General features: G+C 39.2%; 1 long non-coding RNA gene across 1 annotated transcript; it reads right to left on the bottom strand.

Annotated features, from left to right (window-relative positions):
* Positions 1–13,781: 13,781 nt before the first annotated feature.
* Positions 13,782–52,979, bottom strand: LOC127666510 (uncharacterized). Its single transcript, XR_007973672.1, has 3 exons — positions 52,895–52,979; positions 32,240–32,408; positions 13,782–13,869 (listed from the first exon to the last, which is right to left on the bottom strand). It is a non-coding gene; the product is annotated as an uncharacterized LOC127666510 (long non-coding RNA).
* Positions 52,980–72,089: the final 19,110 nt, after the last annotated feature.

Here is a 72,089-nt window from a genome sequence, read left to right as displayed (position 1 = left end):
CCTTCCAAACCCTTGCCTTACATAGCCAAATAGCTGTGCATTTATTAGGCTAAACCCTTTTCTTTATGAAATAAAAGGAAGTAAATGAACATGTTATAAAGTCCCAGGGATGGAGAAGCTAAGAAGCAGAGGGTATGACAATGCAGTAATATACATGAAGCATAGTTCTTTTATAAATGGGGGGATAGCTCTTACAATATATTCTTGGGTAAAAGAAGGGGGAAAACATTCTTCATATGATTAAAAATGTCAAGTACAAGTCAATAAGACAAATCAGCAACCTACAGATTGTGGGGAAAAAGCCTTCACTAACACCACATCCAATAGAGGGCTAATATCCAAAATATATAAAGAATTCAAGAAACTAAGCACTACAAGACCAAACAACCCAATCAAAACAGGACTAAGCAGAGAATTCACAACAGAGGAATCTCCAATGGCTGAAAAGCACCTAAAGAAATGTTTGAAGTCCTAAGTGATCAGAGAAATGCAAATCAAAATGACCCTGAGATTCCACATTACACCAATTACAATGCCTAAGATCAAAACCTCAGGCAGCAGCAAATGCTGGTGAGAATGTGGAGGAAAAGGAACTCTCCTCCATTGCTGATAGGATTGCAAACTGGTACAACCACTCTGGAAATCAATCTGGAGGTTCCTCAGAAAATTGGAAATAGTTCTACCTGGAGACCCAGCAATACCACTCCTGGGAATATACCCAAAAGTTGCTCTACCAGGCCACAGGGACACATGTCCCAGTTTGTTCATAGTGGCCTTATTTGTGACAGCCAAAAGCTGGAAACAACCTAGATAACCCACTACAGAAGAATGGATACAGAAAATGTGGTTCATTTACACAATAGAATACTGCTCAGCTATTAAGAATGAGGACACCCTGAGTTTTGCAGACAAATGGATGGAATTAGAAAATATCATCCTGAGTGAGGTAACTCAGAACCAAAAGGACATGCATGATATGTATTCACTAATAAGTGGATATTAGTCACAAAATATATATATAGAGAATACCCAAGATACAGTCCACAGAACTCAAAAAGGTCAACAAGCTGAAGGACCCAAGTAAGGATTGCCTCAATCCCACTTGGGAGGGAGAAGAAAGCAATCACAAGAGGGGAGGGGAAGGGAGGGACCTGAGAGAGAAAGTGGATTGGGGGTGGAAGAAGGGAACATGATCTGGTATTGGGTGGAGGGAAAGACTGAAGCCCCGAGGGCCAGCAGAAAGAATGGAAAGAGCAACCTCAGGAGGTAGGAGGTGGTACATTCTGACCCTCCAGAATGTACCAGAGAACTTGGAGGTAAGAGACTCTCAGGACTCAAAAGACAGGGACCTTAGATAAATGCCCTACAGTAGGGAGAGGGAACTTGTAGAGCCCACATCCAGCAGAGAGACAGGGCATCAAGTGAGGGATGGGGTTGCCATCCCACAGTCAAAACTCTGAGTCACAATTGTTCCTGTCTGAAAGAACTGCAGGGATGGAAATGGAAAGAAGCTTGAGAAAAAGAAGGTCCAGCAACAGGCCCAAAGTGGGATCCAGCTCAAGGGAGGGCTCCAAGGCCTGACACTATTACTGAGACTATGGAGCGCTCACAGAAAGGGACCTATCATGACTTCCCCCCAAAAGACCCAACATGCATCTCAAAGAGTCCAGATGTAGTCTGCACCCAACCAAAAGACAGAAGCTGCTGACCCCTGTGGTTGAATTAGGCAAAGGCTGGAAGACGCTGAGAAGGAGGGTGACCCTATAGGAGGATCAGCAGTGTCAATTAGCATGGACCCCTGAGATCTCTCAAACACTGGACTACCAACCAGGCAGCATACACCAGTTGATATGAGGGCCCCCCAACACATATACAGCAGAGGAAAGCAGGGTCTGGGTTCAGTCAGAAGAGATGTACCTAACCATCAAGAGACTGAAGGCCTCAAGGAGTTTAGAGATGTGTTGGAGTGGGGTGAGGGGTGGGGACATCCTTGTGGAGACAGGGGGTGGGAAGGAGGTATGGGATGGAGAACAGTCAGAGTGGACAGGAAGGGGAATAAAATCTACAGTGTGAAAAGAAAGATTAAATAAAAATTTAAATATGTCGTGTACAAATAAAAACTAATGATGATTTAAGTAGGTAAGTGCCATGTACTACGGGCAAAAGGGAGGAGAAATATGAAAAGAGGAGAGAAGATGGTCATTGTTCAGCACATTTTCTCTCATGAGATTTTTAATCTAAAAACACGTGAGAAGATGTTTCACTTATGGCTTGGGTCCAGGGGGAAAATTTCTCTTTGCTTTGTTTCTAAGAATGCCTTTTCAGTTGATTACTGACGTATATTTGCAAAATCTTTATAAACTATTCCCAAGTGCATCTAGCATGACTGCAGGGAATGAAGTGCACACACAGGAGTCAGTTCTCTTCCCCCCCCCCCCCCCGTCCTCTCTTCTCTCTCCCCTTTTCCTCCCCTCTCCCCTCTTCCCTCTCCCCTCTCCCCTCTCCTCTCCTTTCCAGACAGGGTTTCTCTGTCTTGGATGTTCTGGAACTCACTCTGTATACTGTATTGGCCTTGAATTCATATAGATGCACCCGCCTCTGCCTCCCAAGTGCTGGAATGAAAGGCATATGTCACCACTGCCTGGTGTATTTCTCTGTGCACACAGTGATCTACTGAAAGCCAAGCTTTAGTACCAGCTAAAAGAGTGCTCAAGTGTGACATGCTTAGGAATGTACATCCTTTAAAACTGCCACTGTATAAATTAAAAATCACAAGATATTAATAAGAAGTAAAAGACCATGTAAATGAGTGTTTATGGGTTAGAAATCTTAACAAAGTAAAAATATATTACAAAATTCCAATGGTAGGCAAAATATTTTATAAATTTAAGGAAATTTTTACCAAGGTCCCAGAAGAATTTTATAGGCATATGCAAACTGACTTAAAAACAAATGGAAGAACTTAATATAATGAACTAAATAGTGGAAATAATTGTAAAAGGATAAAGCTATAAAAATCACACCATCAAATAACATATGATACAATCCTATGATTTATAGAAATTGTAGTACTGGTAGAAGGATTAATACAAAGATCAATGCACAAAACAATGACTTGTCCAGAAATAGATAGATCCAAACAAATAATGAACACTGGATTTCAGCAATATTTTTCAAAACAACTCAAAGATGAGAGATAGTTTAGGTATATTATAGTAATCAATACTACATGTGCAAAAATATTGAAACTAGGCCTAACCCTCTATGTTAAACATAGATTAGCTTCAAATGGACAGAAATGTATTTGCAAAATTTATTATAATCCTTCAGGGTAAAGAGCAGGAAAATGCTCTAAGATATTGTCAAAGAGATCTTAGAAATAACATCGAAAACAGTTTGTGAGAGTGAAAGTTGATAAGTTAGACCTCATAAAATCAAAAATTGTTTTTCTGTGGAAAATAGTATCAAGACAACAAGTACAAGTCAAAGAGCAAAAATCTGCAAACATAAACCTGACAAAGGTCCCTCTGAAAACAACAAATACTGCCTACTCTCCCTTCTATGTAGACTCTAAAGAAGGACTATAGGATAGCAGCTTCAGAAGGTTGGGCTGTGGACAAGACAAGGAAAGGGGAGACATTAGTCAAACGTACAAGGTTTCCTCCACTAGGGAGGGGAGGGGAATTAGTGATCCACTTTGCCCAAATGGCCACAGTAAATAACAATGACTGAAAAGTTAGTGCCTCAAAATTGTGGGGTTCACAGGTTTTCACTATCCTTATACAAGGATAAGTATAGTGGGTGCTAGAATAATTAACATGATTTAATCATCCTACAACATAATATTCCATTGCATCCCATGAATACACTAACAACCACTTGTCAAAGTGCAAATAAATAATTGAAAAGTTGAAATGCTGAGTGGGAAAGTATCACTTGACTGGATCAAAACATCAAAACCCCCAAAAGTTGCCACTACACACTTATCAAAATGTGGTTAAAATAAAAGATCCAATACCAAGTGCTGACAAGGATGTAGGTCAACTGGAAATTTTTGAGATCTTGCTTATGCATATTTAAAAGCTCACTCTGAAAAAAATAGTTAAGTATGTAATCATTACATAACACAAAAATCTCACTTCTGGGTATAGACCTTGGAAAAATAAAAATGGTATTTACACAAATGTTTATATGTGACTGTCAGTAGTATACTTACTTGTAATAGCCACAAATTATTATGTGCAATTTGGGAGCAATCTGAATGTACTCTATAGAACTTTCCTTAATGGAATGCTATCCAGAATTAAAAAGGATGAGCTACCAATACAAAAAACAAAACTGGTGGATTCTAAGCAAATTTTGCTGCCTGTAAGAAACCATTATCAGAGTTATTCATCTTGTTAGGTGCTGTTTCTGTAATATACTCAGAAAGGAGAAATTGTATTAGTGGAGATTAGTGGTTGTGAGTAGCCCCGAATTAAAGGAAATATATTATGTAAAACTGTAATGGGGGGGCCATCAAGGTAGATGATTTAGCAGGAAAAGGGGCTAGATGTCTAGCCTGAGAACTTTTGTGGGATCCTAGGAACCCACATAGTGGAAACAACTCTATAGGTTTCTTCTAACTCACACACATACACATATATATGTATATATGTGTATATATGTGCCCTATCACACATACTATGATGTGATTTGTGCAAGCGCACATACATACACACACACACACACACAAAGCCACATCACTAGCTTGTTTCATTTTTGTGTATGGATTCTTGGATCAGTAGCTATATTATTAAATTATTATCCTGACATTATCAAGAAGACTAGAAAAACAAAAATGAAAACATTTCATGGGCCATTATATTATAGCTCAAAATAAGAATTTGGAGGATTACCATGACTGTAAAATGATGTAAGTTACTAGAAAAAAAAAAAGACAAACTTCCCTCATTCTCTAGTCTTCATACTCTGTGTGAGTGTGTGTGTGTGTGTGTGTGTGTGTGTATGTGTGTGTGTGTGTGTCGCACATGTGTGTAGGGTGCTAGGTAAAGTCTTCATAGTCTGTGTGAGTGTGTGTGTGTGTGTGTGTGTGTGTTTCGCACATGTGTGTAGGGTGATAGGTAATCGGGTCCACTTGATGGGATTTATAACTCACCATGCAAATCTCTTGTTTTCTAGATTAGGTCCATTAAACCGAGAAGACCCTCCAAAAATGTGCACTGTCTTGTGCCATTGGCTGGGGGCCCAGAGCAAATAAAAAGGAGAACGTGAGCTGAGCACCAACCCTTTGCTCCCTGAGTGTGGATGGTATGTGACCAGCATCCTCACACTCCTGTTGCCATAGCATCAATCAGTGATGGACAGTAGCCTTTAACCAGGAGCCAAACAAGCCCTTCCCTCCTTAAGCTGCTTTGTCAGGTATTTCATCAGATCAATGAGGAAAGAACTCACTATAGCACCCCAGCCTGCTTTTCCTGGCTGTTCTGGTGCCTGCATTTCACCTTTACTTGTCTAGCTGACTTTTGGTCCTTATGTCATTTGGGGTTTGTTGTTAGTGTTTTGCTTTGCTTCCTTTGCCCATATTCTTCATTCTACTTTTATGAAAAAAGAGGAAAACAATCACAAGACAAAAGATTTGGGGATTACCATGATTTTAATGCGGCGTAAATCTATCGGAAAATAAAAAAAGACAAACAGGTCACCCACATTGACTTGTGGGAGCCTCCCCATCCCAGATCTCTGGGACTTCCTAGAGAGTCACCCCACCCCTAAGCAGTTGCAGATTTCCATTCATTGTCCTGGTCCTCTGTCCTTCTCTCCTGTCCCTCCCCATACCTGTTCCTGCTCCCCATTCCCCTCCCCCACTTTCTCCCACCTAGTTCCCTCCTTCCCTCTACCTCCTGTGACTATTTTATTATCCTTTCAAAATGAGATTCGCACATCCTTACTTGTGTCTTCTTTCTTGTTTAACTTCTTTGGGTCTCTATCAGGGGTTACCAGGAGGAAGTCAGCATTTGGGATGTATATATATGAATGACAAACAGTTCCTTCACTTCAGGTTTTCTTGACTATTTATATGCACCATATGTAATAGGTAATCTTGTCAAGGTGTCATTTGAGAACAAATTCCAGAAGAATGTCCCAGGTTTAGTACATATGTGGTTCTACTTCTTAGCACTCCCTTGGAAACTGTAAAGAATAAAAATTACAAGTTGATTTTAATCAATTTGGTTTTTTTGTGTTTTATTGTGGACATTTATGAAGGATCTACAGATTTAGATCTAATTAAGTCATTTCTCTCATTGTTTTTATTGCTAAATATATTATATACTAAATTCAGAGTCATGAATCAAAACAATCAGAATATTCATTCAGCTAAAAGTCAGCCTCACTGGAGATAAATAACCTTTTGAAAATGAGAAATGTCCAATAGTGAAAACCCATAAGGAACACACAATGAAGTCGTCATTAATTTGTCAGCCTATAATTGGGAACGTTGTTTAATTAGTTATTTATGGACTGTAAGGAAGGAAAGGCTGCTGGTTATAATCCCAGTCTTCATGTTTCACACTTTGTTTCATTTTTTAAAAGACATTTTTAAAACATCTCCCAGAAGACTTGTACAAGACCAAGCCAGGCACCATCCCCCCACGGAGTGAGAGGAACTAGTGAGCTCTCACCTCTCACTGAGGAGCTATTGACAGTTGAGGGCTTTTGAGGGAGATGACCAGTCAGTGTTCTTTAAGGATCTGGCCCCTGATAGGTCAACCACGCTCTAATGCAGTAATTCTCAACCTACGGGTTGTGACTCTTTGTGGGGATGTCAACCCTTTCACAGGGGATGCCTAAGACCATCTGCATATCAGATATTTACATTTCAATTCACAACAGTAGCAAAATCAGTTATGAAGTAGCAACAAAAGTAGTATCACAACATGAGGAGCTGTACTAAAGGGTCCTTAGCATTAGGAAGGTTGAAAGTCACTGATCTAGTGGATAGACCCACACTCTAGAGTACATGGGTAACACAGAATGAATGGGGGGAGGTTATTTTTTTGAAGGGAAAGGGTTGTAGGTTCTCCTTTAAGATTCATGACTTCACTAGTCCTGAGTGGTGGTGTTCTGTAATGATCTCCATCTGTTGCAAAGAGTGAGTTTCCTAGGTGCAGGAAAAGGAGTACACTGATCTGTGGGTATGTGGGCAAATCTTTAGAGTTCAGTTCCAGCTAGGGAGCTCTGAACACTTATGTGTGAAGGGAACGGTGACTTCAGCAGAGGAGACCTAACCTTCTACCTCCGGGGATAACCAAGAACAACAGGAAGAGATTGCAATGTTTTGGGAGTCTTGGACAATCCTGAACAACACAAAGAGTGACTTTCTCACACCCTGGTGTTGGGCTTTTGTTAACCCCCAAAACCTAAGGCTCAGGAATGATTGCAGAAAAGGGGGGAGGGACAAAGACAGTAAAAGCCAGAAGATCGGGTAGTTTGCTGTGAGACTTGCATCTTAGTAATGTCAGAAGCCACACCCATAGTCTCAAAGTCACAGCAACATGACTGCCAAAGCATGAGCTGAACAAGGACAGGGATAATAGACATACCAAAGTGAATGGGGGATGGTTCACAGGACCTCAACCATAGACCAAGAGCCATAGGCAATTAAGGAACACTGAGAGGGAGAAACAATCTTCCCAGTACCAAATCGCCAGCCCTGAAAACATACATACAAATAACACTATACAGACTAAGCAGAGATATTGGGACACCCTCCCTCTCCTACATCCTTTGCCTCCTCACTTTTGTGAGGTAAGTTTCTCGAACATGTGCTTATGACACAATGCTCTACCTTGACACTGGCCCAAATAATCATGGGCACACATCTCTGAAACCATGATCCAAAAAAGATACTTCATCCTTATAGTATGTTAATTTCCAGTACTCTGTCACAGAGATTCATAGCTGAAACGTAGAACCCACAGAGGGAAGTGTTGACACATCCTCTTCCCCAGGATGAGCAAAGTTTGTTCATAGTCCCTAGGTCCTCTCAGAGATACACTGTATCCACCTGCACCATGGTCCTCTGACTAATTACAGCATTTCTGCTAAAAAGGCATCACTAAATTTAAAATGCTTCAAACCACATGTTTGTGACAGACTAAAACATTCTGGCCCAGAAAATTGTGCTCTCTGTTGGCGTGACATCAGCATTGGCCTTGGCTGTACCCAATTTAGACATCAGAAACTTGTTCCATTTGTGCTCTGCGTTCATCCATTATAGTCATTCAGTTTCCTCACATACTCTCCCAATTATCTACCAATTCAGTCCATTTACTCTGTCGTTGCTACCATAAATACGTCACCTACAGCATTTACCTGCACTTGGGCGGAACTTTCAAGGGCCCCTCACTGGCTTTGTGATTCATTTATTTTCCCTCTTCCTGTTCAATTTTGTACTTACCACTCATTACAAAAATGGATGCTGTGGCAGCAGACAAATGCATTGGCAAGAACCTAACTGCACAATTGGCCATTTAGCCCCGAAAAAAAAATAATGGCTGTAAAATGGATCTGGACCACAGGGCAGAAGCCATACTTTAACTTCACTCAGAAGAGCACCTGCTGCAGAGCTGATGTAATGTCAAATCGTATCATGATGGGATGCCCCAGGTCTGGGCGCCATTTACCATCCTATTATTCTTAATAACAGCCACGCTTTCCAATGGAACAATGTTTCTCCGCCCCAGACCAAAAGGACTCAGAAAAGTGTCCCATCATCCTATTTGAGAGGCCAATAAAGTAATCATTCAATTTTTCTGTGTTGTTGGAACCTTGAGAAATAGTATTAATTACTGTCACCAACCACTGGCCAGCAGTGGAATTAATGTTTTTGAGTTACAACCAGGTACATCTGTCTTGTTTTGTATGAAAATTATCCTACTCTGACATTTGGGAAGAGGAAATGTCTGATTGCTCTAATGTACACATACTTACACGCACTTCTTACACACACACTTAAGCTCACTTCTCTCATATATCTGAGGATGTTCCTAACTTTCTCCTTTTATAGTGACCATTTGGCATAAATCATCTGAAGGCTGACATTTAATCTATTTATCTTTTATGACACCCATAATACCCTGTATTTAAATATATATAATTAATGCTAAGAAAAATATCCCAACACATGGAACAACTCCAGCATTTGCCAAAGTAAACAGGATTATTTTACATTATGAAAAATAATGCATTTGGTCATAATTTAAAACCTGATAAGAGAGCTATCAAATTAACAAAAATTGTATAAAATGGCAAACTCTTGGGAAATGTGACCATTTATTTGGTGGCTTCATATGATCTTCCTTGATGTGGGCAGATGGTAGTCTAATAGATGAATTGATGATTTCTCCACATAGGTTAGACAAGAGGTAAGCCATAACCAGCTGTTGTATTGACAAAACACTCATTAGCCTTCACCTGCTGAGATCACTGAAAACCATATGGAAGCCAGAAATGCTAGTTAAGTACTAGTTTGAATACCTCTCCTAGTTAAGTACTAGTTTGGATGTTTGTTATTCAGAAAATCTAATTTTTATCCAGGGAAGCAATGTGCACAGCTAAAATATTGTATATTCTAGTCTTTCTGTAACTTATAGTCACTAGTAGATGAAAGAGAGAAGAAGTGGATAGGGCTTACGAGGGAGATGATTTCCCCAGGAGGATGGATGTTTCTTTGTGGCCCTGTTTATTGCAACCCACACATAATGCACACCAGCACTCTGAAGTCACCTGAGACCATTTTGAAATGAATGAGAGGGGTCAAAGATGGGCATACAAAAGGAAGAGGTTGTGCCCACAAGAACTATATAGGTACCAAGTTTTCAGTCTTGAGTTTGCCATCTCTAGATATCTCATGAAGAAGAAAAAAGAAAAGCATGGTGTGTGTGTGTGTGTATGTGTGTGCATGTATGGGATGCATGTTTGTGCACGAGTGTGTGTGACACACATGCACATGCATGCTGTTGTGGACACCAGAAGTTGGATCTTAATAATTTGCTGTTTCGGGTAGACTGGCCTCCCAGCAAACCCCTGTTCCTAGTACCCTCTGCGGGGAGGGGGGAGGGGTATGGCATTCCTTCTGGATTATCCCAGGGGAGTGCTGACAATCTGAACCTAGCTCCTTGGTCTTGTACAGCTCAGTACCTGCTAAACTATCTCCTCAGTCCCAGAAAACTGTATCTTTTTCACATCATAGTTATATAAGTTTTCTGTTCAATGAAGTCTGGCAGCACTGACATTGGCTAACCAGTCATCACATGTTAAGTATCACACATGTGGGACTATGATTTACATTCTGTAGCCGAAACTGAAGTCATTGTTGCCCTTGGTCTTAAAAGTTATTTTAAGAAATGAGACTAACAGTGAGCAAACTAAGTATTAGAACTTCTTTTGGAAATACGAATCCACTCAAATAGCTTTCTACAGTTCTGTCGGGCACTGGTTTCCACATGACTTTTTATTATTATTGATAAGATTAAACGGTCTTTGAAAGAGAAACTGCTTAATTTACGATCTTTGTAATCTTATAGTTTAATCACCCCTTCAGCTATGGGGTGATCATACTCAGGTTTTCCTGACATGCTGCTGACCTCTTAGAGGGAGAGGTCACCCTGAGCTTCTGTGTGCTGCCTACCTTCCTCCTAATGAGGTGAATGTTGCAGCCACACCCACCCCATATAGTGGATGCTTCAGCCAATCCACTGGGCTTTTGCAGCCGAGAATCAGAGCCAAGGCTAAGGATCAAGGATCACTCTGACAAGCAAAATACAGCAGCAAAGCCTAAATGAATATTTTCTTCTTAATAATAATTTTGTAATCCATTTTATAGAGGTGTATGGCTTAAATACGATCAGTTTCACTTTAAGAGTACAGTTGAATTTGAGAAACGTGTATGTCTATGGTAACATCAGTCCAAGGGTAATACAAAACACTTCGACCAGCTCACATCAGCCTTCCTCACTACTGACAGTTCCAGTCCTAGGTGATCACTGGTGTGTTTTCTGTTGTTGTTCATCAGCGTTGCTTATTTTGAAAATATCATGTAGGTGGAAGCATAGAGCATTTTGTCCTTCTGATTTGTCTTTTTATCTTTTATCATTATGTTTTTGAGATTCAGGTGGGGACTTGGGTGCATTCAAATTCATTCCTTTTGAACCTAACCTAAATAGCATTTACTATAAATAACTAGGATGATTAAAAAATGAAGGAAGTAACTGCACCACATCTGGAAGAAGTCTAGGAGTAGGATTAGTCCTTTCATTTTAATCCAGCAAAAGTAACGCTCTTGCCCTCTGAAGCGCATTTGTTTTTATTGTTGAGTGGTATCGTGCAAAGGGATCGGACAGAGTATTGATGTCAGCTCTGGCATCATCCTACCCAGAAAGAAGAACCAGATAGTCACCAGCAGATAAACAAACAAAAGTGTGCATATTCAAAAGAATGTTATTCGGGGCCATCAATGGCAAGAGTTTCTACAGTATGTGGCCAAAGAGCTGAAACTTGAGCACATTGCACCAAAACGAGTGAAACTGGTCAGTCATTGGGCAAAACTTGTCAGACTCCATTAATATCTTTAGAGGTCTTTAGAAGAGCCAAAACCGTAGAATCTAAGGGTAAAATAGTGGTTTTCCTAGGTTGAGACAGCAGAAAAGTGAGGGAGTATTAACTCTGTTGGTAAATATTGACTGTCAACTTGAACTAAAAGCCCACATGTCCTAGGCTTTAGCACACCTGTGAGGGATTTACTTGCTAGATTAATTAAAATGGAAATACTACTTCCTAGTAATGGTCCAGATACAAGGAAACCCCGGGGGAAATTCCTCCTGCCTTTTGCCTGCTTGCCTTCCCATCTGCTGATGAGTCCATCTATTCTGGTTTTGCTAGTGCTGTTGGTGTGAATGAGCATGAGATAGGATGCTGTCCTTTGTTGTCATCGGAATCCTGTCTTCCAGTGCGAACTGAAGCCCAGTGGCTCCCCAGGAATCCTCAAGGCCACTGGCACCAGATAGAGACTGTGGAAACACCCAGCCTCAAAATCTGAGCAGCTTTCGGGGTCTCGGCCTTTCTAGTTTAAAGGCAGCCATTGTTGGACTACCCACACTGTGATATGGAAGTCAATCTAATATTAATCTCCACATAATATGCATTCATTCACTCAGTTCTGTTCCTATAGAGAATGCTGACTACTACATCAATGAATGAACAGAATTCCAGTTAAGTGAGATGAATACATTCTAGACACATCCTGTCCAACACTATACTTATTGTTAACAATAATGCATGGCAAATTGAGTTAAACGTTCTTTCAACAAAAAAATTAAGGCATAGTTATTTCATAATTTAATTCTTCCCTCATGGATTGATGATGCACTTACAGTTTTTGACTAGTTTAAATGAAACTGCTGTGAATGTATGTATTTATACGCTATCGAGGGACATATATTTTCTGGAAAATCCACATGTAGTAGTGGAATTCTTTGATTATCTGATAGTTACTTTTTTTCAGAAACTTCCTATTATTTTATAAACTGAGTGTTCTATCTACATCAGAAAAGAATAAGGATTCTTATGGCCCCATATCCTATGAAATGTTTACCTCTGCCCCTGTCATGGAAATGCTGTCTGTGTACTAGTATCTCGGTGTAGCTAAAACCTATATTTTTGTAGTCCCTTACTAATGGTTATTGCTTTTCCATGTCCAGTTGGCTATTTATAAATGTTATTGTGTGAAGAGTGTGTTCAAAATGTTCATTTTGAATTCATCTGCCTCTTTCTTATTAAGCTAAGGGATTTCTCTGTGTTCTAGACGTAAGGCTTCATTCTGAAACAGCGTTTATTCCCCGTCTTCTCAGCTGTGATGATCATTTCTTCGGGGTCCATTATGTTAACTCTATTCTGTACATTTTTAAATACTTTACTTTTTTTTTTCAGCTGCAAACTTTTGCATCTTTTCTATCTTCCACCCTTATATTATCTTTCCCAGTTATACTAAATTATGACACATTTAATAAAGGCTTTGAAACACTCTTTTAACACCTCGGTTGTTCTCATTGTCTCTGTCACTGCTGGGTCTGATTTTCCTGCCCCAGTCTGCTTCTTTAATCTCTAATTGTGGGTTGGTGCTGCTTCCTGGATCCTATGTGTCTGGATCTGAACCTTTAAAGCAGTGTGTGTCAACCTGCAGCCCCTTTCTGTGGGGCTCAAACAATCCTTTCACAGGGATTGCCTTAAACACAGATATTTATATTACGACTCATAAGAGTAGCAAAATAACAGTTATGAAGGAGCAACGAAAATAATTTTATGGTTGGGGTCACCACAACATAAGGAACTGTATTAAAGGGTTGCAGCATTAGAAAGGATGAGAAACCCTGCCTGACAAGGGTGTGGCCTTTGAATTTTTCCATAATTAAACTGAAAGGATGGACTTAATCCTTTTAAACTTGCATCTCAGCTTTCTTTGGAGTCTAATGTTGGGTATTGCTGAAGTTTGACCTTAGGGAGTGTCTGCCGATGTCTCCGTGTGTCCAGTGAGTGTCTCCATCCTGACTGCTTAACATGAAACTGTTTCCTAGCCCCACATGACCCTTGGTAACTGATGTGCTTGCGGATGCCAGGTCTCTCCCTTGTCCAGAAGCATCGCCCTGCTCACCCTGCTGAGGAACTTGGCTAAGCTTTAGCCCCGAACTCAAGGAAGCTTTTTCTTTCCCCCAAGCAACTCACCTTCTTTTAGACCTTGGCCCATGACTGCCTCAGTTTCCACTCTGATGTGCCACTCAGTTCAGACTTTTCTGCTTTGCTTCTGTCTGTCTGGGAGAGGGAGAACACTTTCAGATGGAAAATGGGTCTGCTTAAAGGTTCAACTAGGTTTTCTCCTGTGAGGAGACACCATCCTGCCTCTCATTTATATCTAAAAACAGGTGCTTAGATTTTTCCAGATTTCTACTCATTTATACTGGAAAAGAAAGCCATTTCTAATTAGGACCTCTGTCCTAATGGATATTTTTTCCTGCTTATTACTCTGCCCTGAGGGTTACTGAGAAAAGAACAACTGGATTGTGTGAAGGAAGTGGGTATGGTAAAGAAGAAAATTTGAAGATGACCTGGTGGCCAAGTTTCTGTGAAAGAAAGGATGTTCCATGCACATTTGCTTCTGATAACCCTTAAGAATCAGCCAGGTCAACATGAAAAATACACAAGGCCAAATATGTTCAATTACAAAGATGATGAAGCCAATTATGAGAATAAAATGAAAAAAAAATGAACTGGAAAATTGCCCCAAAAACAAAGATTCTTATTTAGTAAGCCTTTTACATGGATCGTACTGAGAAGGTAAGTATGGAAAGATAGGCTTGGGCAAGAGCTTTCAAGTGAAGAACGCCTTTCAAATATTCCGGCTACCTCCAGTGGGGAAATCACCAAAGCCTGACCCTGACTGTGCTCAAGTACACACAGATTGCCAGGATGCAGAATCCTCATAGTCAACATTGTATGTCTGCTCTGTAGATGTGTGAACATCTGCTAAGGTCCTTTGAAAATCGCAATGCTCTCCACAGTCATTCTGGATATCATTATTAAGCCATGTATTATGGAGTAGACTTCGGGTGAAACTCCTTCCCAAATTTCCAATCGCTTTTTATGAAAACAACTCTGTTATTAAATTAAAACTAAGAAAGTGAATGCCATATGTCTCAAACATAACCTTTGGCCAATTAAACTTGTCTAACCCAGAGGTGACATCCAATGATTCTATTTTATACTTAGATTTTCTATTTTAATAACACACCAACAGGACTGGCAGATGTTGCAATATACAACTAAATATGTTCCAGGCCATAAATCTGCAGAGACAGTCAGGATATCATGAAGAAAATGTGCCTCATTCACTCCAAGGTAATCACAACATCTAAGATTTTTATGACTAATTATAGATGCATACAGATATTTGTGGCCTACCAGGACTGGCATCATGTAGCATAATTCACAAAGACATTAACCTTTTATGTTGTTATATAACTGAGAGAACATTTCAGCATCATGAATAGGTCATATTTCACATACCAGATGGTTATATGACTAGCTTTAAAAAAAATCCTGGTCACAACTGGGCCACAAATTGCATGTACTGACTTGAGAACATGATTTGATACCTCTATAGATTTGAGTCTCTGTTTCTAAATTGTTTTCATTTTGCAAACTAGAAAATAAGTTAGTGGAAAGAAAGAAAATTAGGAGATAGTTCTGGGGAAGCAAATATCCAATGCGTGTTGAAGGGAAAACTCTTTTTCTCCCTAAAAAAGGGATATTTATTACACACAGTAAAACAAACAATTTTCAATATCTCTGATACCTACTTCATGTTTTAGCTTCACGTTTATCAGACATTTTATTTAATCTTCTGACCATTGTACTCAAGTTACAAAGCATTCTGAAGGTACCCATCCCCCTATCTTCTTGTATCCCCTGATGACTCCTCTGAGCCCTCTTTTCTGCCTGACTAGTTCCTACCTAAGTTCATGTCATTTTCCTGTGCAGGCCTTCTGCAGGTAGCCACAGTTATGGCATTCATGATTGCTCTGACTAAGCCATAGGCAGAAGACAACAGGAAAAACAATTTTATAATACAACACGATTGTTGCCACACAAATTTCCTCCAGGGACCCTAGGTTGAAAATCTAATGCTGAAGACAGACGCAAAGGTGGCACTAAAGTCGTCCAACTTCGAAGAAAAACAGGAGCCATCAATCACTTTCACGTCTATCTGGCAAATAAAACTTCTATGGCTTAACAGAAAGCAATAAAATTATGCAAAGAAGCTCTAGGTAGTTGGATAATTGAGTTTAAAATTAAATACCGGGCTTATAAGATCACATCACTGGAAGAAAGTATTTATTACAAACACAAAAGACTAATTTTGCATCTGTCTGTGTGCTTGTGCATGTATGTGTATGTACGTGCGTGCACATACATGTGTGCATATGTGTGGAGGCCAGAAGTTAGACATCAGTATCCTCCTCAGTTGTTCCCACATTATTCTTGGTGGAAAGACCTCTTGCTGAGCGTGGAGCTCCATAGCTAGATTCCTGGTGGGTGGACCCCAGGGATGCTCCTGTTTTGGCCTTCCCAGAACTAGAATTGAATGTATACTTTGTAACCAGTCTTTTCTGTGAGCACTGGGTATTGAACCCATATCTATTTGCTGGCATAACAATCACTTTTACTGACTGGGAAACTTCCCCAGCCCCAAGATTCATTTCACAGAGCAAAAATACTCTTAGAACAATATTCTCATTTTTTTCAATTAACAATTGCTTTCTGTTTTCAAATCCTCATAGTGGCTTAGCCCATTCTTCAAATAAAACCATTACCCTAAAATCTATAAGATACAATTTTTGTTAATTGCATATATAGAGAAAAAGAAAGCATGCTATATAACATTTTTAAAAAGAAATTATTCCTTTTGAGGAATATTACTGTTGTTTTCCTAAACTCCTAGCAATAGTAATATATGACAGGTGCATAATACAGTGTTTGGAGAAATAAATGCTAAGCAATGAAATCTTCCATAAGACATAAAAAAGTAAATGCATTTCAAAAATTTACAAGTCATCCTGGCAAAGCACACAGCTTTCTTTAAAAACAGTTTTCAGGTCTTCCAACCTAGTGTTTGTTCACTAATAATATCAATAATAAAAGTTGGAATAGTAAGACTCATAGTCTAAGGTTCAAATTCAACCTGAGAAGGAATTCTTTAAATGAGGCATCAACTTGTACACTGAGATGGAGGGTTCCCTGGATCTTCTGCATGGCCTATGCATTGTTGTTGGTGTATTCACTCTACATCACCAGGCAGAATCAACATATGACCTCACCTGCTTTTCCCTCTCTAGTCAATCACCGATATGTTCAGTTCCCACTGGTTACCTAATTCTGTCTTCAATCTTCTCGGGTATTCAGATGCTTGTATCTATTTGCTGATAATTTAGTGAGTCAGGAGGACAGGATCTTTAGCATTATACCTAATGGAGTCATCTCAAATACATAATGGAAAGGTTTCTCTGCAAAAGATGCTACCTGATACCAAATGGAGACAGGAATAAATCTCTGAGTTCATTGCTGAATGTGGCTCAGCTTCCATTTGAAGAAAAGCTGAGGCATCTCCCCAGCCCTCAGATGTGAGCACTGCAGCCTTCATTACCAGAAACCTGATGCTTCTCTTTCAATTTCTATCTCCACGGGAGTGAGAGAAAGTCGACAGTAATGAGAGCAATGTAGGCATTATTCACAATAAAGCAAAGAACTGTCCAGCAAGAACTTCGATTTCCTGGGAAACAGTGTAAACACGGTTTGTATTCTGAGGCCTTGTGCTTGTAGTAATCTCTGTCTCTCCAAACCATGTTGCCTGCTCATTCTTCCCACAGACAAGATTTTCAACAGACATTGGACAGAGCTAACCAATCCTTTGCAATATAAACAACATCCCCAGTTAATAAACACTATCTTCTCAGCCAAAGATGATCTTGGAAATAGCTGAGCATACATTTTCTCCTATTAGATGTAGGAAATAGCTTTTCATGTCATAGAACAAAGATGAAAAAAACCTCTGAAAAACTATTTCCTGTATCTAATATATCATATAATATGACATGTATGTGAATAAATATATAACTACAACCTGTAGAGTCCATTTAGCATTATTACATGTGTATTATTTCAGGGCTTATTGCTTGGGTATTGAAAAACCAAATAGAGGTCTCTCCACTTGGGAAAAATAATTCTACCTCTCTCAGCAGTTGCTAAATGTCTGTACAACTTTATCTAGGGGAGGGGATTGTTTTAAATACATTATTCCTTTATTTACTACATTATTCCATAACTCTGTCCTTTGTTGTTAGTATAACCAGGAATAATTGTAAGTCATGATTAAATAACTCCTACAAAAAAGAAATCACAAAATGCTTCAAGACACAACAAAACTAGGCCACTAGGAATGAATAATGCACTTGTAAAGAAGCCCACAATAGACCCAGTAATAATATAACTATATGATATATTTAAAGTATTTTTGTATTTTCTTTGATGTTCGGAAGATCTCTACTAAAAATTAACTTTTAAATAATTCACAATGGCCAGAGAAGCAGGTAGGAAATCTTCAGACCTTCACTTCCTTCTCTCCTCCAAACCAAATCATCCCCCAGTCTCATCTTCAGCTCTGTTGTAGACTGGCTATGGGCTCTCCTCCCTCTCTGTCCCCATTCTCAGGGTACTAAGCAGATCCTGCTTTCCTCCCTCCTGTGGAGCTCTTTAGTGGGCCTGACACACACATGAGAGACAAGAAGAATTAGTTGGATGACCCATGAACAATGAATCCTCTTTTAGAGGTCTCTGAACTGCTTTTAGGGGTTTTGGATGCCCATCTCTTAAATCTCTTGATGACTGCTTTAAGGCTGACATGGTTAGTGAAGGGAGCATCAGTTAGAATACCCACAAGAGGATCCATCAAAGATCCCATGATAAAACCTAGCAGGTTGAAAAGATCCAGAACATAAGTAAGGAGACAATAATTGTACAAGTTTGTGGTGAACATTAAGACACAAAGTTACATGAAATAAATGTTTACATCAAGATTAACATGCGTCAATATCATATAAGGTTAAATATAAGTTAAATGTGATTGTGTGACAGGCTAGACCGTGGAGTTCTGTAGAAGCATAAGGTAACTAATTAGCTGTTTATTTTTGTCAGACTCCTACATAAGGAACAAGCACCTGGAAGATTTGTAAAAGAAGCCAGTGTTGGGCTGTCACATACAAGAGCCTGAGTATATTTACTTTAAATATTATCAATAACAACTATTATTTAATGAAAAGAACAATCCAGAGTATTTCAAACAAAACACAATTTTGTTTGGAAAGATTTGAAAGGGAAGGGAAATTTCAAAAATTGGATCTACTCCATAAATGACCATATCTAGTATTTGAAAACATGACAACACATCTATTTCCCACAAAGAAATGATTTTTTATTTCCATCTTCAAAAATATTCTCCAAATGACCGTGTCTTCCTTGCTTTCTCTGCAATGGGCACTTCTGTAGAACATTCTAGAACAGTGGTTCTCAAACTTCCTAATACTATAGCCCTTAATAGAGTTCCTCATGTTGTGGGAACCTTCAACCAAAAAATTATTTTTGATTCTACTTCAGAACTATAATTTGCTAAAATTATAAGCCATAATGTAAATATTTTTAGAGATAGAGTTTTGCCAAAGGGGTTGCTACCCACAGGTTAAGAATTATGGCTCTAGAATACCCTAAGTTACTATCTGAGTTAGTGACTATCATATCAAAAGTAAATGGCTTACAAAGTTTAAAGTGAACAACCAGAATGGTTTCCTCAAATTAACCCTACTAACAGAAACTTTTGAAAGTCTCTACAACATTTTTGTTCATACAGTCAACCAACAGGTAAAAGATAAAAGCAGTCACTCACGTCAAATGTTAATAAAAAATTTTCATCCAGTGTAAACTGAATTAACAAAAAAGGCTAAAGCCAACTCTTTGCTCCTTCTGCTGACAGGAAAATGACCAGCTTGCCACATACTGATATCAATAAACATATTTCTTAACATCATTCTACAAATTTGTTGTTTAGAGAAGTAATTTGTAAAGCAAGATAATCAAATTAAATGAGCTTTTTAAACAAATTACCTTTGGAATTTCTTTTATTTTTATTTTTATTTTCTATATTCTTTGTTTACATTCCAAATGACGTTCCCTTTCCTGGTTCCCCCTTCCCCCTAAGTCTGATAAGTCCTCTTCCCTCCACTAGTTCCCCAATCACCCCCTCCCACTCCTCTGTCCTGGCAATCCCCTACAATGCTGCATCAAGCCTTTCCAGGACCCAGGCCCTCTCCTTCCTTCTTCTTGGGAATGATTTGATATGTGGATTGTGTTTGGGGTATTCTGAGCTTCTGGGCTAATATCCACTTATCAGTGACTGCATTCCATGTGTGTTTTTTGTGAATGAGTTACCTCACTTAGGATAATATTTTCCAGTTCCAACCATTTGCCTATGAATTTCATGAGTTCATTGTTTTTAATTGCTGAGGAGTATTCCATTGTGTGAATATACCACATTTTCTGTATCCATTCCTCCATTGATGGACATCTGGGTTCTTTCCAGCTTCTGGCTATTATAAATAAGGCTGCTATGAACATAGTGGAGCATGTGTCCTTATTGCATGCTGGGGAATCATCTGGGCATATGCCCAGGAGTGGTATAGCAGGGTCCTCCGGAAGTGTCGTGCCCAGTTTTCTGAGGAACTGCCAGTGTGATTTCCAGAGTGGTTGTACCATCTTGCAATCCCACCAGCTATGGAGCAGTGTTCCTCTTTCTCCACATCCTCACCAACACCTGCTGTCTCCTGAGTTTTTAATTTTAGCCATTCTGACTTGGTGTGAGGTAAAATCTCAGGGTTGTTTTGATTTGCATTTCCCTAATGACTAATGATGTTCAACATTTCTTAAGGTGCTTCTCAGCCATCCAAAGTTCCTCAGGGGAAAATTCTTTGTTTAGCTTTGTACCCCATTTTTAATAGGGTGATTTGGTTTTTTCGGTCTAACTTCTTGAGTTCTTTATATATATTGGATATTAAACCTCTGTTGGATGTAGGGTTGGTGAAGATATTTTCCCAATTTGTTGGTTGCTGTTTTGTCCTTTTGACGGTGTCCTTTGCCTTATAGAAACTTTGTAATTTTGTGAAGTCCCATATGTCAATTCTTGATCTTAAAGCATGTGTTCTGTTCAGGAACTTTCCCCCTGTGTCCATATCCTCAAGGGTCTTCCCCAGTTTCTTTTCTATTAGTTTCAGTGTCTGGTTTTATGTGAAGGTCCTTGATCCACTTGGAGTTGAGCTTAGTACAAGGAGTTAAGAATGTAAAACTTTGCATTCTTCTGCATGCTGACTTCCAATTGAACCAGCACCATTTGTTGAAAGGGCTATCTTTTTTCCACTGGATGTTTTCAGCTCCTTTGTCGAAGATCAAGTGGCCATAGGTGTGTGGGTTCATTTCTGGGTCTTCAGTCCAATTCCATTGATCCGCCTGCCTGTCACTGTACCAATACCATGCAGTTTTCATCACTATTGCTCTGTAGTACTGCTTGAGATCCAGGATACTGATTCCCCCAGAAGTTCTTTTACTGTTGAGAATACTTTTAGCTATCCTGAGGTTTTTGTTGCTCCAGATGAATTTGAGAATTGCTCTTTCTAACTCTATGAAGAACTGAATTGGGTTTGTGATGGGGATTGCGTTGAATCTGTATATTACTTTTGGCAAGATGGCCATTTTAACTATATTAAAAAGGCATGTGTGACTTCTACCAGGGAAGCACATAGGATAACTGTAGATCTTACCTTTCCTTTTCCCCAATCCAATCCCCCATTCTCAAGCGCAGTTCTGCAGCAGACCACCGGCTATGGCCTCACCTCCCCCTCTGCCCCCATCTCCAGTGGATCTTCCCCTCCAACTTCGCTTTCTCTGACTCATTGCTTTACCCAGTCCCCAGCTCTAGCAAGCATTACCTGGGAACCCATAGACCACTCCAATCAGGAATGCAGGCAGTCCAATTATGAATTATTACTTCTCCCTCCTCTCCTTAAATCCAGTCTCCCAGGTTCACCTCCAGTTCTGTAGTAGACTATTGTGGCCTCTTCTCATTCTCTGAAGGGACTCAGCAGATCCTGCTGGAACATCTTGATTTCCTCCCTCCTGTGGACTTGCCCCAAGTCCATCCTCATTCCTAAGTATCAACTCCCAATATCTAGAAATAAATTTTACCCCAAACCTCCAGTGACCACACCTATCAGAATCCCAGAAGAATTCCCTACTGGCAACACCCACCCACCACACTTTCCTAAGAACCAGAGAGGGCAACAGAAACTAAGAAACAAAACAGCCATCCAACAAAGACAACACCAGATATCAGCACTTAGAATTGTAATCTTCCCAAATCCAGAATTTAGACACCAGCTTAAAAATACAATCAACTACATCCAGAACAATATGTCTTCACTAGAGCCCAGCACTGTACAACTGAGAATTGCAACACAGCTGAAGCACAGAACCAAGACTTTAAAATAGCCTTTATGAATATGATAAAGGTCCTTAAAAGGAAATAAATCCTTTAAAGAAATCTAGGAAGACAAGAACAGTGAAAGGAAATGAATAAAACAGTTCAAGACCTGAAAGTAGGAATAGAATCAATCAAGAAAACCCAAACTGAGGGAGATCTAGAAATAAAAGTTTAGGAACTCGAGTGGCAAACTAAGAAGCAATTCTCACCAACAGAAAACAAGAAATGGAAGAGAGAGCTTCAGTCACTCTTCTAAGATAAAATAAATGTGTAACTCTATTAGCTCTGTGTTAAATAAAATGTTATGTCTGAACAAACCCAGGCACAAAGACATCCAGGAAAAAAACACACTAAGAGAAAGGAGATTTCCAACAAAATCAATTTTTTTCTCCAACATAAAGAAAGAAAGAGGTACTTATCAAGGTACAAATGCATCCAGAAAATCAAAAAGATTGGATCAAAAAATAAAGTTCCCTTGTCACATAATAGTCAAAACACTAAACATGCAGAACAAAGAATATAAAAGCTGCAAGGGAAAAACACCAAGCAATATATAAAGGCCAACTTATTAGAATAATGCCTGACTTTTCAATGGAGACTCTAAAAGCTAGAAGGACCTGTATAGATATTCTACAAACTTGAAGAGACCACAGATGCCAGCCCAGACTTTTATACCCTGCAAAACTTTGAAACACAAGAGAAAGAGAAAGACATTTCATGATAAGACTAAATTTAAGATGTATCTATCTCCAAATCCAGTCCTAAGAGAAGGTTCTAGAAGGAAAACCTTTAAACCTATAACAGAAGCAGTTAATCATACTCAAGAAAATACAAGGAATGAATAATATCAAGCCAGCAAATCAAAGGAAGCAGGAGGGCTGGGGTTGGGGCACACAGACACAACAAAGTAACAGGAATCAGCAAAAATGGCTTATCTATAGCTCTTAACATCAATGGTCTCAATTCCTCAATAAAAAGAACCAGACTAACAGAATAGATTCTAGAATAGTATCCTGCTCTTCTTCTGCATCCAAGAAACATGCTTTGCTTCATCTTAGAGATAGTAGGAACTGCTCAAAATGAAGAGATTGGAAAACTAAGATCGGGTCCTATGTGCTATATCTTTTAATCTAGAAAGACCTATTGAGACAGATCAGAGGGGGAAAGCAAGCTTGCTCAGAAACCTCTGCCTTTAAATTTTCTGCCTTTAACTAGAACCATAGTCGTGGTTACAGGAAGTTCTCATAAGGGGAAATCATCAATTTCTTGAAAGCAATCCCAATTTTCGTACACTTTAGCACTTTCTCAGAGATCTCCAGTTCTATGGCATATAAGGGAGATTTTCTGTTATACGAGGTTTGGCCATGAGACCATCTAGAGTATAAGTTCCTTTGCCATATCTTAACCTCCCTTAATCATGTTTACACATTACCTGGCTGTACCAGAGCATGAAATTCCCCTGGTTAATACCATTTAGTTCATAACCTTTATATATCAAACTTTACAAAATATCTTCTCTCTGCCCTACAAGAAATATTCACCACTATAACATCAAGACACTCCCTAATGCTATCAAAGATATACAGTAAGGAATATAGGATATCAGAACATCAATTTTAGCCCTACACACAGGAAGACAGATACTTGGTTTGGTCAGAATCCTTACTCACAGAACCAAACAAAGAAGTGCTTTCTATATTCAGTCCAGCATCTTACCACCCTGTCACAATCCTGTCTCCTTTGCCTGGCAGCAGTATGACTCTGCAATCTGCCCATGTGTCTCTGCTTCTGTGTAAGGGTGGTATTAGTAATTTGAACTACATATTATATTATGAAACATTACCTATGTCGTGAACACTAATTGAAAGATTTATCTTTTTTAATATCAGTTCAAGGTTTTAAAAATTGTTATAATTTTACTTAGAAAAATAACTTGGCATCCCATAAAAAAATAACTTGGCAGTAAAGAAAAGGGTCTGCATTGTGCTCTCCCTTACAGAAGAAGCTAATGGGAGGTGACTGCAAATGGATAGGAGGAAATATTCCTTTGTACTAAGGGAAGAGTTGTACATGCTATTTATATTGATGGTTCTATGCATCTATATATGAGGTCAATTCTCATAGAACTAAGGGTAGAAAAAAAGAATACTCACAAAACCTGGTTAATAGGATTATGCAAACATGGATTTCTGGGTTTGATAATGAATTCTAGTTCCATAAGGTGTCTTGCCATGGATAATGGGGATTAGGTAGCCAGTTAGTTGGAGAATACAGGACCCTTCCCAGCATTATTTTTACAACTTGTGAGTCCATAGCCACTTAAAAATAAACACCTAGTGAAAGTTTTTAGTTCATTTGATAATTTATTTCCCTTGAGATAAGCCAAAGGGAAATGCCTCTGCTGTAACACATTGACTTGTTACAAAAGTATAATCTACTCTCCTTGCTTTGTCTCCTTTCTAAATGTTGACTATACCACACTTACACATGTTTACATTATTAAATATATATATGTGTGTGTGAATATATATATATATACCCATATATTGGAGGTAAAGATTCACATATGATGCTGAATGTGTTTGTTTCATTTTTCTTTCTGAGTTTCGGGTCACCTCACTGAATATTACACTTTCCAATGCTGTTTATTCTCATGATTGCATCTTTATTTAAGGTTGGATGATATTTAATTTTGTATATGCATCACATTTTTATATCCATTCAGATGATGATGGACATTTAAGTTGTTTGCATTTCCTTGCTATCATAACAGATGTCCTATCAACACAGGTGTACAAATATCTCTATGATAGGACCTAAAATTCTCTGGTCACATGTCAAGTAGTGGAATAACTGAGTCATATACTTGTTTCATTTTTAATTTTTAGGAATCTTTATACTGATTTCTGTAATGAATGTATTAATTTGCACCCCCACTAACAGTGAATAAGCTTCCCCAATCCTCTCCAATGCTCATCAGATTTCTTGATAATAGCAATTCTGACTGGGTTGAAATACTTAATTTGATAAAACTCAGTACAGATCACAGTCATCTTCTCTAGTCACTCATCACCCTTTAAAACTGAAGCTAAATGCCACAAAGATAAACACCCACACAGTGAAATTGAAGCAGGTATCTGGGCTGACTTCTAAACAGAAACCCCTTGAACTCTGAAAAGCTGTAATGAGATGTATGGCCCACTCCTGGGCCACTGGGTACCTTACAGTGAGGGTGGTATGGTTTTCCTTTAACTCTTTTCCACATACACTTTCCATTTCTTCTTGACAGGTTCTTCATTCCTTTCCTCCTGTGCTTACTAAGACCCACCAAACTCTTCTTGGAAATTGGTGCATTTCTCCTCCAGAAGTTGGACTTTGGACAGCCTTCATTGCTCACTGTGGCCTGGGTACATTCTCCATGGGTGCTGGAAGAGTTCCCGGAGCCTGCATCTGCCTAACTCACTCTCTTCTGAAATGATTGGACAAAATAGTTGAGTTTTGTATGCCCACTCTCTGTGTGGGCATGTGTCAGGAATCCAGCTTTTGCTCAGCCTGCTGTTAGAAGGAACCATGTGCAAACCCTACATCGATAGCATGGAAGGGTGTTTAGTGGTGGGGATAGGAGCAGACGAGAGATGAAAATGCATGTTAAGAATGACCTGGGAAAGACTGGAGTCCTCAGGCTTAAGGAAGAACTCTTCTCAGCCTCAGTCTATAAAGGGAGGCTATTGCTTGGAAAGCTCAATGATGCAGATGCCCTGTAATTTGAAATACCTAGTAAATTAAACAAATAACCCATCAGATGGAGAAAATTTATTCCTCTGACTATATAGTTCATTTTGTAGTCAACTGAATAGGGTTCTTTTTCATCTATTTTACCATAGAGAACACACACACCAAAAAGTTCAAGGAGGGATGTAACTCTTGTGTTCATAACTATCACATGTGTCAGATTCCTACACTTCTGTGCCTGGCCTTAGTCTCTAGTTTGCTTCCCAGAGTTTCTACTGCTAGAAACTGGAATAGGGATAAATGCTCTGCAGCTCTGGGTCCTTTGTGCACAACCCACACTGGAAATTTTAAAATATATAAAAAGCATACCCCTGCCTCCAGGGGTGCCTTATCAGTTACGGCGGGGGAGAGAATGTTTTCCTATCTTGATCTGCCTTTATGCTGTAAGATTTATTGCCTGTGGGGGCCTCTGGATCACCCCAGTTCATATAAACAGGAAACACACTTCCAAGTAAAGAAGAGAAAGAGAGAAAAGCTGGAGCCAGCCAAGCACTAAAGGTACATTGTACAAGGATAATTAGGATGTTGCTAAATTCCCATTTCCCAAGATTATATGACTGTGGACTTCCAATGGGCTTGAATTTATATAGAGTTCATGCAAATCACAGTTCCCATAGTGGAAGTGCATAGGTTCAAAGTTAAATGGAGTAGACATGGCCTGTGGCAGACACTCAAGTGAGATGTTAATCAGTAGGGGTCATGTGCCCTTGTGATAGGGAGCCTATGTAAACAGTGAAGCATTGTGGGAATACAACCAGTACCTGAAAACCACACAGTGCAACTGAAAGCAAAGTGCTGAGTCAAACTCAATGATATAACAACTGTGAGACCTTTGGCCAATAATGTATAGAAAGTTGAGCCTGTGTTGCCACAGAAAATTCCCATCCCCACACATCACCCCTCCCCCAAAGACATGATCAAATGAAGCATTTTCCTAGCTCTATACTTTTTCTCTTTATACATACAGTAAATACTTTACTATATGAAGTTACATATTTTTGGCTATTCCTAAATCTGTTTCACTGTCTGCTGCTACCAATAGATACCAAGAGGTTACAGATTACAAAGGAATTATAACTCTTCAGTGTTTCTAAATAATATGCTGGTAAGGGCTTGTCTCTCTCCAAGTCCTCCAATGGATAGTTATGAACCACAATGTCAATGTCCTAAGATTATATTTTCACTGAATAAGATTTAAATTTGTCTACAGAATCTAGGTATTGAGTAGAAAAATCTGTTTTCAACAAGTAAAAGAAAAAAGGGGGCATCATAGATGCATGTTAAACAGCTTCTATTTGATATGGCCAGTTTGGTTGTAGATAGACAAATTAGTAGGATCTGGAGATACACAATGATCGAAGTGCATGAAGAGCCTGCCATGTTGTAGAAATTTTAGGAAATATTTTCTCAAAACAAAACAAAAAATGATCTGAGTCAGAGAAGATTTACAAGTAAATGCATAAGCAGAAAGACTGCTGAGTGAGAGAAAAAAGAAGGAAAGAGAAGAGGAGATAAGAGAGGAGATGAGAGAGAGGAGAAAAGGCAAAGGGGAAGGGAAAAAGAGGAGAGGAAAGAAGAGAAAAGGAGAGAAGAGGAGAGAGGAAAGGAGGGGAGGGGAGGAAAAGGAAGGAAAGGAGAGAGAAGAGGGGAAGGGAAAAGGGAGGGGAGAGGGGAGGGGAGAAGGAAAGAAGAAACATTTGGTTCAAGAAGAGCAAAAGCAAGCATGCAAATTGAATATGAATGGCTAACGGTGTTAGAAAAGGAGGGGCCAGTCACATTAAACAGAGCCTTACCTACTTTAAGAATTCTGATTTTGATTTTAATTTTAAAAGCTATAAGCTGATCTACAGAGATGTGATGAGTTGCTTGCTTGCCTGCTCATTATTTTTTTTTCAGTTTGAGATGTCTACTATTTCAGAAGATAAAATACTTCTGGAATGTATCCATAGAAATGAGCTACTGAAATTGAGGGCAAAGTACTTAGTCAATTAGGAATCTTAGTGACTAAGCGCTCCATGGATGTTGTCATGGTAAGCAAGCCCCTAACTCATACAAGAGGCTGAGTCAAGAAATGAATGGTAACTTAAGGACATGGACCTGGAAGCATAAATAATTTTACAGAAGAGTGATCATGCAGGGGTCTAGAAATAAGAGCAGGTATTGAGGAAGACACAGGTAATTTGGGGGTCAATGGTATGTAGCAACTGGAAGAGAAAGAGGGAGTCTCAGTAAAAATGAAATGAGGATTTTCAGATGTCTAATGGATTTCTATCATTGAAATAACCTGGCAACATTTGGGAGAAGTAATTCTGAAAGTACAGGAAAGGGAAATAGACCAGGGGAGAGCAATCCCGGGAAGTAGGGACGATTAGCCCTTAGAATGGTTTCATGCAGAAGCTGATGTTTAGGGATGAGGCCAGCGAGGAGAGACACAGTGAAAAGAAGATGCAGCTGGATCTACCTCTGGGAAGTGTTCCAGCAACTGCTAGGGCTTATAGAAGGTAGCTGGCCATCACCTTCCACTCAGATGGCAACTCAAAGGAAATAGAATCCAAAAAAAAAAAAAAACACGAAAGTATTGCAAGTAGGACTTTGGGGATGAACTGAGAGAAGAGTTGGTGTGGTAAGGTTTCCAAAGTAAGGGGAAGGGAAGGAAAGGGGTCGTGGCTTTTCCTGAGCCTCTCTCAGCTTCCTGGTACATTGCAGTCCCACAGCATAGATGATTCTCATATCTCTACCATTCTGCCCCAGTGAACGTTGTGAGTCATGTGACTGTGCTTATTTATTTTCATTGGCTACTAAGAAGTTCAGTAAGTCCACCTTTGGTCTGCTCCTACTACCCTTTAAACCATACATGTGCTTGGGAAAATAAATATATTCTAGACTTCAACTTAACTTTTAGTGATCTTTCTGCCTCCGGTCATTAATTTTCCTTACTTAATTTTCCCTGCTGTGATTACTTTTAAAGATATGTCCAATCCACCCTGTTTAAAAGACACTATGCTTAAATATAAAGCATTTTAATCAGTGATTACTTCAAGCTTTATACAAAGAGCATACTTGAGTACCGAGTTACCAGACACTTGAGAATGAACACTGATTACAATAGTGCTCTTAAGTACACTAACGATTCTAGAAGTCACACTTGCTGCCAGGTTTGTGCCTTGTACATTCCTTAACATTGATATGAAAGTAGTTCAGACATGCATAGGCTTCAAATTTCCATATGCCTCATTATTAATATGAGGCACAAACTCAAGTGCTTTTGAGAGTCATAAGAAGGACTACTAATAACTATTCCATTATATCTGATATATATATATATAAATTATATATAGATAGATTGATTAATTTTACTATAGGCTTATGTTCAAAATTGCCTCCATTGTCTAAGAAAAAACTTCAGCTCTGTTGTCTTTTGCTATTAGTTTTTAAACAGGAAAAATTATTTTTATAGGAGATGGTTGAATAGCATCAGGCTTTACTGATGAACATTTGACACGGGATTATGAAGCTACGAGTAGTGATGGCTGGAAACCCCACACCAGTCAATCAAGTAACTGCTTGGCTCACAGCGAAAAGGCACCTAGAGATAGGAAGAGAACAGAGAGATTAAATTTAGACAACTCTCCTGTTATCTTCTCTGCACCACTGAAATTTGTTTCACTTGACTATAACTGCTCAGTAGGAAAGAGGATCCCATGCGTTGGAAGTGCACAGTGTAGAAAGCACACAGACCCACATAGAGATTGAAATCATTAGGTTCGATTATAACTTCGTGTGTGCTAACAGAAACCTACAGCAGTGGCCATTTTGGATGTCAGCTTACACTAAAGTATAGTAACTTATATCTCATGTCAAGTAGCTTGTTCCCACTGCAGCCTCCCACTGCAGTCAGAGCAAAATACAGAGTCCAGGTCAAGTGGGGCAGAGTAGAGGAAAAGGAATTTCTGGTAGAAATATGGACTTGTAATTTTCTCATCCTAAATAAAATCCTCCGGACCACCCACACTGCAAGGCTTTTCCCAGCACTCAGATCTGGGCACTTCCATTAAGTGTATTTAAAGAGCATATGAGAGCTGAAGTTTTTAAGCTTATTATCCTGCCTCACCCATTAGGGGATGGTTCTAAAGACTTCTTGAATGCTTTGCCTATTTATAGCCATAACTATGCTGTCCCCTCTCCCACTAAGACTTGTTCCTGAGAGTCGCAGTGACACAGATAAGAATAATTCTTACTCCGGCCTTCTGTCTTGTACAGCTGAGGAACATTTGTTCCCAAGAAGTTGAGGCCAGTATAGCATCAGGCCCACAAAGATGACAAAACAGAGCCGCTGAATGTGGAGCTGAAATTTAAAGGGACACCACGAAGCACCACCACAGCAAAGCAAACCAAACAGGGTCCTATTTGAAATAATTCACAGCAAGCTGGCCCAACATCCAGATGACTTCCATCATAGTGAGCTCTTCTCTACATTGGATACCAACTCATTTCCACATCTGCTCAAACTCAAGAACAGCCCAGACGGTGTGGATTCCATCGACTGAGCATTGTCTCTCTTCAGATACCTAGAGGTTAAAATTCAAAATTTGCTAACTTGAGACAAAAGTTAACGAACAAGTATCAAATTGCCTGTAAAATATGAGAACAAAAACATACTTTAGATCAGAAACTGATAACCATGGGAAATGGCATAAACTTTAAAAAATAAAATAAATGGCAGCTCTTCTGTAAGAGTGATTTCTGAAGCCATAGGATGCATTTTCACCATCTTTGTTTAAGTTTTAACTAGAAAAAATTTAGTTTTCTCTTCTATTTCATTATCTGTACATTCTTTTCCCTACTGTCTCCCCTTCCTTACCTCCTAATATTACCCTCTTTTGGTCTCCTCTAGAAATGGCGCACTATACATGCACTGTGTCTATATGTATACACCAGCGTACATGTATACTTGTATGCCTTAGGCGATATACATACAAAGGAGCACATGTGGATTTTTCCTTCTGACCTTGGGTCACCTCACTAAGAATTATTCTTACTAGTTTTCACAATCAATCTGCAAGGGCAGAATAACCATTGAGCCCATTACACAGCAATGAAAACTGAAGCTACGTAGTGAAAATAATAAGTTAGACAATTTCCTTACCAACACAAACTGATGAGTGAAAAGCTACTATTTAAATTAGGAATTTTAGCCTCCCAAACCTAGAACTCCTAAATGTATTAATGACATCCCCCAAATCGGCCAATAGAAGTATTTTTATTCTCATAGCATGTGTAAAATAGATTATCATTAAAAAGATTTCAATTAAAGACCTCTCTAACTTCCTGGTACTCCAGGAGATAACTTAGCCAACATGTGGTTGGTGCTATTAACTCAGAGCTTTTGACATGGCATTTATTAGTAATAAATTTTTCTCCACACTTTGACCTCACAGCTTTAGTATGAGTCCATGCCTTCAATTCTGAAGATTTTTTTCTGAGGAAATGGGTTTCCATTGTTTCCACATTAGAATTCTATATTTCATTAAAAGAAGGAAACAGGATTGGAATTTTTCCTGTATATGGTCAATAATGTAACAAAGCCTAAGTTTTACTCTTATGGTTTTGCAAAGCAGTTTATTCAGGCAGTATGTAAATCATCAGAACTTCTGTAAGTAAATTAATTATCTCTTCTTTGTCATTGTATAAGTAACTTCATACAGTATCTATCAAGGATATTTTAAAATATTAGGAATTCACCAGGGAAATTTTGTTCATGTGGATTTCTTCATGATAATCAACCAAATGGACAGTTTTTGGCCTGACCCAAATCAATCAGAAAGTATTCATTGATCAGATATAGTAACTCCCCATGTCTTTAAAATTTCACTGTGCTTCTCCAGAGCCACTTGTCTGGACAGCCTATAAAATTCTACCTGAAGTTCAAAGATAACTTTTCAATTATTTCCAGCATTATGACAGGCTGCAGCTTTCCAGTAAGAATGAAGTTAATCCCTGGACCATCGTCCCCCCTTCTCTAAAGCCTTGTGTGCTGGAATACGTGGATTGAGCAGACACCGGTGCTCTCCTCACAGAGCTTCTTCAGTTTTCTTCCTTCCACTTGTATCTTACTAATTGTCACCCAAGAGAGTGACACCTATCATTTGCCTCAGCCTCAGCTCCAACTCACTGGGAAACCATTAGCTCTTATTAATCATGGAAGACCACATAATTAAAGGCAGCAAGTATTTCAAGATAAGAAGGTTTACTTACATCAGATTTGCAAAGGAATCTCCAAGCAGACAAGATGCTTGAGGCAAGATCTGAACCCTGGAGGAATCTGTCTTCTCAGCCTCAGCTGAAGATGCTCTCCTGCTGATTCTCACCTCAGTCTCAAATATGTGAAACAAGGATGGTGATTATCACATCTAGTGCATTTATCCTGAGAATAAAATCAGATACACTATCATGATGTTTAATACAGGGCCTAGCATGAAGTAAGAACTCCTTTAAATATAGCTTATTATTATATACAAAATCCTAGTGCTAAGAAATTATGAGCACACTGTATAAAGGCCAAAAAGGGATTGATGGAATAGAAAGGGTTAAATTGGGGTGAAAAATGGGAAACCAGGATAGAAGATGAACTAAAGGATGGATGAATAATGTTAATGATTTTTCTAAAGAACATGTTATAGAGCTAGCTACTACTGGAGATGCTTTAAATACAACACACACACATACACACACACACACACACACACACAAACTTATAATGGGATGAGTCATTTGGAAACACCATAGGATAATACCTAAAACCTTCAAAACAGAGAATTGGTTGCCTTTTTTGGAGTTGAGGGCCACTGATACCTATAGATCTATAGTCTTATAGATTGATCCTTAAACATTACAAGCCATTACCAATGCTACTTACTGGCTTATTTCCCTCAGACCCCCATCCCAATTTGGCAGTAATACTCTATTGATGAAATTATCGTGTGCTTGAGTCTCAGAGCATAAAGATACCAAGCTGGTACTAATCGGGAAGCTTCATCCCCACTGAATAGCTTGTATGATGCTGGAAGGCAGTATACAAACTGTCATGGGAAAAAAGTAGCCCTCAGTCTTACCTAGCCATGAACCTGGTGCATGACTATAATGACTGGCCTGTCAAGACATTGCCCAGTGGTGCAATAATGGCATGAATATTATGAAAGCAACCAATCACTTCTTAAAACTTGAATTTTTGTCCTTCTCTACATGACAAAACTTATACCTGACACTACTATTGGGCTAAGAACCTATGACTACATAGGTCATAAGCCCTATGGAAAAACATATTACAACACCCTGTTAAATGGGCATAGTATTAAAGTGACTCCTGACATATATGTGTGTGTGTGTGTGTGAATTGAAAAGTTATCTATGATATATATGTTATATATCACTATATATATTGTATATCAATTATAATATGATTTACATTGATATGCTTAAAATATAATCTATATGTTATCTTACAACCCTCATCAGAGACTATAGACTCTTCTCCCTGCAGTATGCAGTGATTAACATAGAAACCCACAACTATCCAAGGTACAAAGAATAAGACACTTCAGAATCCTTAACCCTAAGCTCAGTGATCATTATGAAAGAATAGGTGGAAACACTGTAAGAGCCAGAGGCACTGGGTGAATACAAGAAAACATCACCCTCTGAACACAACAGGGCCGTGGCACAAAAGAACTCAGCAACTGTTACAAGAGCAGGAAGGCTCAGGTCCTCCTAAGGCTGCCCTGGAGAGAGGAACTGGGCATGAAGCCACACGCCTAGACAAGCAGCTGCTTGTAGCTCCTGGGAGAGGGTGTGTAGTTCTATCAAAGAATATTACCCCCAGTAAATTGACTAAACTCCACAAGAAGGTCCCACATTCAACACTATATTGGCAGTACAAATTGGACTTGATTGGTGGGGAAAAGGAAGCCGATTGGGGTGAGTAGGGAGTCCAAGATGGGTGAGGAAAAGCCAGTGTGATCACAACACAGTCTACAAAATCCCAAAGAACTAATTAAAAGCTCATACATGTGAGGTGTTTAGTAGCAAAGCCAATGTTATGACTGTATTGAGGTCATTAGATATGTATTATTTTCAATTAATGTTCATTCTTGTAATAAAGTTATATACCCATTGCAATATTCCATGAACAGTTTATAATGATGTACAAAATATAGTTTGCCAAGTTCTCTGCTTAAATAAGACATTTACAGTCTAAATATTTAACCTATCTATTATCAGTAAAATCCTTTTTCCATTTCTTCTAATGTAAACAGAAAATCAGTCATAAATTTGAATAAAAGATACAACACATTAATGTCAGGGATATTACAAAATTCTACAGGGAATATGACAGAGAAAACGTGGAACATTTAAAATATTGAGGGGGTTTTCTGATGGCTCAAGCTGTGATATGCTGGGTCAAGAATCACTTGAATTTATAACAAGCAAAAGTGTCATTTCATTTGTCCAAGCCATACATCATATTCATTCTCCACTGTTGATTTATTCTTGCAAAGTTCAGAAAGCCAGCCATTTTTCATTTATGATGTGCAAGATTTTGAATATTGTAAAGTGTAGAGAGAGGAAGAAGTTATCTGAGTGGTCGTGTAAGGGGGGAGAACATACAATTAGAAATGACATAGCACATGATGGGCAGAGCATGGGTTGATCTGAAAACAGAAACTATACAAAGAAAGCTAACTATACAAAGATATCATATGATAAAATCCAAAAACGAACAAATAAATGACAACATTGCCGCAAAATAATTTGATGAGTCCAAATGAAGATTTTTGGTTCTGCACAAATCACTAATGCTAAAGTCAAGAGCATTATATATATATATATATACAGATACACATATACATTATACATATATCATATGTATATATAATGTACGTACACATCATATACATATGACACATACATATCATATATTTATTTGATTTTGAGTGTGAATAGGTAAATAAGCAAGAGGGACTATTGATGTTTTTGATCATGAGTCCACACCACACTTTGAAGCCTTAGAAAAAGGCAGCCTCCCAGTGAAGCAAGCCAGGCAAGAGCTAGCAAGAATCTGAACTCTTCTCTTGTTTGAGACAGTGAACACATAAACCAAAAGAAACCAGGAAACCAGAGCAATTTATTTTCCACAATTAATATTTTGCAAACAGAAATCATGAATCATCCCTAACCTGGCAGCAGAAAAGTATAAAAGTTTGAGAGGCACAAGAGAGCTCTGCAGCCAACATGAGTGCATCGGAAAGGAGGGAGAGAAAGCGCTGATAGACCGACAGAACAACCATAAAGGGTTCTTACAGAGAGGACAGCCCAGACACTCGCAGAGAGAAGCGCAAGGCATGATGGGAAAGGGCTTTTCAGAGCAGGACTGAAAAGAATGAATCTCAGGGCTTGAGAGAAGCAGTATTCTATCCAAAATGGCAGGTCTTTGGGAACAGAGCATGCCTTCAACTCTCCTTCTTTCTATCTTACTCCTCACTCTTCCCAAGAAGAAATCGTTGGTTTGGGGGAAAGGGAAATAGAATTAGAATTGGTGATTTTAATTTACAGTATTTTGAGTTATACACAAGTACAGCAAGTGAGAAACCAACGGGTGGTTAGGAGATGGGAATCAGAGAATGTGCAGAAAACTAACGAAGAAGAGGGAGATCATTTGGAACCTGTGGGAACAGTAGGAAAGCAGGAAGGAACAAACTTCAAGGGGAAAGGATGACCTATGGACCCTTGAAACATTTCCAAACACAAAACATATGGATGCGGAAATAAATAATAGCGATCCGTATAACTGAAGTGAAAAGAGTTCCCCATTTCCTGTGGAAAGTTGGAGCCTACTCAAAACCCTGGTTGTGATTGCATTTGTTTTTCCTTACAAACGTTCGGCTGCAAGATGCTAATGCTAAATAATCTTGACATTTTAATTTGCAGTCTTAGCTCAGTTCCAGAAGAGTTTCCCCTGTTCTAATTTTAAATTTCTACATTCTGAGAATTAGGATCCTAGAGGTGAAGGAGTCCAGCCCTTATCTGATTCATAGAAACCATGTCTCTAGAGGAGCCGATCCTGACTATGGGAATCAATTAGGCAGCGTGGTCCACACACTCTGTATCCCCAGCGGGGTGATATCCTGGATAAGTGGCCAAGGTATCTGATTGAGAAATTTGGATTTCATATCTCAGTGCTCTAGGCACTGTAATGAGCCATCTCATGGGATCCCGCAGCTCCTCCAACACTAATAATGGTCCCTACTATTCAGATAGCCCTCGAGTTGGCACATCAGTGCTCACCAGTATATTAGCATCTCCTGTAATTCTCACTATAGACATTACCAATATGGTATCTCCTGCTCCACAAGTTAAAATATGAACCTCACTGAAAAAAGTATGGGACCTGCTTAAAGTCACATAGCAAGTCAGCTCTTCTAATTCCAATCTTCTCTGCTAAAACACAGAAACATTTGAGAAGACAGTTTGTACTCTGAAAGGTACAAGCATCAAAGAAAGATGATGAAAGCATCAAAGACATTATCAGAAAATAATTAAAATATGCTAATAACAGCATGTATTGGTGATTAATCCGATTGAATTATTTTGCTTTTCATCGTTTATATACATAAAAACAAATTATAAGTATTGTATACATTCATAGTGGATATACTACTCTGTTTTGTTCATTACCACAAATATGCTATTTGAAATGAGTATTTTAAGAAAAATTTTGAAAGAGATTTTAGAACTTAAGATACCATGAATATGAGAGAGGCATATATGTTCCATTAGACAAAAATCAGACCTATTGGCCTTGCAGTAGTATAGACTCTTGTAGTTGGCATGAGTTGGTATATTATTGGCCTCCTTGCTATGACAAAAACACGTTACAAAAGAACATTAAGGATGAAGGGGCATACATAAAAAATTTCAAGAGTATCAGTTTGAAATTAAGTGTCAGTACTTACACAGTTAAAATATCACAACTCCCAACCAACTTTCCTCCACTTATTTGCTGTGTCCCGGGGGGGGGGGGGGGGGAGACCAGAAAGAACTTCTCTGAAATGTTACTTTATAAAATTTCAAAAGCACCTCTCCGAACTGCAACTCAACAGAAAGAAAAAAATCACTAATCTGGTGAGCTTGGGACCGAGAAATCTTGAAATCGGGAGCAAAGGCTTTCGGCCACTGATTTGAACCTAATGATGCAATGGAACATTTTCACAGAAGGATTTCAGAGCTGCCGTTCTGAGTAGAAAGTGAAAAATAAATAGGACCCCATGGAATGCATTGCTTCACCGGGAATTTCAAGGAAGACAGATTTCATACCCTCTGGGGAACGAGTGTCCATTTAGGAGCTCGACCAGCATCCCCAGAGAACAAAGTCATTCCAGGACTAACTTCAAAGGGACTCATACAAGCTCAACTTGCAAAGCAGTATGTCACGAACACTCCAAATCAGTAGGTAACTTAAGTCAATTATACCAATATCACTATCTAGGCAATGAAAGTGAAAATAATCCAATTTGGAGATTCCCATTGTTCCTTCTCTTACAAACAGGGTTAAATTATATTATTGTCTGTGGTGTTGACTATTGAGATGAGAGTTTTAGAAGTTCTGGGTGAGGCTTAATCAAGTGCATTTAGCATGGACCAAGGTGGGAGACTGGTATATGGGTGATGAGGGTTCACGTGAACTGATCCTGATTCAGTTCAAATTACTTACTATAGTGTTTAATTTATGACCTTGTGAGATGTATTGAAAATAGCAACATCTCTAACTCCCTTAACAGTGTCAAATCCAGGACTTCCTAATCTCTGCCTCCAAAGTTCTGTTTAAACTCTAGTTCCATAAATTATAAAGAAGAAAGCTTTCTGTTACAGGGGTTAAAACCTGTTTTTCCACCCTAGTGTGCTGTGAAACAAAAAAACAAATATAAGAATGTGGAGTGGGGACAGGTCAGAACCTAATAACGAAGCAAGCTTGTCACAGCCACAGTGCACACCGGATCATCCAAAGCTATGCTTACATCCCCTGTAATGAGTACCCAGGAACCACAGACTTAAAAGAAGAGGCCCCGCAGAGACCTTAGCATCGGCATGAAAATTAAAGAACAGAGAAAAGGATAATGCTACCGGTTAAAAAAAAATAATTATCCAGTGCCTTCAGTTTTGTATTCTATGAAAGGTTTTTAATGTCATTTTCTCAAAAGCATGCCTAATCCATTCCCAGCCTGAAAAAAAAATACACTTTACATGGGAAGGAGGTAGAATATTTGCTAAATTACAAAACCCCCATGGGAAAACCAGCTCCTAGCCGGCTGCCTGCTCTATTCTGTCTTTCAGCCACCAGCTTCCTCTGAGTCAAGGGTGCTACTGTTGACGCACAGAAGAAAATGGATTGGTAAATGATACATAGAGAGTGTGTGTTGTTTTGCAGCGCTAAAGGTATAAAAGTGTAACGACCCAAACTGCTACATTACATTCAAGGAAAGCTTTTAAACTTGAAATGAAATTAGATGGTGTGGCTCCAGCACTTATTTCTAAAACCCTAGGAAATATTTCCACTTCAAAACCTTACTGAAGTGGGTTTTTGTTCTTTTTTGTTTTCTATAAACTTCTTCATCTTCTTTTCTTCCAAGCACAATCATTTCAAACTTAAGTATTAAAAGAGTTGTTTTTTAATTGATTTTTTTTTTACTAATTCTGAAACAGTATTACTTTTTTTTTTCATATGTCTTATGGCAAATATAAGAGTATTTGTACTGTGGCTTAAATACTATCAATTTTTCTGGATTTGGCTACTGTGGATAAATATATTGGTGTTACAGATAATTTATCTTCACAATAACTTATAACAAAATGTGTTGCAAAATAGCCCAAAACTGACTGTTAAAGAACCCGGCAGAATATCAGTGTTGTAGGCATTAAGAACTAAGTAAGGCACCAAATTTCCAAGTGGGCTTGATTGTTTCTTGTCATCAAAAGCCACGCTGAAGATGGAGGTGGGGGATAACATTCTGGGTTTGTAGAGAGGTGATCCAAGACCAAACTTAGTTTTTCTACATAATAGTTTCGAAAACAAAAGCCTAGAAGCAATTTTTGGTATGTTTTTCATACCTGCACTTCTTTTTCTAAAATGGGAATGACTATGATATCCTGTCATTGTGATGTTATGGAAGCTTGGTGACACCTTCCTCATAAAACGAATCCTGGAGTCAAGAAAAACTTGAACAAAGGTTAGGGAGTCCGGACTAGAGTTAGGATGTCAGAAAATGGAAGCTCTTCCTCTCTTGTGACTCTCTCACCAACTCACTTGGAGTTGAGGACAACAGGGAAAGACTGCAATGGACATGCAGGGGTAGGATGTTGTGACTGAGGCTGAGTAAGCTAGGAGGCACCCACTGGCAGACACCCAGTGTCAACAGGGGCTTGGATCAACCTCAACCAGGATGCTACAGGAATGAAGATAGGCAGATGCAGCCTGAAGATTCCAGAAACTCTACAGATGAACACTGTTGAGTCATCCTCCTCCTGCGCCTGACGCAGTCAGTCTTCAGATAGTTCAAAGGTCAACCAGCTATAGGAAACCCTACATTGTTATGGAGCCAACAACCAGATTCCCCCAAACCTACCCTGTTTTCCAGAAACAATAGCACTTACTTGTCAAAGAATGTGGGTGTGTGAGGTCGCCTAGGCCCTGGTAGTTCTTAGGTAATGCTATCTGGACTGGGATAAGGATCATTTTAAAAGTATTTTCCTTAATGAATGTCAAGATGCTAGAGGCAAGATGGGAGAGGTTTTGGTACTCACTGTATTCACAAAAAAAGTAATCACAGCAAATAGCGTGAAATATGATTGTTTGCTTAAAATGGAAGAAAAGAAACAACTATTTTGTTTTCTAAATATTGTCAGTGCTCTAATTATTGCATTCTTAAACAGCAGCTAAAAATGCAAATGTGACCCAAAATGGGAAGAAAGTAGCATGTGATAAAGATGAAAAGAACATGCCAGAGTATCTGCTAAATTTTTTTTATTTATATATTTTTTTATTTACATTTCAAATTATTTCCCCTTTTCTGGTCCCCCACTCCCCAAAAGTCACATAAGCCCCCTTCCCTCCCCCTGTTCTCCCACCCACCCCTTCCCACTTCCCTGTTCTGGTTTTGCCTTATACTGCTACACTGAGTCTTTCCAGAACCAGGGGCCACTCTTCTGTTCTTCTTGTACCTCATTTGATGTGTGGATTATGTTTTGGGTATTTCAGTTTTCCAGGCTAATATCCGCTTATCAGTGAGTACATACCATGATTGATCTTTTGAGACTGGGTTACCTCACTTAGTATGATGTTCTCCGAGACACTGGAGAGATGGATCAGTGGTTAAGAGCACTTATTGCTCTTCCAGGGGTCCCGAGTTCAATTCCCAGCAACCACTTGGTGGCTCTCAGCCATCTGTAATGTAATCCAATGCTCTTCTGGTGTGTCTGAAGACAGCTACAGTGTACTCATATATATAACATAAATAATTAAATCTTAAAACAAATTCACAAAATACTCTGAGACATGATGTTCTCCAACTCCATCCATTTGCCTAAGAATTTCATGAATTCATTGTTTCTAATGGCTGAATAGTACTCCATTGTGTATATAAACCACATTTTTTGCATCCATTCTTCTGTTGAGGGATACCTGGGTTCTTTCCAGCTTCTGGCTATTATAAATAGGGCTGCTATGAACATAGTGGAGCATATATCCTTATTACATGCTGGGGAATACATAAGGGGTTAGGGTTAGGGTTAGGGTTAGGGTTAGGGTTAGGGTTAGGGTTAGGGTTAGGGTTAGGGTTAGGGGTTAGGGTTAGGGTTAGGGTTAGGGTTAGGGTTAGGGTTAGGGTTAGGGTTAGGGTTAGGATTAGGGTTAGGGTTAGGGTTATACTCCTCTGGGTATAAGCCCAGGAGTGGTATAGTAGGATCTTTCGGAAGTGCCGTGCCCAGTTTTCTGAGGAACAGCCAGACTGATTTCCAGAGTGATTGTACCAATTTGCAAGCCCACCAGCAGTGGAGGAGTGTTCCTCTTTCTCCACATCTTTGCCAACACCTGCTGTCTCCTAAGTTTTTAATCTTAGCCATTCTGACTGGTGTAAGGTGAAATCTCAGGGTTGTTTTGATTTGCATTTCCCTGATGACTAATGAAGTTGAGCATTTTTTAAGATGTTTCTCTCCCATGCGAAGTTCTTCAGGTGAGAATTCTTTGTTTAGTTCTGTACCCCATTTTTTAATACGGTTATTTGGTTCCCTGGGGTCTATCTTCTTCAGTTCTTTGTATATATTGAATATTAGCCCTCTATCTGATGTAGCGTTGGTGAAGATCTTTTCCCAATTTGTTGGTTGCCGATTTGTCCTTTTGATGGTGTCCTTTGCTTTACAGAAACTTTGTAATTTTATGAGGTCCCATTTGTCAATTCTTGATCTTAGAGCATATGCTCTTGGTGTTCTGTTCAGGAACTTTCCCCCTGTACCAATGTCCTCAAGGGTCTTCCCCAGTTTCTTTTCTATTAGCTTCAGAGTGTCTGGCTTTATGTGGAGGTCCTTGATCCATTTGAAGTTGATCTTAGTACAAGGAGACAATGATGGATCAATTCGAATTCTTCTGCATGCAAAATTCTTGTCCTAGGCAGAGTTTCTATTGCTGTGATGAAATACCATGATGAAAGCAACTTGAGGAAGAAAAGGTTTGGTTGGCTTATACTTCTGCATCACTGTTCATCACTGAAAGACGCCAGTACAGAAACTCAGACAGGGCAGAAATCTGGAGGCAGAAGCTAAAGCAGAGGCCATGGAGGTGTGCTGCTTACTGGCTTGCTCCTCAAAGCTTGCTCAATTTGTTTTCTTACAGAACCCAGGACCATTTGCCCAGAAGTGGCATAATCCACAATGAGAGAATCCTAACATAATCAACCGAAAATCTAACACCTGAAGCATACTGCTGATGGTAATGACAAAGTCCCTCCCTTGACTGGCATGCAGCTCTGGTCTCTTTGTCACTATCATTTTGAAACAGAATTTTACCTCTGCCCATCACTAGAATTGAAGGACATCCTGGTGACTTAATTTATTTGTTCATTACCTATCTCTAATATTCATTATATCAATGCTTATCACTGTGACCAAAGACTTTTAAGAAGAAGTCATGTAAGTATAGGAAGATTCTCTTACTAGTGATCGTAGATGTTTCTACAAGCCTGTTCTCTGTTTCTAGGCTGAGGAAGAACTCCACAGGAGCAAAGTTGTTCATGTCATGATAAGATGAGGAGCCAAGGACAATATATATCCTCCAAGGTCACACCTTCCCCAGAGATCCATTTCCTTCAGTGATATGTTATCTCTTACATTTCTACCAGGTCCCAACAGCCCACCAAATTATAAAGTTATGCATGAATCAATCTACTGTGGAAACCAGAGGGTTTTTTTGTTTTGTTTTATTTTGTTTTTTGATCTAATCACTTCTCCAAAGCCCCAACTCTAGCCATTTTTGTCATTGAGGATCATGCTCAGTGCATGAGCCTTTGGGGACATTTCAACTGTAAACCCAGACTTGCACTTCCTGTGCCAATTGAAACGAAAGTCTGAGAAAGCCAGTGGTTAAAAGAGTGCCAGATGGGGTTATACTGTTTACAGACACATTCAAAGAAAGAGTCTATGGTTTCACATGCTCTATTTTTCATAATAATATGGCTTTAGGGAAGATTATGCACCATTTCAGATGATTAGCGCCAGTAGAATCCATTCACTTGGATTTTGCTCTGCTCTTCTGTGTATCTTTCCTACAGTATAATAGCCAACCTGTTCAGCCTTCCCATGGTGTTTGACGGCATGCCTACTGATCTTACAGCTTTCCATGGAAGATACCTCTACAGACAAGATACCAGAGGGAGGGATTACTAATTGGCTGCTCTTCAATAACAGAGAGCATAGTCAACAGTTATGCTGCTGAGTAAATTTAACATAATTGTGAGTACATTTATAATTAGACAATTTATATAAAATAATGCCCCATCCTTTAACCTCACCATGATTGTGCAGAAGAGATTCTGAAAAGACAAACAGGAAAGAGAGTGATCCAGAGACAGCCTTTCGAATAGAGCAATCTTTATTTGCAAATAATCTATGATCATAAGCTATAGTGAGAAACAGAGGGAGATCCATCTGCCTTCAGCAACTGTGGAACAGTTGCCACTCAGCAGTTCCAAGGGATCTTGAAAGACAAAGCTACTCTCTCCAGCCTGAACTCCTGAAGAAAGGTTACACAAACGTTACCTAGAACAGTTCTCAGCTGATGTCTTCCGGGATCTTGCCCAGGTTTGAATTTGGCCTTTTTCGGACCTCAGCAGTTTATTCACAATGGAACCCCTGAAGCTAATTAATAAATAAAATTTTTGCTCTAAGAAGTCTTTACTGATTCCACCCTGCCCCACGGCACGCAATAGAGTATGTGAAGTTAGATCTTTGCGGTATGCCTCTCAAATGTTCCATGACTGTTCTGTTACATGCTCGAAAAGAGTGACAGTTCCTGTAAGCAAAGTGAATGCAACTTCATCAGAGAGGCATCCTCAAAGATGAACAGAATTGGTTTGTGTGATCTGTCTGCCTGTAACACATGGTTATAGATGTCATGACCTGGAGGCTCTTGAAACAGGAGGCCAAATGGTATTCTCAGGCCTCCTCGTTTATTTCCTCAGCCACTATTCCAGCTCAGCAGATCTTTCAAGATCCCTTGGAGCTGCTGAACAAAATAAACTTCCTCATTTCCTACAGGAAATGGCGAAACGGCATAAAATGGCCAAATGTAATGCCCAAAAGGAGAGTACACTGCATGTAATTTTTTTCTTGAGAGAAGATATCACATCTGAGGTGAATATAAGCACATTTTTCTTACAGACAAGTAAACCTGCATTTGAAAGTCAAAATTCTTTTTACCTTTGGTCTCCTTTTGCTCTCCTTTAGAGGCAACTGTTTTCTCATTTCAAAGGACCACTCCCTTCATTGAACTAGCTTGTCATCAACTCTCACACTTCGAGAAAGAAACCTTACGCAAGCCACTAAGCCCCATGTAGTCTTATGGAAGCCTTTTAAGTGTCAGGGCAGACACAGAAACAGGCTGTTCTACTGGATGCCCCCACTGGTCATCTTTTACAAACTGGAATGAAAGGAGCTTTAAGACAGAGTTCTGAGACAGAGCCAGAGTGGGGCATGGGTGCATTTCATAGTCAAGTGAGCTGGGCCAATCCTCTGTTCTTCCGGGGTTCACAGGAGGAAGCCAGAAAACCCAATCCAAGGCCAACCAGCATGGCTGCTCTCTGCCCCCAGCTGCCACCCTGCAGAACCTGCCAGCCTATCTCAAATCCCCTTAAAAAACATTTCATCGGGGTAAGACATTACTTATTCCCAAACAACCTCTTTTTTAATTAATCTCAAATGTTAGGAAAGATAAGGTTATAATGCGCAACTTATTCATAAAACCGTTTTTTTAAAAAAAGCTATCTGGGCTTTGCTTTCTGTTTTTCCTGAGTGTAAACAAAGCATTATATTGTTCTGAGCAGTGTTGACCTCACTTCTGCAAACAGGAGACTAATAAGCACTGCCCTAGACTGTTGGGCACATCCATTCACCCACTGAACAAACATTTATGGAGACCTACTTGGTGCCTGACACAGCAGCGCACAAAGCAGGCAACATCCACGCCCACCTGGAGCAGAGCAGAGCAAAGAGGCAGAAATTAAGGTTAGAGACAGTAAGGAACTAGTTACAGGGTGGCAACAACTACAAAGTATAGCATCTTTATGTAAATTAACAATGGCGTTTAAGTAGATGCAAGGACTGGAGATGAAATAGCCTTTCTGGCAGGAGAGTGAGGTACAGAATCTCTGAGGTAAGAATTCATTTACATTTTCTATTTTAAAAAATAAAACCACCAAACAAGAAAAGCTCCAGCCCTATGGCTAGAGGAGAATGGGTAAGAAAATAAGCATTGGGTTCAACTCACTGACAGAGGTGAAGGTACTTGAGGGTCTCTGATGCAGTATAGGGACCCTGTGGTAAGCTCTGGGTGATGGAGCCTTGAGTTTGCAGAAGCAGGCATGGTTCAACTTATGTCAGAAAAGTAACACTGCCTTCTTTAATAAGAAAAGGGCAGAATCAGGAGTTTATTAGGGAGACTGAGGAAATAATTTTGAGAGGGCAACTATAGCACTGACTTGTACAGGGTAGTCACAGAGAGACAGGGGTTAGTGACTTTTGCTGGAGATGCTGAGAAGATAGAAAGGATCGGTAGACAAGAGAAAACAAAGTTCATAGTCTGGCATAGTAGACGCTGTGTATATGTTAGCTTCTTGAATTGGCCCTAGAAATATGCCCATCTTGACTGTATTATTTTGATAAAACTTGCTCTTTTTTTCTTAAAGACATCCTCTGATATGGTTTGTCAGTTGGGCAACACTAATAGATGGCTGCTAGAAGCAGAGATTAGAAGTTGTAGCATGCAGTCATTGAGCGTTAAATGTATGCTGGACCCAATAAAAGACAATTTAAAACCTGAGCAGAACTCCAGACATTTAATTTTGAGAGGAACTCAATCCTCTCCATTCCTGGCTTAAGGGTGAAGCCACTTCAGTTGGTGCATGGTCTCCACCAAAGACTGGCTCCTTGGGTCACAGCAATTTGCAAAGGATGGAGATCATTAAAAAAGGGGGGAGGGGTGTTCTCTGTGGCTTGGTTTGCTGTTGCTTTTCCCTTTGCTTCTTTGTTGGCTTGACATTACATTTTGGTAGTAAGCATCCTGCAGGTTAAAGTGCTCTTCAACATATTTCATCTGATCCCAAACCTACCCAAGAAGATACGGATGTGTTATAAAGACCATTTTATAGAGTAGAAACAAGTCAGATATGTTTGGTGACTTGATGAAGGTCATTTGGCAAAGAATATAGAATGTTCTCGAGAGAACAGGCTTTTTAACCTCTCCCTTAGTGACCTTTCTCCTACTGCATCTCTTGAAGCAGTGGAAGAGACAAAAGCCAAACACATTTCCCTCACAGCATATGTAACTCCAGTTTATTACAAAAGCTACACTGGCTGCACCATAGCTAACTCAATGTCACACACACTACAGGCAAACAAAAGCAAAATCAGTCTTTCTCTTGACTTGTTCTGGAGAGCATCAACAAACGAGCCCATCCCAACACAAAGACAACGTTTCTAAAACTAATGCTCAGCCTATAAAACAAAGGCACTGCCATGGTCCTCCTCAACCCCAAAACTGTGTTACTTCCTGGCTTCTCAAACTTTCTCCTCTCTACATGTTTTTAGAGACATTTCAGTATTCCAAAGAATGTGATCTGTTAGAGACTCTAGTCACATTCCACAGCATGTAGAAGCCATGGATACATTTCAAATGTCAAAACAGAGACACTCATCACCATCAAATTCCATCAGAATAGTGACAGTGAATGTAAAGAGGGCCAAAGAGACAGCTAAGCCAATTTTGCCCAAATCCTCCACCTCCAGGAAGTTATTTCCTAGCCCTGACTCAGGGGAAAAGTTCTTAAGCTTAGTCTGGGCCAACAGAACGGAAAGGAAAAGGTGACAGATATGAAAATGACTTCCAGAGAACATGGGGTCATTTCTCGAACAAGCAGGTCATAGCCCAGCTCCTGTGTCTTTACCATTGCTTTCATATTATTTCACAGTCTGCTCTTCTCCGCCCCACTCTGTTGAGGGCTCCAATAGCCCCTTTAGCCCCTTATTCTATGCTGGCTGCTATGGTCTGGATGTTTCTCTCCCCCCAGTTCCCAAATTAAAAATGTCACTCCCCTCACTGCTGTGGCCTTGGGAGGTGAGGGGAACATTCATGCTGGGACTGGTGCTTTAGGAAAGGACACCCTGAGAGGCCCCTCTCTCCTCCATCTACAAAACAGAATACTCACACTTATCAGACATTGAGTCTGCCAGTGTCCAGATCTTAGAGTTTTCACCTTTTACCGTTTATGAAGAACTGGTGGTCATCATAAGCTCCCAAGTTTGTGGCACATTGTAACATAGGTCCAAGCAGGACAAGGACAGTGACCATCTTACCCTGTTGACCTCTTTCTGAAACTGCCAGGCCTGTGTCCTTTGGGACACATCCGGATCTGGTTCCTCCCTAACCACCCTCTTTCTATTCTTTTTTTCCCCCTTCTTGATCTACTTATAGAATCTTCTTATCCTGTGTCTCTGTTTAGCACTTTTCCCCTCCCAGGGAGACGGCAATAGCAAAGAGATTAAAAACACAGGAGTCATCTCCCATGGCCCTATCTGAGAGATAAGCCACTTGCTCCTACTTGCAAATGTGTTTCCAGGATTTATCTCAGAAAACAACTGGAGCAAGGCAAGGGTCAGCAGGAATTGTCTTGGCGTAGAGGCATGCATATTTTCGTGCTTAATGAGGTTGTCTAAGGAATCAGTGAAAACTCACCAACTCACTGCCAGAATCTTCCCCAAGGACAGAGAGAATACTGAGAGTTTTTAACTCACTGATGAACCAAATAGGAATGGCTCAAGGTCCATAGAACCCCATATTTGAACTGTTTGTCTAATAATCAGACTCACATAGCTGATCCGTCAAAAGCTAAATTGATACGTAATGAAGAGTGTGTTTTGCCCGTTGGCACTCTGTGAGGATTAGCATGTTTGTCTGACAGAAGGACAATATAATGAACGAATCTCTAAAAAATAGAATCAAGAACCGTGAACGTTCTCTTCTTGTATCTCTTCACTATCCAAGGCCACAGCATTGTGTTTTTTTTTTTTTTTAATATGCAAACTGTGAGGAGAGAAACATTCAGACCAAAACAGGATATTCCACATCAACAGTATGACCCCCAGAGCCATATCTCCAGGCCAGGAAGAAGGCTTCACTGATTGGGCAAAAGTAGAGTTTACTTCTTCATGGGAGTCATTTGTTATTGCTAATTGTGCCTTGGGTATTCAGAGCTTCTGAGCTAAATAATATCCACTTATCAGAGATTGCATTCCATGTGTATTCTTTTGTGATTGGGTTACCTCACTTAGGATGATATTTTCCAGATCCAACCATTTGCCTAAAAATTTCATGAATTCATTGTTTTTAATTGCTGAGTAGTATTCCATTGTGTAAATATACAACATTTTCTGTATCCATTCCTCCATTGAAGGACATCTGGGTTCTTTCCAGCTTCTGGCTATTATAAATAAGGCTGCTATGAACATGCTATGAATGGAGCATGTGTCCTTACTGCATGCCGGGGAATCCTTTGGGTATATGCATGGTCCTCTGGAAGTGTCATGTCCAGTTTTCTGAGGAACTGCCGGACTGATTTCCATAGTGGTTGTACCATCTTACAACCCCATCAGCAGTGGAGACGTGTTCCTCTTTCTCCACATCCTCGCCAACACCTGCTGTCTCCTGAGTTTTTAATCTTAGCCATTCTGACTGATATGAGGTGAAATCTCAGGTTGTTTGATTTGCATTTCCCTAATGAGTAATGATGTTAAACATTTCTTAAGGTGCTTCTCGGGACATCCGAATTTCTTTCTTTCTTTCTTTCTTTCTTTTTTATTTAACTTATTTTTTTTATTCGATATATTTTTTATTTACATTTCAAATGATTTCCCCTTTCCTAGCCCCCCCACTCCCAGAAAGTCCCGTAAGCCCCCTTCTCTCCCCCTGTCCTCCCACCCAACCCTTCCCACTTCCCCGTTCTGGTTTTGCTGAATACTGCTTCATTGAGTCTTTCCCAAACAAGGGGCCACTCTTCCTTTCTTCTTGTACCTCATTTGATGTGTAGATTATGTTTTGGGTACTCCAGGTTTCTAGGTTAATATCCACTTATTAGTGAGTGCATACCATGATTCACCTTTTGAGTCTGGGTTACCTCACTTAGTATGATGTTCTCTAGCTCCATCCATTTGCCTAAGAATTTCATGAATTCATTGTTTCTAATGGCTGAATAGTACTCCATTGTGTAGATATACCACATTTTTTGCATCCACTCTTCTGTTGAGGGATACCTGGGTTCTTTCCAGCATCTGGCAATTATAAATAGGGCTGCTATGAACATAGTAGAGCATGTATCCTTATTACATTGTGGAGAATCCTCTGGGTATATGCCCAGGAGTGGTATAGCAGGATCTTCTGGAAGTGAGGTGCCCAGTTTTCTGAGGAACCGCCAGACTGATTTCCAGAGTGGTTGTACCAATTTGCAACCCCACCAGCAGTGGAGGAGTGTTCTTCTTTCTCCACACCCTCTCCAACACCTGCTATCTCCTGAATTTTTAATCTTAGCCATTCTGACTGGTGTAAGGTGAAATATCAGGGTTGTTTTGATTTGCATTTCCCTAATGACTAATGAAATTGAGCATTTTTTAAAATGCTTCTCCTCCATCCGAAGTTCTTCAGGTGAGAATTCTTTGTTTAACTCTGTACCCCATTTTTTAATAGGGTTGTTTGGTTTTCTGGAGTCTAACTTCTTGAGTTCTTTATATATATTGGATATTAGCCCTCTATCTGATGTAGGATTGGTGAAGATCTTTTCCCAATTTGTTGGTTGCCAATTTGTCCCCTTGATGGTGTCCTTTGCCTTACAGAAACTTTGTAATTTTATGAGGTCCCATTTGTCAATTCTTGATCTTAGGGCATACACTATTGGTGTTCTGTTCAGAAACTTTCTCCCTGTACCGATGTCTTCAAGGGTCTTCCCCAGTTTCTTTTCTATTAGCTTCAGAGTGTCTGGCTTTATGTGGAGGTCCTTGATCCATTTGGATTTGAGCTTAGTACAAGGAGACAAGGATGGATCAATTCGCATTCTTCTGCATGCTGACCTCCAGGTGAACCAGCACCATTTGTTGAAAAGGCTATCTTTTTTCCATTGGATGTTTTCAGCCTCTTTGTCGAGGATCAAGTGGCCATAGGTGTGTGGGTTCATTTCTGGATCTTCAATCCTGTTCCACCATCCGAATTTCTTTAGGTGAAAATTCTTTGTTTAGCTCTGTACCCCATTTTTAATAGGGTTATTTGGCTCCATGGGGTCTAACTTCTTGAGTTCTTTGTATATATTGGATATTAGACCTCTATCAGGTGTAGGGTTGGTTGTTGTTTTGTCCTTTTGACAGTGTCCTTTTCCTTACAGAAACTTTGTAATTATATGAGGTTCCATTTGTCAATTCTTGATCTTAGAGCATAAGCTATTGGTGTTCTGTTCCTGGAAAGGCTTGATCTAGCATTGGAGGAGAGTACCAGGACAGAGAAAAAGGAGAGAGGTGATTGGAGAATGGGTGGAGAGAAGAAGATTTATGGGACATATGGGGAGGGGGGAATTGGGAAAGGGGAAATCATTTGGAATGTAAACAAAAAATATAGAAAATAAAAACATATATATAGTTTAAATTCTTGCTTTCTCAGGAGACCATTCATTGAAAGTTAAAGAGTAGTCCTTAGTGTACAGGTCTCTTTGTTACTCATTGATACAGCAAGCTAAACTAATTGTGTGAGTTACTTCTCCATTGCTGTGATAAAACACCATAACCAAAGCAACTTATAGAAGAGTTTATCTGGGCTGAGGCTCCAGAGGGAAAAGCGCCCACCATGGCACGGACACATGCCATCAAGTGGCAGGCATGGCAGAAGAAGCAGGAAGCTGAGGGTGCACATCTTGAACCATGAGCACAAAGCAGATAAAGCTAGGAGGCGGCAGGTGACATGTTCTCATACTTCCTCCAGAAGTCCCCACTGGCTAAATCTATCCAAAGAGTACCACCACCTGAGCACCAAGTATTCAAATGCCTGGTTTATATGAGGTTATCATTAACCCCTGGTTATAAGAGGGGCCGTTATCATTCAAACTACCGTACTAATTGAATGCTGACCAAACTACAAGAAACACAAACTAGAAATACTTTCTCCAAACAAGAAATTAAGAGTAATGAATAAACATGCTCTTGGATGATCATGTTCGTACTGTTCAGATAAAACACTCCCTTTTGGCTTCTTAGATGCCAGTACAGAAGGATTAGTTTTAATGCCAGGGAGGAAGGAGATGAGTGAGAAAACGGCATTTGATGTGCATTGACTTCCTTATTCGTTCATTCATTCTCTGGACAATTAACTTGCTCACAAAGCACAAGATGTGGGAGACATGACACTGACAAACCATATGGTGATCCAGTGCCTGTGTCCCATCAGGAAAGCATAGAAAAGTGAAAAAAATGAACAAATACTGCAATGGGAACTGTAACTTGGGCATATCTGAGAAACCTAGCATCTTCCTATGTCCCAAGACCATGCTAGGGCTTTCTTTATCCTAGGTAGAAATCCCTAGAATATGACTATAGGGTTTTCAACACATACAAAAATAACAAAATAAGATCCAGTTGTTAGCCAAAGACAATAGTGGTGTTTGAGTTACTGTGAACCTGTATCTATAGAAAGGGGAAAACCCTGGGATACCTGAATGCATGTTGATAATTCTGCTGGCTATGGATGTGGATTCAGTCTAAACACTTGGTAATGTATAAGATGTGATAATCCTCTGTACAAAACCCAGACAAACATATGACATAGCCATATTGAGTCCCTAAGCTTTATGATTGATGGACCCTAATGTAGGGTATTTAAGACCACTGAAGCGGATCCAGAGTTGTGGTTGCACATAATTAAAGGTAACTCTCTAAGAATGTCACAGAAGCAGAAGTATTATATCCAATATCTCCTGATTCATTCAACTCAATCATCAAAACCAAACTCATTGATAAATAATTTTAAATGGACTGGGTTGGCCTCTGCACAAAGGGGAAATCCCTTTATAAAACCATTAGGATATATTTCTTTAAAAATAAAACCTCCAAGATTCTATAATTCATGTGTGGTGATCTGTGTTTTAAAAATTCATCTTTTCCTATAACCTAAATAAGTTTCAGGAAATTAAATGTGCTTAGTCCATTGACCCAGCTCCCTGGATTCCTCAGAGGTATTTACATGTAGACCTGAATGCCTGTGGTTGATCCCGAGGTTCCACATGGTAGCAAGAGAGAATTACTGAGCTCCACACAGGGACTACAACACTGATGTCCTGCACTCACTTATACATAAACAAACATATAGGAAAATGAGTAAAATAAATCAAATGTGTTGTTTAGTTTATTGATAGACTTATTCTCTCACCTTTTTATTCACTTGGCAAAAAAAATGTATCATGATGCACTAGACATTACACTTATGAAGGCAGGCTAAAAAGCCATAGCCCCTGCCTTTAAGGGTCATTGTCACACAGGGTTTTACAGGTGGCCCCAGTAGAAATAGGTCTTAAGAAAGACAGTATTACTCATCTTGGCCATGAGTATATCAGAGCAAGATAACAGATAAAAGTAAAAATCCCCAGAGGTTTATGGGAAGAACATTAAGAAACTTTCATGTTTCGGGCTTAGTTAAATTACATCTTAATTTATGCTTTTTTCTAGCATAGGCTTTTGATTGTTTGACAGTTTCATACATTGGTATAGTAAATTTTAGTTCTTTCTAACCCTGTTCCCCTTCTTCATCCCACTCCCTCTCTCCTGGCACCCTTCCTTTCAACAGTCCCTATGTGGGCCACTGAGCTTAGTTAGGGTTACTCTGTCTCATGTAGGTTGGAAGTAATTCAGTGGGACATGGGTGACTATCGGCAGCTATGCTCAGAAGAAAGTGACACTCCCTCCCCAAACAGCTTTATACTGAGTGTGTTGGGTTTTGAAGAAAGGCTAAAAAACAGAGAACACTAAATGTGGGATCTGAGCAATCTGCTTCAACCTTGCTGGAGGTCTTACCTCCAAGCTATGTCCCAAGGCTGGTATGAGAACAGACTTGTCTTCTCAGGAAGGAAAATCCAACTGTGAATACATCCTGGAAGCAGGCATCTAGGAAGAGCCATAAGGAGAGTGTAGAGTTATCCTGCTGCACAGGCATTGATGTGCAAACACAAAATGTGACGTCTGTTACAACAAAGAAAGACAGCATTCATTTTCTGTCATGAGATAAGGAGCATGTTCTCAACATCTTTCTGTTTCTATACCAATATTGTTAGCAAGAATGGTCTGATGGAGTTGTTTTTGTTTTTTTTTTTTTTGTTTTTTGTTTTTTGTTTTTGTTTTTGTTTTTTTTTTTTTCTTATCCTAGAGCTGATGTCGAAAACATGAAGGATGGGACAGAAATGACCTGAACTCTGGACAAGGCAAGATGGGCTTGGGGTAAAGCCAATGCTCAATCAACCATTTGGCTTTTGAGCTAGTCTTGCATGAACTTTTCCTAAATGATCTGTAGAACAGAAGGAAAATGAACCCCGAGTCATCTTGAAGCAGACCCAAGACACTTCAAGTTAGTGCCACATTCCCCCAACTTGGAGAGACCAAGAGCCAAGAAATTTCATAGATTTCGTGAAAAAACTACAGAGCTAGTGGCTTTACTCTTAGAGCTACAGAAAAATACTCTACCACTGTCCCCACCCTGTATTACTAGGATATGCTCTGCCTCACTGGATGGGAAGACATAAGGTTTTTCATCCACGGCAACTAATTTTTATTATTATTAGCTAATAATAATTTGTTTTTAAGGCCTAATTGTTCACTTTAGTAAATTTTGAAACACACCTGATTTTATATAAACACTACTCTAGTAGAGCAAACAGAATATCCTCCTGTTCTTCATACCCTGAGACCTCTCTCCATTGTCCCTCCCACTCAATTCCCACCCACATAGGTAAGGAATTCTGTATGTATAGAAAGTGTGACTCTATATAACTTCATGACATTAAGTAATATGATACGGACTTTCTGAAGATAGTTTCTTTCCTCCACATACTGCTTGTTTCCATCAGTGTTACAGGGAAGGTTCACGCTCTGTTCCCTTTGTGTGACTATATGCCACTCTATGACTAACCACAGTGCTTTGCACATCCTGCTGGGTTGTTTCTAGCCCTGCACTGGTAAGAATAAAGCTGCTATAAATATACCCAACTAATTTTCTATGGAGAGGCAAGTATGTTAATTTATTTTGGGTCAGTATTGGAAAGGATCGGGAAAAGGAGCAGGATGATGTTAACTTAACAAAACTATTTAAAAGTCAAAGTGTTTTCCCCCTTTGGAAGCTAGCATTTAGCCTTTCATTAATGATAGACACAGTGGTAGTTGCTTCACAGTGTCAGCAAAACTTGCTGTCCATCATCATTTTAATTGTGTCCATCCTGAGAGATACTATAGTTTCTCACTGCGGTATTACTCTACAATTTCCTAATAACTAGTTGAATTCAAGAGTTTTCATGTTTATTTCTATTCTATTCATTTACTTTGTAAAGAATCCTTTTAAATCATTTGTCCAGTTTTAACCTGTCTTTTTATTATTGGCTCATATGGGTATTTTATAGTTTATTCTCTGTTCTGAATACTAGACTTTTGTCTGTTAGACATTTTGTAAATGCCTCCTACCAGCCCTTGGCTTCCCTATTTAATTTTTAGTGGATCTTCTGAGAGAAGATTTGCTTAGTATTTTTCCATTCAATGTCCCACTATCTTATACTGTGTGTTGAAAATATTTCTTTATTGAAATATTTGAAACATTTGTCACATATCATTACAGAGCCCATGAGACAATTGCTGAACTTGTTTTGCTCCATTAATCCACTTGCCTAGCTGTAATCCTTACAACCCTGTTTCCTTTAGGACTGTGGTTGAACTCAAAATCAGATAAATGAAAGTGTCTAAGTTTGCTCTCTTCTGGGTGCTTTACAACTTTTACATAAATGTTGGAATTGTTGTTAATTTTATATCAACAACCCTGATTTTTAATCAATATTATATCTGATTGTTGGAGAGGGAAACCTATCAGACCATCATTGCATAAGCCAATTTTCCTTACAAAAGTTGTATCTTATTTAACTATCAAAAGGAAATGAAAAAGAAAGGGAGAGAGAGAGTCTTACCAGGTCTCTCTCTCTCTCTCTCTCTCTCTCTTTCTCTGACTCTCTGTCTCTCTGTCTCTCTCTGTCTCTATGTCTTTCTCTCTGTCTCTCTCTGTCTCTCTGTCTCTCTCTGTCTCTCTCTCTCTCTCTCTCTCTCTCTCTCCTTCTCAAACTCTGACCTATAGCCATACCAATGCACCCTCAGTATCCAGGAGGAATTAACTCCAAATCTCACTAGGATACTTCTACATAGCTGGCATTATATTTATGAGTGTGGATAACATATGTGCAACCTGTAATTTCCTTTAAATCTTCTCCAGATCACTTGTCATTCCAAATATAATCTGCATCTTGCAAACAGCTGTGCTGTATTATTTAGCAGATAATGACAAGGACGAAGGCTGAACATGCTCAGCACAGATGCAATTTCTTTCTCAAATGCTTTTGATCCACAATTAGTTGAATCCATGGCTACAGATTCACAAAAGAGAACCCCCAATGCACACACATGTATCTTTTATATATTTAATCAGTTTTTAAAACAGTATTATAAATGAACAAACTTTACTTTAATCCTTAGTTTATCTGCATCCCACAAACATTGTTGTTTATGTGTTTGTTTGTTTATTTTTTGTTTATTTGCTTGTTTGTTTGAGACAAGGTTGCTCCGGGGAGCATTGGCTGTCCAGGAACTCATACTGTAGGTCAGATTGCCTCTGCCTTTCGAGTACTGGGATGAGAGGTGTGCGCCACCACCACTCGACTCCAGTTCAGTTCAGTTATATATTTAGGAAATCATATTCAAATTCTATTTGACCCATTGGTAAGTATGTTGCTTAATTTCCAAGCACTCTGGGCTTCTCTAAGCATCTCTGGTTCCTCAATTTCTTTTCTTTTCCCTTAATAATTTTAATTGTGTAATTCAAACATAATTATATTATTTCCTACCCCTCTTCCTTTTAACCCCTACTGTGTACCTTCTTACCTCTTCGAAAATTCATGGTCTGTTTATATTATTTTTGTTTTATTTATATTTGCATGAAAAGGAGGCTAGATTACGACTAAGCTACAGTGCTAATTTATAGCTCCGCATATGAATGTTGCTAAATATTCTGTAAAATGTTAAAAGAAGATTTAGCAATATTTCTTTTATAAGTGTTGATTTAAGCTGGATGGTTTGTTCAAATCATATAAACACATGAGTGGGTTGTGTTGTTTGTACAACTATTGTCAAATATCAATATAAATGTTGCAAGTTTAAAATTCATTAGTATTATACTTCAATTATTTTTCTTTTAAATAAAGTAGCAGATGTAGAACTTTGTCCAGTATTTTTTTTCTAGCACTGTATACATACAACCTATGCAGATTTGAATTCATGCAGATCTGAATGTCCAAGCAATATTGTTCAACAGCAGTTATAATCTATTATCTCCAGTACAGGTAATAAACACACACGAGCTCACTTTAATCGTTCCTGTAAAAGAGGGAACCAAAGCTTTGTAGTGTCTCATCTTTGACTCAGTTCCCATCATGATTAACACTCAACACCCACCATAAAACAGATAAGTGTGTCTTTGTGGTGATGCTTCCAGTATTGTAGAGACCACTGCATTTTGTTTACAAGAATTATTGTGCATAGATAGCACATCAATAATTTGATTTTGAATCAAAAGAACAGAGGCAAGGCAGAAGAAGGAAGGGTGAGAGAGAGAATGTTTGGATAGGCCTCCTAGGCTGACGTCATCCTTTCCTTGGACCAGTCAGGATAGGACTTCCAGACCCTGCTTAGGCCAATCACACAATGAGTTACATCACAATGATTCCTTAAGCATGCTTGTGCGATGGATCCAAGTGGAAGTACTAAAGGTTGTGCAATTGGTTGTAATTAGTACAAAGACTAATAACTCAAGAAGACAAGGTAAGGAGTTCACTTGAGGACTAAAAGCAATAGTTTTCTAAACGAGACAATTTATACCAGACTTTATGCTTATCTTGGGTGAAAAACATTTGCAACTTAGAGTACCCCAGTTCCCTTCTCTTGGTCCCCTGATTCTATTTAACACTTGTTCCAGAACATTTTATAGCCATTCGGCAGCTAGCATTGACTTCCCTGCCTGAGCTGAGAAAATATGATCACACAATGTTCTCTTGCTTAAAGTTTCAAGGAGAAAGTGCAATTATGTTCTTGAAATTATTTGTTTCAATTTTATTTGTTCTATAGCCAAGGCCAGATAAAAAACATTTATTTTTAAAGAGAAAGGAACTCCTCTATTCTTTCTTCCTAATCAAATTGATAAAAAAGTATATAGCATTCTTTAAATGGGTGATATAAGTAAATAATGACTTATAATGTCTCACAACAGCTTGGCTCATTGGTGTCATCTTTATGTAAGTTAGCAGACATTAGTTAAAGAAAAGAGCATCAATGCTATTTGTACAAACTGGGTTGGATTCAGAGATGCAACACTGTCTTAGTGTTTCTCTTCCAGTGGTAAAACATCACAATTAAAAGCAAGTTGGAGCAGAAAGGTTTTATCTGAGCTTACAATTCTTAGGTTACCAAAGGAACTCAAGGCATGAGCATGGAATCAGGTTCTGAAACAGAGACCATGAATAAATATTGCTTAATGGCTAGCTGGCTTGATTGATCGATCAATCTATCGATTGATTGATTGATTGATTACTTGCTTATGGCTTGTTCAACCTATTCTTTTTTATAACTTAGGGCCGTCTGCTTATGGTTGCCACCTTCTGCTTAGGTTGGACCTTCCAACATCAATCATTAATCAAGAGAAGGCTTGATAAGCTTGCCTGTAGCCCTGCTGAATGAAGGCATTTTTCTCAATTGAGATTCCTCAGAGTACTGATGGAGACACCTGCTCCAGCACAGATACCAGAGAGTAGCATGTTCTTAAACTTGTGTACTACAGGAATGTATAATATCAATTACTATAGCCTTAATAGTCTGAGAAGGTTCTGTATTTAAATTTTCAACTGAGCAATTAAAAAGAGCAACAAACTGCTCTCAGACTTTTAATCCTGATATAGGTAAACTCTTTTTGTTTTTACCTCTGATGTAAGTTGGAAGAAAAAGAAGAACTTCTCAGAGCCGGGAAATGTAAGAGCACAGATAATGTCTTTCTGTTCCTCCTAACACGTTTTTCTTGTTGAGATTTGGTGTCAGTAGAGAACAGTTCCATTCTTTGGGTTGCCTCAACCCTGGCATCATTGTTGACTCTTGCGTTTCATAGCTAATCAATCTCAGGAAACCCTGTTGCGTCAAGTACATCTAGAATCTGGACAGTTCTTAGAGGGCCATTGCTATAACTAGCAATCTAGCATCTTCTCAGCAGATTCCTGCATTAGCCTGTTTCCAATTTTTACTTCCCTACAGCCAAAGCTCAACCCAACATCTGGGGCAAGCATTTTAAAACCAGGGTAGATCTGCTCAGAAGTCTGCAATGGCTTTGTTTGTTTCTTGTTCATAAAAATGCAAAACCCAATAAATCTCTGGACCTAGATGCATGGCTTCCATCAACTCACAGCTGACCCCGTGTCAGCCCAGTGGGTGGTGCAGAGTCCAAGCTATGCTTGCACACAGGACAGAATAGGCTACGCCTTACAGCTAGAGGGTGATGGAGCTTTACGAGGCCAAAAAGTCTTCCTCTCTCCCATGTGAATGCCTTCTTCTCAATTCAGCAAGACCACTAAACTTTAATTTTTTTAATTTAGATAACAAAAACATATATTACTGGACATTTCTGTATTTAAAAGTATGTGAACTTCTCTTCTGGCCAATACACTTGAGTGGATAAGAAACAGTAAAGAGAGAAAAAAGTACAATAAAAATCTTACACAATAAAAACTACAAACTTTTGCTGAAACATACTTTTCTAAAGGGTCTAAACTAAAAATGATTCACATTAAAAATGTAATGGCCATGTAAAAGTTCAATGTAAAAACAATAGCGTATGTTTATTGCAGTAATTCAAGGAATACAAACACATAGGTAAATATAGTTTTTCATTTATTTTCAAATTTTTATAATAAAGCATTTTTTAAAACAAATCACTGACTTCCCTTTCCAAAATTCATGATTTTATATCTTGGTGTACACTCTATGCCTCTGCTGAACCATTGTTAAATTTAAAACAGACTCCAGTGGAAAATTAAACTTTAGACTCAATTTCATTCTTTATTTAGGTTAAGGATGTTTGAAAAAACTAACTGTAGATTTCTGCAAATTTTTTGACTACGAATATTCTATTTAAAATATTAAATATAAAGCATAGAATCTTTGATTATGTGTCTGACAACCCAGCTTTCTGAGAAAGGCTATCTGAACTCCTGCATTCTCCCACAGAAAGAAATAAGATGCATCTCCTCTAATATAAATTTCCATAAGCATTTTTCTACTTCATTCCCTTTCTTTCTTTTTTCCTTTTGTCTGTCTGTCTTTCTTTCTTTTGTCCTTCCTTCCTTTCCTTTTTATATTGAAACTGCAGAAGGAAGAATATCTGCTAAGATCTGAGATAGTTGGAATCCTTGCCCCATGACAGACACTGTGCTCGTGCACACAGGTCATGAATTATTTCCTAAAAGCTGTCCAAACAAGCTGAGGTGTTTACAGGTAAGAAAGCTGAGAGCTGAAAGTGTGAACTCTCACCCCTCAGCACTGAAAGAAGCAGCTTGGCTTGAGAAACGGTGACATGTGGTATTTAGAAGCTTAGAAATCTACAGCCTGCTAAAACAGGGTTCAAGTCAATAAATGTTACTACTACCAACTGCCTCACCCTCATTTTAAACAATGTTAAATAATGCCTTTAGATTCCCAGTAAGAGCTAGAACTTGTTCAGGAGGAATTTCCAAAACTCAGGAAATGTATTCAAATAAATGCTTCCCTGCTTTAAAAGCAGTGTCTACATTACACCACTTCCAAGTTCTACTTGATTTTTGGTCATTTTTTATATTTTAGTAACTATGCTGTATGTTTCATCTGGCTACACAGGCCTGTGAGTGGGAGGCAAAGGCAGGAAGATTACAAGTTCAAGACCTGCTGAAACTACACAACCAGTTAGACAGCTTAGACCCTGTGTCAAATAAAAGGTAGAAAGATGGTTGGTAGATTAGTGTTTGCCTAACATGTGCAAAGCCCTAGGTCTAAGCCAAGGTCAACCAAAAAATATATATAATAATTTATATGTGTTACGTATTAAATAAAATTCATGTAGTATATAAACATATATATGTACACATAAATACATACGCATATATGTAAAATTCTAAAACACACAAACACACACACACACACACACACATGCACACACAGATTCTTTTACTGAAAACGTATATATGTTAGTGAAAAGGTCTCCCTACATAGCCCATGTTGGCTGCAGCCACAGATTCCCAAATACTGACTAGGTTCCTAAGCATGTGCCACCATGACCAGTTAAAAAACTTTTTTCTTTTTCTTTTCTAAAATACATGAAAATTACTAGTTCCCTTCCTTCCTCCCCTCCTTTCTTCTTTCCTCTGTCCTCTTTCCTTCCTTCTTTCCTTCCTTCCTCCCTCCTTCCCTCCCTTAATTGCTTTCTTGTCTCTTTTCTTCATTTTAGAACATGAAAAAATGACCACAGTAAGAAAGTTGCCCAAGAAAACACAGCAGAGCGCGACCCTATACACTCACCTCTCAGTAAGGCACATCCTAGTCTCCTGAAGCCAACACAAGGATTAAGGTGGACATCAAGAGAGTTCTAGCACTAGAACCAACACAGAAGTCAGAAGACTGGGACACTACGAAAGTGAGCTGACAGGCTTAGCTGAACATACTTAGAAGTGAGGGGGGAAGTCATCATCATTGATGAAACAGTTTGTGTCCTAGGAAGGAAAACAAGTTCTGCCTTCTGTGCAAACGCCATCAGGTTAACAGTTGCTGCTTGGAGATCCTGATCACTTTGAACTCAGTCATAAACCATTTGGAAGACTTTATATCTCACACACACACAAAGTAGGAAGGGGGACCACACACCACACACTTCCTAGCTATTGGCTGTGTTATGGGGTCTGCTTATATCCAATACAACTCAAACACCAGGTCAATGCAGAATGACAAAAGTTTATTGTAATCAATCAGGGCCACAGAACAGACTTGAGAGCTGAATTGTAACCCCCGGCCAGAATGTTACAGAGCATTTAAGCTTGAAAACCATGGACAACTATGCCAAGTTACATTTACATTTTTCCACCAGTCAGGATTTAGGGATGGGGGACTTCCTTAGGAACATGTCTTTGTAGTGCATTTATCCTAATTTCACTGGTTGGTTTATTCAACTAGGTGGGGACGACTTGCTTATCATTCCTGTCTCAACATGCCAAGCAGGATGTCAGTTACCCAGGGAGGTCTTGGGAACTTTATTTAATCTCTATTCAAAATGGCAATTTTACTCAAAATGGCTTCAGTTTGGTTTTTTCTTACAGCTGCAGGAAAAAGAAAGAGACAAACAGCTCCAGAGACCTTGCTCTGCATTACATGTTTCACATAAATCCTCTTAATGAATATTCATGACTCCACTGAAGTAAAACTTAGAAAGCTACATTTTGGAGATAAAGTAAACCTTTCTCTGAGCAAGTATCTGATTTCCACTGGCTGAAAAAGGGAGAGGGAATATGAGTCATAACAGAGACACAGGAAAGTGAAGGCGCTAGTGTGCAGTAATTATTTACACATCCTGGTAAAGTGTGTGAGTTGGTGCCTGTCGTCCAGGAAGGACCTAGGTATTCAATGTCCTCATCTGTCAGTATTTCCAATACTTCCACCATCCCTCACTCTTGGGTGTGATGGACAGCCTGGATTCTAAATTTTCTTTCTTTGAGATATACTATAAAAGATATTTTCCCTTTGCAAATAATGACAAAATTCAAAAGAAACTCTACTCAAACTTTCTCATTGTTCCTCCTGGACTAAGAGGTTATTTATAAACAACAGACAAGAAAACACACTCACCTAGAAGGACAGAACTCATTATCAGCTCTGTTAGTAGTACCTGGACCTGCATCCTACCTCAGTCATGGTTTTTCTCTAGGCCTTTGTTTACACCACAGAAAAGTTGGACCACAAATGCTGTGTGTGATTCCTCCAAGTTCAAAATCTACTCAACAGAAATAGTCAAGGCTTTACTTGATGAATTTGAGAATTGCTCATTCTAAGAACTGAGTTAGGATTTTGATGGGGATTGCATTGAATCTATATGTTGCTGTTGGCAAGATGTCCATTTTTACTATATTAATTCTGCCAATCCTCGAGCAGGTAAGATTTTTCCATTTTCTGAGGTCTTCTTTGATTTTCTTCTTCAGAGACCTGAAGTTCTTGTCATACAGATTTTTCACTTCTTTGGTTAGAGTTACACCAAGATACTTTATATCGTTTATGGTTATTGTGAAGGGTGTCATTTCCTTAATTTCTTTCTCAGCCTCCTTATTCTTTGAGTATAGGAAGGCTACTGATTTGCTTGAGTTGATTTTATAACCAGCCACTTTGCTGAAGTTGTTTATCAGCTGTAGGAGTTCTCTGGTGGAGCAAAGGTCACTGTCAATGGGACAAAACAACAACCAACAAATTGGGAAAAGATCTTCACCAACCCTATATCCAACAGAAGGCTAACATCCAATATATAAAAAAAAAAACTCAAGAAGTTAGACTCCAGAGACCCAAATAAGCCTATTAAAAAATGGGGTACAGAGCTAAACAAAGAATTCTCACCTGAAGAATTTCGAATGGCTGAGAAGCACCTTAAGAAATGTTCAACATCATTAGTCATTAGGGAAATGCAAATCAAAACAACCCTGAGATTTCACTTCACACCAGTCAGAATGGCTAAGATTAAAAACTCAGGAGACAGCAGGTGTTGGTGAGGATGTGGAGAAAGAGGAACACTCCTCCACTGCTGATGGGATTACAAGCTGGTACAACCACTTTGGAACTCAGTCTGGAGGTTCCTCAGAAAACTGGACATAACACTTCCGGAGGACCCTGTGATACCACTCCTGGGCAAATACCCAGAGGATTCCCCGGCATGCAATAAGGACACATGCTCCACTATGTTCATAGCAGCCTTATTTATAACAGCCCGAAGCTGGAAAGAACCCAATGTCCCTCAGTGGAGGAATGGATACAGAAAATGTGGTATATTTACACAATGCAATACTACTCAGCAGTTAAAAACAATGAATTCATGAAATTCTTAGGCAAATGGTTGGAACTGGAAAATATCATCCTAAGTGAGGTAACTCATTCACAAAAGAACACACATGGAATGCAGTCACTGGTAAGTGGATATTAGCCCAGAAGCTCTGAATACCCAAGATACAACTCACATATCAAATCATTCCCAAGAAGATGGAAGGAGAAGGCCCTGGTCCTGGAAAGGCTTGCTGCAGCAATATAAGGGATTACCAGGACAGAGAAGTGGGAGGGGGTTGATTGGGGAATGGGCGGAGGGAAGAGGGCTTATGGGACTTATGGGGAGGGGGGAATCGGGAAAGGGGAAATCATTTGGAATGTGAACACATAAAAATCAATAGAAAGCCTGTAATCCCAGCACTCTGGGAGGCAGAGGCAGGCGGATTTCTGAGTTCGAGGCCAGCCTGGTCTACAGAGTGAGTTCTAGGACAGCCAGGGCTACACAGAGAAACCCTGTCTCGAAAAAACCAAATCAAAAAAAAAAAATCAATAGAAAAAGGAAGATAATTTTTTACTTGTTAAAAATTTTGTGCATTAAAAGGTTACAACATCTGAAAGGTTGAGAACCACTGGTCTAGACTGTTGAGAGTCATTATCCATGAATAGCATGTCCTTGCTAAGGATTTCCTCAGGATCAAATGCTCTGCTAGGTAAGGATAAAATACCATACCTACCCTCTAAAACTGAGGTTGGCACACTGCTGTTTGTTGCTGTATGTTTTTGCTTGGTTGGGGAGAAAAGGGTTTATTTGGCTTTCATGTTCCTATCACAGTTCATCAACAACATAAGTCAGGACAAGAACTCAAGAGGTGCAGGAACCTGGAGACAGGATCTGATTCAAAGGCCACGGGGGAGTGCTGCTTAATGGCTTTCTCCCCATAGCTTTCTCAGCCTGCTTTCTTATAAAACTCAGAACCACCAGCCTAGGGATGGCACCACCCACCATAGGCTGGGGTCTTCTCCATCAATTACTAATTAAGAAAATGATAGTTCTGTGTATAGAAGGAAGAGTAGGATGGGGTGTGGAATGGGAGGGAATAAGAAATATTATAAAGGGCCTTGCAATTTGACTAAAGACTAGAACTTCACCTGGAGAGTAGTTATCACCAACAATTTTTAAAAGAAGAAAATGAAGAATTACAGTTAATAATACAAACAATGGTATAAAACTGAATTGTAAAGAAACTTTAGCTTTGACCTCAGATGGAGTAAACAGGATCAGAACTAATTTTGTATCTGATACAACTTCAGAAAACAATAGATAAAATACGCAAAACAAGCTTTTCAGAGATAGACAACAGGCAGTTGTCCAAAGTCTGTCTGGGGGAGAAGTTACATGTTCCAGGACAATAGGACAAAGATATAATCTGCAGTGAGGAATAAAATCAGTACCAACAGATTCAGGAAGAAGAACAACAATGGAATTTGTGAAGTGTGTTTAGATTTAAGCCAAATACAGAAGAAGTAGAGGCATGCTTGTATAATCTCACCATTCCCATGACACTTTACACATTAGAAACAGAACTTTTAAAGACAAAAGACAAAGTTGAGGGTGAAAAATATGTTGTCTCGGAAACACAACAACCAAGCACTATAGAAAAGAGCCTTGGACTAAGCTCATTGAGTGTACATTTAACAAATAGATGCTCTGCAGAGAAAAGCATGCAGCAACACCTGAGGTATTTATATTGATTCGCATCCCTGAATAAAGCTGTTAATTCAGACATGCAGGTCTTTCTAGAGTGGGATAAGAAGACAGGGTTTCAGTTAGCTGAAATAGGAAAACAATGGTAGTTTCAATGAATAGTTCTGTGTTGCAGAATACATTCCTAAGCACCTGCTCTTTGGCCACAGGAAGATAAACTCTTGAATTTCTAGGAATCCGTCATCATCATCTCTGGATTTACAGTAGCTTTTGACTGTGATTCTATAACTCTCAAGAGAAAAGACAACATGATAAAATCTTCATCCTTATACAGTGAGGCATTGCCTGCTTTGTGTGTGATATAAGCAGATACTAATATCATCTACTTCATTTCTAATCACTGGGGATAGACTAACACCAAGAAAACAATTTAGCAGGATAGCTCAGGGACAAAGGAGAATAAAAGAACAGAAGAAAAATGATAGGCATGTGTCCCCCAGAGGACGGAAGTGATGAGTGAGAGATTTGGGTAATTGAAGATTAGCCAGCTACTTAAAATAGCATGCTTCGCAGACCCTTAATGAAACAGGCTTCTTTTTGAGTTTTGAAAGCTCTGGTGGTTTTTATTTTTATTGTCTCTCGTGTTAAGTTTCTTTCTTATGTATGTTCTTGCCTTACGACAAGCTTTTGTCTACTTCCAGAATATTCACAGTACTTGGACCTCCTACATGAAGCTCCTCAAAAGGATTCTGTGCTCAGTTCAAAATGCAAGGAGACAGAGAAGTTTCAGTCCAGAATAACTGCTGTTTTAAGAATCATGCCACACAATCCAGAAGAATGAAATGACTCAAAACAGACAACCCCCCGAGGAAGTACAACAATAACCCATAAAAAGTAATTAAACCATTCCGAGTATACTCCAAAGAGGTCACAAGAATTTAATTACAAACTTCATAGTTACATCATGAAAATTTACACCAGCACCAGAGGCAAGAAGTCACCAAGCTGAGAAGGACATAGTTACGGAGTGCATCTTGATGTCCTTTACAAGGCATTACTAGTGGCCTCTCACGGAAGCATCTTTTCTTTTGAGTAGATTTCACGGTAACTTGTTCAAAGCCCCTGGAGTGTACACTGGAGACACTGATGAAAGGGTAAAGCCTTTATATTTGACCTGCAGTGAAGAAAGGTAATAACAATACATCTACATTCATCATATGATATATCACCACCATCACAGTACCAGCCTGGAGAAATGCTAAGCAAAACACTTGTAATTGATTAAATGAGCAACGTAGGCAGGGCTCTATTTCCAAGATGTATTTATCTTTGCAGCATGTGTGTGGGTGTTTTGCCTGCATGTATGTGTGCCCCACACATTCCTGATGCCTGCAGAGGTCAGTAGAAAGCATCATTGCCTCTGGAACTGGAGTTACAGGTGTTTGTTAGGCCAACCTGAATCTAGTCCCTGAGGCTGGGACAATTTATCCTTTCCCAAAACATATAGCCAGAAGAAGAGGTTCCTGGTCACAGCAAATTGCAACTTCTTAGGATGGGAAAAGGAAGGAGAGTGAAGCTGGCTGAGTGACAGGAATGAACAAAAGAACACTGAAAGAATCGAGTCGTCTCCTGTGTTTTCACAAGGGAGACACTACCTGAAAAAATTCTGGGGGGTTGACAGGACTCCGGAGAATAATGGAGGGATCCACGCCACCCACACTGAAGTTTTCTATACCTGCCCATTCTCGAATCCCAAATAATGAGTGACTACTAAACATGTGTAAGCCATGTGTCCCCCATGGGGAGGAGAAAGGAATAAGGCCAAGCAGGCAGTTGCTTTGAGAAGTGTTAAGGAGGAATCTCTGGACACCTGTGCTTAATAACAGTAAGACAGTACTGGAAACTCATCATTTCAGATCCAACGACTTGGAAAACCCATTGTTAAAAAGAAGAGTATAACTGATATCCTTGCCAGTTGACACCTATGACATGTAAAACAATGACTTATAAATCCATAATAGCAAGTGCAACCTCGAGTGTAACTTGTTTTTTGATTTAACCCCCTCCAAGGCACTTCTCATAATTTGAACATGAGAAATTTGTCTGTATACACTTCCCACATATAGCTCCTCCCTGCCACATGAGAGAACATGACAAGTGGTCTAAATGCAGGCAAGTCCAGACAGACTGGAATATATTCTTTCAGCTAAAAAATTTTATGGGTTTTGACCTTTAATAACATGTGTATTTGATACCACCCATTTAGTGCTCAGACATACATTGTTGTATCTTATTAAGGGTTTCACTAAATTATAAGTTCTTTGACAGAGTGTATATTCCCGTAGGGTAAGTATTTCATTTCCTCTTGATATAACTTGCCTTTAATGGGTGTTCAGGTTAGAGCAAATAAGGAGTTCTACACTGTCTTCCCTCTTTTCTTTCTTCCACCCTCTTCCTCTCCCTCCCTCCCTTCTTCCCTTCCCTTTACAAAGCAGTTTTTAAAAGATGCATGTTCCAAAATTTTATCAGTAATCTTGGACTCAAAAAGGTAAGCCAAATTTCCCCAATTCATGTAATGCTTAAGTTAGTAGTAGGTCTCCAAACTAGTTCACGAAAGACTACTTAACAAATAAGACAATCAATGTAAGTTAGCTTTTCTATGAACCAAAATAGAAAAATCATACTAATAAAAGGGTGCCAGGATCAATTCAGAATCCCATGGTTTCAGACCATGAAGAGTATCTTTGAAAACTAATAGCATTCAATAGTCACTATGGCAGATGGTCTACAATGTTAAACCACAGAAAACTAAAATGCCTGCAAGCAGAAGACAGGTGTTCTAGCCTAAAATGCCACTCACTCTTGCAATCAGTAGCATTAAAAAACAAAAAAAAAAAACAAAAAAAACAAAAACAAACAAACAAACAAAAAAAACCTTTAATAGTATTTTTGTTGGTTAGCATAAGACAAGTCATACCAACAGACCAGCAGTATTCAATAACAACAACCAGTAGTGCCACTGCATAACTGCATATAAGTTAATATTTCACTCTGATTTGTCAAGAAGATCTTCACATAGAAAAAAATGGAAAGATGACATAAAGAGAAGAGACAGAGACAGAGGAAGACCTGTGTACAGCTTTTCAGCCCATACATTTCAAAGAATTGCTATGTACACAAGAACTGTCCCAACTATAAATACATGAACTAACATTTGTTTAAATACTTTAGCTTTCATCCTTAGTGTAAAGCATCTCTCTGATGGTTAGGATCAAGAACCCTGACTACCTACAGAATATCTCTTTGCCTTGTGTCCTTATCTATTTCAGACATGGAAATAGCTGTAATATTCCCTCCTTTCCCTGTTTTTCCACCCAGAACTAATCCTTAGAGTAAAATCCAAGTTGTCACACTGAAGAAGGGGATGCTTGCTCCCAACCACGTGTTCTTTAATTAGCATAATTAACTAAAGATGATTATGCTTCCCATGAACGTACCCTGAGATGTCTCAGCCATTCTCTTCAGCAACAGAGAAAGCTAAATCACTAGACCCAACTTCTCAGACAAACTTAAATCAAAGAGTTGATTTCTTTTTTTTTCTTGCTGAAAAATATTTATTATTCACAATATTTGAGTTGATTTCTAATATCTGGATTGCCAGCACTGCAAAACTGCCTCACAGGCGATTCTCAGTCACCAACACATTTACTGGAGGCACACTGTCTAGCTGACTCTCTCTGTGTCTAAATTTTGTCCGTAAATGTTACTATTGAAATCCTGATACACATGAAAATGTGTATAGGATGAATCTAGGGTAAAATGAGCCAAAGACCCAAGGCTGAGCCTGTGACTCTAAAAAATTACAGGCTGGGAAAGGAAGACACAGCACAGAAGAACTGTAAGAAATGAGGAAAAGATTTTTAAAGAGTGGCAGGGTGGGGGAATGAAATTAAAAGAAAAATATTTCTAAGACAGGGAGGAATAGCAAAATCACCAAAAAGTGGTACTGATGACTGAAAAAGCAGTGGATTTGCTTTTAGAACATCCTTGATAATGAGGGAAAATTGTCTCTAAGTTGGACAGACTGTCTATACAAGTACTAGTCACTTGTAAAGAAAAGGATAACATGTGATTTCTTTTCTTTAGAATGAAAATTTGAACTACTGTAATGACCTGGATATCATGAGGATTTCACTGCTGGTGACCCAATAGGTCATGCATGATACCCACAATGACACAGGAATTCACCTCCTTGGAATGACTGCAGTCTCAGGAGAGTCACATATCTTGGCAATGATGTGCAATTGTAACTCCCATATGGTACAAAAATAAATAATGAACAGCCACTGAAAATGCATATCCATCAGGTTCACACAACTCGGACCACAGCAAAGGACAGATGCAGGTACAAATTGCTGTTGAAGAGAGCAATTGGAAAGAAACCAACGTTACTGACTTGACCTGGCCAGCTGCACTAGAGGGCATGAGATCTGGATCAACATGAGCAGGACACAGGGCTTCTAGTCCCTCATATCACGGGGCCAGATTTGCTTATGTTGGCAGTCTACACTAGCAAACAAAATTAATTTTAAACTGAGTCTACCTGTTACTGGCAGGGCAGGGGCACAGTGTTCCTATTCAAAGCACATGTTTCAAGTTCATTCTTCTCCCTGAAGAAAAGAAGTTAAATAAATTATAATTATCTCCTAGAGTAAATTATTAGTAGCTTCCCACTACGTCCCAGGCCCAGTGTGCAGCAACTTTAGGTATTTCTTCAGTGATGTCTCTAAAAGTCTTTGGTGGCTCAAACTCTTTCTTCTTGATTTTAAAGATTTGTATAGGTAAATATCTCACAGGCTGGAGTTCTTTTGGGGCAGTTGGAAGAACAACTATATATGAAACTCTTAACAATAATAAGGTGACACAATAAGATATCCGTTAAAAGAAATGTTTTAATGAAAATTACATGCTAGCAGATGAAACAGCATGTTCCACATTGTGCTGCACACAGGCCATGACCTCAATACCACTGTCATGGAAGTTCAGAATTATGCAAGTTAGAAGTTAATACAAAAATGTAAAACTCACACAAAAGCAACTGATTTGCACATCACTTTTTCCGAAGAAATTCAGTTTCAAATTTCTAACCAGGGGCATATGGTTGGTGCCAGTAATGACCTCTTGTTCTTAAAAAAAACAAAAACAAAAACAAAAACAAACAAACAAAACAAAAACCAAGGTGTTGGATGCTGTACAATTGTCACTTCTGTGAATATAAGAGTTCTAAGGCTCAGTGCTGTCCTTTCTGTAAGCAGATAGGGAACAGGGGGGAAGAGTCAAGCAAGGGCAGTGGGGGAGTTTATTCAAGTAATCCCTGCAATAATCTAGGCATGAAAGGAGTCTGGAAAGGATAGGGTGGCGGGGACACAGCTGATGAAAAGTAGAGCGGTGTCAGTGGCCTGGGAGCCCAAATGGCAGAACTGAAAAGAAAGAAAAGAGCACAGAGCATAAAAACTTAACTGTGGGTGACAGTGAGACGGGAGACATGTTTAAAACAAGCATGGAAATCTAGAGCAGAAGATAGTGTTAAGGCTACTATTCTGCTTCAAGAAACTGAGTAATGTGGTGTGGTCTCTCTCTCTCTCTCTCTCTCTCTCTCTCTCTCTCTCTCTCTCAGTGTGTGTGCCTGTGTGTGTGTCTGTGTGTCTGTGTGTATCTGTGTGTGAGATCATTTTTCAGCTTACTGAATTGGACTTAGATATCTGGAAGAAAGAGAACTAAATTCACCGAAAGGGAATGCCCTGCCGAAATGGCAGAGCCAGGAATGGTCATCCACAGAAAGGCGTGGCTGCAGGAAAAGGGGGTGCCTTGTTGAAGAAGCCTAACTTCGTTGTTTTTCCTGCTGATGAGAACATTCAGGATTCTGCAGCCTTCTATTAAAACCTAATGGCAAACAGATCCTACCAGCAGAACCTTGAACAAGAGGAAGCCAAAAACAATCAAACAAACAAACCCAACAACAAGAGACAAGAAACTATTTGCAAAATAAAATTTAGAAGTCTTTCTAGAGTGATTTCAGTAGAAATGTGCCTGAAAAGATTCTAAAATAGCCGTGGCGCATGCCTGTAATCCCAGCACATGGGAGGCAGAGGCAGGCAGATTTCTGAGTTTGAGGCCAGCCTAGTTTACAGAGTAAGTTCCAGGTCAACCAGGACTACACAGAGAAATCCTGTCTCAGAAGAAAAAAAAAATTCTAAAATAGCTCGTAAGCATGCTTTTTAAAGAGTTTCTTACATGCCTTCTTTTCTACTTTTCAGGAACTATAGTTTTGACTCTGCACATAAAACACTTTCTACAGTGATCATTTTCTCTTCCTGGAAATACTAGATTTTTCATCTAAAAAAATTTCAGAGATATTGCCACTAATATTCTGTTTTAAAAACCTGAGTGGTGTGGTGTGGTGTCCGTGTCTGTATATGTGTGTATGTATCTGCATATCTCTCTGTGTCTCTGTCTCTCTCTCTCATGTGTGTGTGTGTGTGTGTGTGTGTGTGTTGTAAAAAACTTTACCCCCCTTGAGATGACATCTTGATCAACAGGAAAAAAGACCACTATTGATGGGGTAACTTCCAAAGTGTCTAATGAGAGCAGGAAGCTTCAAACCACCCCTCTCAATACCCTTTGTCTGTCCTAAATTAGATCTACTTAATCCTCAGGACTTTCATCTACAATAGGAGAACTAAACTTGATTTCTTTTTCCCTGGACTAATGAAAGTCCAAAGTAGTTAAAATTCCTTTCTCTTGTTTTAAAACCTAATTATACAATTTCAAAACTTGCAGGAAAATGTGAATCATCATACAGTGTTAACAGATACAATGGGTGCGGAACCCTAATACTGCTGCCAGTTCTGAATGATGTCCCTCATCAGGTAAAGTATGTGTTCACAACAATAGGCACATTATAGGTTCTTTAACCTGTAAACTATAAAGGTTCTGCTGCCTTTTTTCATTCACTGCTGTCGGGTTTTTTATTTTTTGTTTTCAAAGAAAAAATGCCACTCTATGGCCCAAGTGGCATCTTCTTGCTTTGACTTGAGTGCTAAGATTACAGATATGATCCACCAAGATCAGCTTCTTATCACAATTATAAGACTCTATCATTTATGTGGTTGGTGTGCTATT

This window comes from Apodemus sylvaticus, chromosome 16 (genome assembly GCF_947179515.1).
Source record: "Apodemus sylvaticus chromosome 16, mApoSyl1.1, whole genome shotgun sequence".
In the NCBI taxonomy this organism is placed as follows: Eukaryota; Metazoa; Chordata; class Mammalia; order Rodentia; family Muridae; genus Apodemus; species Apodemus sylvaticus.
This window is presented reverse-complemented; position numbering and strand designations above follow the sequence as displayed.